This window comes from Manis pentadactyla, chromosome 15, assembly GCF_030020395.1.
Source record: "Manis pentadactyla isolate mManPen7 chromosome 15, mManPen7.hap1, whole genome shotgun sequence".
Classification (NCBI taxonomy): Eukaryota; Metazoa; Chordata; class Mammalia; order Pholidota; family Manidae; genus Manis; species Manis pentadactyla.
Genome location: NC_080033.1, coordinates 47,455,474 through 47,527,562, shown reverse-complemented (window position 1 = coordinate 47,527,562; position 72,089 = coordinate 47,455,474). Strand labels below are relative to the sequence as shown.

At 40.3% G+C, this 72,089-nt stretch overlaps 1 protein-coding gene across 1 annotated transcript; it reads left to right on the top strand.

Moving 5' to 3' along the window:
* The first annotated feature begins 50,634 nt into the window (after positions 1–50,634).
* GOT2 (glutamic-oxaloacetic transaminase 2) lies at positions 50,635–70,608 on the top strand. The gene is made up of 10 exons (XM_036897671.2): positions 50,635–50,826; positions 58,884–59,040; positions 60,564–60,692; positions 62,623–62,682; positions 63,208–63,369; positions 63,587–63,691; positions 64,613–64,763; positions 65,246–65,411; positions 68,234–68,384; positions 68,906–70,608. Exons 1-10 carry the CDS (start codon positions 50,738–50,740, stop codon positions 69,026–69,028), a joined length of 1,293 nt encoding a protein of 430 aa, XP_036753566.1. The 5' UTR covers positions 50,635–50,737; the 3' UTR covers positions 69,029–70,608.
* Positions 70,609–72,089: the final 1,481 nt, after the last annotated feature.

Sequence of the window (72,089 nt, the reverse complement as noted above, 5' to 3'; positions counted from 1 at the left end):
GACTGAATGCACCAATCAAAAGACACAGAGTAATAGAATGGATAAAAAAGCAAGACCAATCTATATGCTGCTTACAAGAGACCCACCTCAAACCCAAAGACATGCATGGACTAAAAGTCAAGGGATGGAAAAAAGATATTCCATGCAAACAACCAGGAGAAAAAAGCAGGTGTTGCAATACTAGTATCAGACAAAATAGACTTCAAAACAAAGAAAGTAACAAGAGATCAAGAAGGACATTACATAATGATAAAGGGCTCAGTCCAACTAGAAGATATAACCATTATAAATATATATGCACCCAACACAGGAGCACCAGCATATGTGAAACAAATACTAATGGAACTAAAGGAGGAAATAGAATGCAATGCATTCATTTTGGGAGACTTCACCACACCACTCACTCCAAAGGATAGATCCACCAGACAGAATATAAGTAAGGACACAGTGGCACTGAACAACACACTAGAAGAAGTCACTCATGTTTATGTCCAAGACAATTTGGTACTGGCATTAGAACAGACACATAGACCAATGGAACAGACTAGAGAGTCCAGATATAAACCCAAGCATATACGGTAGTTGATTAACATATGATAAAGGAGCCATGGATATACAATGGGGAAATGACAGCCTCTTCAACAGCTGGTGTTGGCAAAAGTGGACAGCTACATGCAAGAGAATGAAACTGTATTATTGTTTAACCCCATACACAAAAGTAAACTCAAAATGAATGAAAGACCTGAATGTAAGTCATGAAACCATAAAACTCCTAGGAAAAAACATAGGCAAAAATCTCTTGGACATAAACATGAGCAACTTCTTCATGAACATATCTCCCTGGGCAAGGGAAACAAAAGCAAAAATGAACAAGTGAAACTATATCAAACTAAAAAGCTTCTGTACAGCAAAGGGCACCATCAGCAGAACAAAAAGACATCCTACAGTACGGGAGAATATATTCATAATGATATATCCAAAAAGGGGTTGACATCCAAATTATATAAAGAGCTCATGCACCTCAACAAACAAAAAGCAAATAAGCCAATTAAAAAATGGACAGAGTCTCTGAACAGACACCTCTCCAAAGAAGAAATTCAGATGGCGAACAGGCACATGAAAAGATGCTCCACATCACTAATCATCAGAGAAATGCAAATTAAAACCACAATGAGATATCATCTCACACCAGTTAGGATGGCCAACATCCAAAAGACAAACAACAACTAATGTTGGCGAGGCTGTAGAGAAAGGGGAACCCTCCTACACTGCTGGTGGGAATGTAAATTAGTTTAACCATTGTGGAAACGAGTATGGAAGTTCCTCAAAAAAGTCAAAATAGAAATACCATTTGACCCAGGAATTCCACTTCTAGGAATTTACCCTAAGAATGCAGCAGTCCAGTTTGAAAAAGATGCACCCCTATGTTTATCACAGCATTATTTACAATAGCCAAGAAATGGAAGCAACCTAAGTGTCCATCGGCAGATGAATGGATAAAGATGTGGTACATATATACAATGGAATATTATTCAGCCATAAGAAGAAAACAAATCCTACCATTTGCGACAACATGAATGGAGCTAGAGGGTAGTATGCTCAGTGAAATAAACCAGGCAGAGAAACACAAGTATCAAATGATTTCACTTATCTGTGGAGTATAACAACAAAGAAAAAAACTGAAGGAACAAAACAGCAGCAGACTCACAGAACCCAAGAATGGACTAACAGTTACCAAAGGGAAAGGGACTGGGGAAGATGAGTGGAAGGGAGGGATAAGCGGGGAAAAGGGGTATTACAATTAGCACACATAATGTAGCAGTGGGGGGGACACGGGGAAGACAGTATAACACAGAGAAGACAAGTAATGATTCTATAGCATCTTACTATGCTGATAGACAGTGACTGTAATGGGGTATGTGGTGGGGACTTGATAATAGGGGGAGTCTAGTAACCATAATGTTGCTCATATAATTGTACATTAATAATACCAAAATGAAAAATAAATTTAAAAAAGAAAATTTGGTTGTTATAGCTCCACCATTAGAGCAACTCCTTTATTTTTTATACCTGTTATAAACCTTAGAGTCAACTTAATAAATATCATGTCATCTGCAAATTCTGGACTTATCTTCTTCCTTACCAATTTGGATGCCTTTTATCTTTTTGTCTTGTCTGATTGCCATGGCTAGAACTTCCAGTATTATGTTGAACAAAAGTGATGAGACTGGGTATCCTTGTATTGTTCCTGATCTTAGAGAAAAAGCTTTCAGCTTTTTGCCATTGAGTATGATGTTAGTTGTGGGTTTGTCTTACATAGACTTTATTCTGTTGAGGTATTTTCCCTCTATACACATTTTGTTGAGGGTTTTTATCATGAATGGATATTGAATTTTGTCAAATGCTCTTTCAGCATCTATTGAGATGATTATATGGTTTGAGATTATATTCCTTTTGTTATTGTAGTGTACCATATTGATTGATTTATGAATATTGTATCATCCTTGCATCCCTGAAATAAATCCCCCTTGATTGTGATGGATGATCCTTTTGATGTATTTTTTAATTTGGATTGCTAATATTTTGTTGAGTATTTTTGCATCTATGTTCTTCAGGGATATTGGTCTATAATTTTATTTTTTTTGTAGTATTTTTGTCTGTTTGGTATTAGAGTGATGCTGGCCTCATAGAATGAGTTTGGAAGCATTCTCTCATCTTCTATATTTTGGAATACTTTAAGAAGGATGGGTATTAGCTCTTCTTTCAATGTTTCATAGAATTCAGCTGTGGAGCCATCTGGTTCTGGAGGGGTTTTTTTGGAAATTTTTGATTATCAGTTTAAATTCATTACTGGTAATTGTTCTGTTCATATATTTTCTGTTTCTTCCTGGGTCAGTCTTGGAAGATTGTATGTTTTTAGAAATATTTCCATTTCTTTTAGGTTGTCCCATTTATTGGCACATAATTTTTCATAAAATTCTCTTATAATTTTTTGAATTTCTGTGGTGTCAGTTGTGACTTTTTACATTTATGATTTTGTTTATTTGTGTCCTCTCTTTTTTTTCATAAGTCTAGCTAAAGGTTTGTCTATTTTTTTATCTTCTCAAATAACCTGCTGTTCGTTTCACTGATTTTTTCTATTGATTTCGTATTCTCTATTTATTTTTTATCTGATCTTTATTATGTCCCTCCTTCTACTAACTTTTGGTTTCATTTGTTCTTTTTCTAGTTCCTTTAGTTGTGAGATTTGATTGTTTATATGGGATTGCTCTTGTTTCTGGAGGTATATCTGTATTGCTACAAACTTCCATCTTAGAACTGCTTCTACTGTATCCCACACACTTTGAACTGTTGTATCTTTGTTTTCATTTGTCTCCATGTATTGCTTGATTTCTGTTTTGAGATATTCATTGACCCATCAATTGGTTAAAAGCATGTTGTTTAGCCTCCATTTGTTTGTGTATATTTCTGGGTTTTTCTCACATAATTAATTTCTAGTTTAATACTATTGTGACCTGAAAAGACACTGATACAATTTCAATCTTCTTAAATTTATTGAGACTTTTTTTTTCTAATATGTGATGTATTCTGGAGAACATTCCATGTACACTTGAGAATAATGTGTATTCTGCCACTTTGAGGTGGAATGTTCTGTATATATCTTTTGAATTCATATAGTCTAATGTGTCATTCAACACCCCTGTTTCCTTATTTATTTTCTGTCTGGATGACCTATCCATTGATATAAATTTGTTGTTAAAGTCCCCTAGTATGATTGTGCTGCTACCAATTTCACCCCTTCTGTCTGTTAGTATTTGCCTTATATATTTAGGTGCCTCTAAGTAGGATGCATAGATATTCACAATTGTTAGGTCCTCTTGTTGGACTGATCCCCTTATGTCCTTCTTTGTCTCTTTCAGCCTATAACAATAAAGCAGAACTTATGGAGTATAACAACAAAACAAAACTTCTTTGTTTGAAGTTTATTTTGTCTGATATAAGTATTGCTACTTCTGCTTTTTCTCTCTTTTATTTGCATGAAATAATTTTTCCCCTTAAATTTCAGTCTATATATGTCTTTAAGTCAATGAGTCTCTTGTAGACAGCATACAGATGTGTCTTGCCTTTTTATCCAGCCACCCTATATCTTTTTTTATTAAATTATCATTGATATACAATCTTACAAAGACTTCACATGAACATTATGTTTTCACAATTCATCCATATTATCAAGTCTCCCCCACACCCCACTGCAGTCACTGTCTATCAGCATAGTAAAATGCTATAGAGTCATTACTTGTCCTCTCCATGCTGTATTGCCTTCCTTGTGACCTACCTATATTCTGATTGCTAATTATAGTGGCCCTTAATCCCCTTCTCCCTCACTCCCCAACCATCCTCCCCAATCCCTTCCCTTTGGTAACCGCTAGTCCCTTCTTGGAGTCTGTGAGTCTGCTGCTGTTTTGTTTTGTTGTTATACTCCATAAGTTCTGCTTTATTGTTATAGGCCACAAATGAGTGAAATCATTTGGTACTTGTCTTTCTCTGTTTGGCTTATTTTGCTAAGCATAACACCCTGTAGCTCCACCCATGTTGTTGAAAATGGTAGGATTTGTTTTCTTCTTACGACTGAATAATATTCCATTGTGTATATGAACCATCTCTTCTTTATCCATTCATCTACTGATGGACACAAGTTGCTTCCATATCTTGGCTATTGTAAATAGTACTGCAATAAACATAGGGATGCATATGTCTTTCTGAATCAGAGATCTTGTTTTCTTTGGATAAATTTCTAGGAGTGGAATTACGGGTCAAGTAGTATTTCTATTTTTAGTGTTTTGAGGAACCTCCATATTGTTTTCTACAATGGCTGAACTAATTTACATTCCCACTAGTAGTGTAGGAGGGTTCCCCTTTCTCTGCATCCTTGCCAGCATCTGCTGTTTCTTGTCTTTTGGATGTTGGCCATCCTAACTGGTGTGAGATGATATTTCATTGTGGTTTTAATTTGCATTTCCCTGATAATCAGTGATGTGGAGCATCTTTTCATGTGCCTGTTGGAAATTCAAATTTCTTCTTTGGAGAAGTGTCTGTTCAGATCCTCTGCCCATTTTTTAATTTGTTTTTTGGGCATTAAGGCATATGAGTTCTTTATATATTTTGAATGTTAACCCCTTATCAGGTAAGTCATTTATGAATATATTCTCCCATGTTGTACAATACCTTTTTGTTCTGCGGATAGTGTCCTTTGCTGTACAGAAGCTTTTTAGTTTGGTGTAGTCCCATTTGTTCATTTTTGCTTTTCTTTCCCTTGTCCAAGGAGATGTGTTCAGGAAAAAGTTGCTCATATTTATATTCAAGAGATTTTTGCCTATGTTGTCATCTAAGAGTTCTATGGTTTCATTACTTACATTCAGAACTTCAATCCATTTAGAGTTTACTTTTGTGTATGGAGCTAAACAATAATCTAGTTTCATTCTCTTACATGTAGCTGACCAGTTTTGCCAATACCAGTTGCTGAAGAGGCTGTCTTTTCCCCATTGTATACCCATGGCTCCTTTATCATATATTAACTGGCCATAAATATGTGTGGCCAATCGGTTTATATGTGGGCTCTCTATTTTGTTCCATTGATCTATGGTCTGTTCTTGTGCCAGTACCATACTGTTCTGATTACTATGGCTTTGAGTAAAGCATGAAGTTAGGGAGCCTAATCCCTCCAGCTTTTTTATTCCTTCTCGAGATTGCTTTAGCTATTTGGGGTTTTCTGTGGTTCCATATGAATTTCTAGTTCACTGAAGAATGTTGTTGGTATTTTGATAGGGATTGCATTGAATCTGTAAATTGCTTTGGGGAGGATGGCCATTTTTACATTATTAATTCTTCCTATCCATGAGCACATGATGTATTTCCTGCCACCCTATGTCTTTTGATTGGTGTATTCAGTATATTTACATATAAAGTAATTATTGATAGGTATGTATTTATTGTCATTTTGTCCACTGTTTTCTGGTTGATTGTGTAGTTCTTCTCTGTTCCTTTCTTCCTTCTTATATTCTCTTATAATTTGATGATTTTCTTTAGTATTATGCTTGTACTCCTTACTTTTTATTTTTTGTGCATCTACTGTAGGCTTTAGATCTGTGGATACCATAAGGGTCATATGTAGATTTCTAAATATATAACAGTACATATTAAGTTGACGGTCACTAGACTTCAGATACATTGTAAGAGTACTACTTTTTCATTCTTTCTCTTCCTCCACATTTTATGTATATGTCATTATCTACATCTTTTTTGTGTATCCCTTGACTAATATTATGTATAGTTGATTTTACTACTTCTGTTTTTTCAATATCATAGTTAGTTTGTAAGTAATTGGTCTACTCCCTCTACTGTAAGTTTATTTTCACTGATGGAAAATATTTAGACTTAAGAATATTTCCATCCAAAGAAGTCTCTTTAACATATCCTGTAAGGCTGGTTTGGTGATGGTGAATTCTTTTAACCTTCATTTATCTGGAAAACTTTTCATCTGTCCTTCAATTGCAAATGACAACCTTGCTGACTATTCTTGGTTATACATGTTTCACTTTCAATACTTGGAATATTTCATGCCATTCCCTTCTGTCCTGTATAGTTTCTGCTAAGAAACCTGCTGACAGGTTTATGGAGTTTCCCTTATCAGTAACTGCCTTTCTCTTGCTACTTTTAAGATTTTCTCTTTATCTTTAATCTTTGTCATTTTCATTAGTATGTGTCTTGGTGTTGTCCTCCTTGGGTTCTCCTTGTTAGAGTCTCTTGGCACTTCCAGGAGCTGGAGGTCCACTTCCTTTCCCAGATTGGGGAAGTTTTGCTATTTTTTCTTCAAATTGACTTTCTACTCCTTCATCTCTCTCTTCTCCTTCTGGAACCCAAATTATGTGAATATTGCTCCATTTGACATTGTCACAGAGTTCACTTAGCATCTCCTCATTTTTAGAAATTCTTTTTTCTCTCTGTTCCTCAGCGTGGTCACTCTTGACTTATTTATCTTCCATCTCATCAATCCATTCCTCCACCTCCTGAAGCCTACTATTCACTCCCTCTATTGTATTTTTCATTTCAGTTATTGCATTCTTCAGCTCTGAATGGCTTTTTTTATTTTCTATCTCTGTTGAAATTCTCTTTGAGCTCCTGAAATGATTTCCCCATTTCAGTGAGCATCTTTACGACTGTTACTTTGAATTCTTTGTCAGGAAGATTTCTTACCTCCATCTCATTTAGCCCTTTTTTCTGGTGTTTTGTCTTGTTCTTTGGTTTGGAACATATTCTCTGCCTCAATAATTTGTCTGGCTCTCTGTTTCTTCCTTTGTATTAGATAAATCAGCTATACCTCCTGGTCTTGAAAGTAGTGGCTTTAGAAGTAGGCATCCTGTGGTGTCCAGGGGCTCAAATGCCTCTGCTCACCGCAGCCTTGTTCTCTGTTGCAGCTTAAAATGGTTGCTGTTGGTGGGCTGTGGGTGGGGCTCACCTCCCTGCCTGACTGCCAGAAATGGTAGATCTCCACAGCTAGCCTCTGCATGTGACATGAGGCCCTTCTACTGAGATTCATTGTGGGTGGGGCCACCCTCTGCCTGTGTGCCAGCACTGGTGGGCTTGGACTGCTGCTGGGCTGAGCATGCTGGGCTGGGCAGGTGCTCAGAGGAATGCTGGAGCAGAGGCAGTGAGGCAGGTGGAGAGTGTCAGAGCTGGATCCTGCAAGTGTCCAGCCAGCTGGGCTGAGGAAGGGCTGGGAAAGTGTTGTCCACCCACTTTCTCCTTCGGAAAGGGCTGCCTGAGACCCTCATCCCTCTGGCACAATCCCCGCAACTAACAAATCTTTCAAACTGCCACCCCTGTGTTGGTTCTCAGCTGAATGACAGAGTGCTAGTCTTTCATAAGCAACAGGAGTTGGCTCCCCCTGGTGTCCAGACCCATTAATCATCAAACCCCATTGAAATGTGGACTCTCGTCTTCCCAGAGCAGATTGCAAGGGCCGAGTGTGCCAGATTCCTGGACGTTTATCCCCTCCCTACTTCATTCTTCACCCTCCTGCTTATGGACTGGGATGGGAAAGAGCTAAGGTTCCAACTGATCACAGCTCTGCCCCTTTCCCCTTCTCAATGTGGTCTTCTCTTCTTTGGTAGGTAGAGATGGTCCGTTCTATAGTATTCAGGTGGTCTTCAGGGTTGGTTGTACTTGATGTAGTTGCTTCCTCGGTGTCAATGTGAGAGGAGATTTTCACCATGCCCTCCTAATCCTCCATCTTCAAGCCCCTTCCCTAAGCACAAGTGTCTTCATTGTCATTATCATCCTCCTCCTCTCAGTCCTATTCAAGGCCATTAATTTCTCTCACTTGGACTATTTAACGGCCTTCCAATTACCACCCCTTGCCCCACTTCTAGTACTGCACATCCTAAATTCATCCTCCAATCAGTAGCCAGACTGATCTAATGAACAATAACTCTAACCACATTACATTATTTATAGATAACGTCTTTATCTTAGTATGATATAGATACTAGCTCTGATCTAGCCCCTATCCACTCCTTTCCTCACCCCCAAAATATTTAACTTTGTCTTTGACAGTGTTAACTCCAGAGTGCTTCCCACAAACCCTGGTAAAACACCAATCCCAAACCAAGACCTGTGAGGTTGGACCCTTGATGGCGTTGAGCTCCAAAGGGGTTCTCTCAAAGAGAAGGGCAACTCTATGAACAATGCTCTTGTGTTTTGCCTTCTGCTTGGATTCTTTCCTTTTATTTCACAATAGCATCCAGGCGTATCCTGTTCACTTCTTAGAATTCCACAACAGCCATCAAACATGTCCTCTTCATCTTGAGTAGTGCAGGGACAGGCTGCTTTATTCAAAAGCAACTTCAGTAACCACGAAAATGGGAAAAAAGTAATGGAAAATGTAATAGCAGAAACTGATGGTCAAATATCCAAAGTAAACATTTGTGAGTATCCAGACATCAATAAAAGTATAAACACATACACATAAAGTGTACTTAAAGCAGTTTTCATAGCTCCTAAGGAATAGAAAGCTTGACAACTAGTGATTATAGCTTCCTCAGAACAAGCTTATGAGATAGGTGCACTCTACAGAGAAGGAAACTGAGGCTCAGAATAATCAAGAGAACTGCTTAAAGACACAGGTTGGTTGTAGAGACAAAATTCAAACAAGTGTCTACAGCCTGCAGAATCTGTGTTCTGACTGCTTAACCTGTGTATTCCCCTTCACATGCAATAGATTTCTCTTCTAATCAGTATTACCTATTACCTTAAGCTATGATTATTAAATATTGATTTGTGGGTAGCTTTAAAATGATCACCACCCACTGCAGAAGCCAGCCTAGCTTCCAACGGGTAAGATGATCCAAAATAAATTTGTATGCTCTGTATTTTGGTCTATTTTGTGTCGAGCCCAGTTTTCTGGTGCCCAAGCATGAATTACTCCCATGAGCACCCTAACCTGGCTATACCATGATATACAACATTGGGAACTATACATATAGGTTGCCCACATTTGCCAAAATAACCAATAGAGGGTATGGAAATGAGAGATCATATTCAAACACCTATCCCAGCATTCCTATTCCCAACCATGTAAGATAGAAAACAGCATTTTCAATTCCCATCAAAAAGACAAAGCATAAACTTTGGCATCTGAACCAGGATTGAAAACTTAGGAACTAAGTAATCTGTTTTCTTGTTTGTAAAAGGAGTTGTTATAAGGTTTCAAAATAACAAAGATAACTTGCCCAACCCATTGTAAGACAGATTGAAAACTGTTACTATTGTCAATATTAGTAGTATATAGTAGTAATATTGTTTAGCATATGAACACAGGTAGTAATAGTTTGATCTAGAAGTCTTTAATGAATTGTGTGGGCTTTTGGAAACCAGCTCCTACATAGATCCCTTCCCTTCAGCAAGGCACTGCGTGCAGACAATTTAGATAAATAATCAGGGGCTTTACAAAGCACATGTAAAGAGAGACAAGACAATCTCCCACTCCTCCTTGAGGGGTTACAAATCTTTTGATGAATGAGAATAGTGAGTGTCAGTAATGAGGTAGAGTAGTAAGAGACGTTCCACATTAAATATTCAAATCCCCGCTGCCATTCCCAAGACTCCAGAATCCACATACCCAGATCTGAAGCAAATGAAAAAACAAGAGAACAAGTAATAAGTTAAAAATCCACTTCAGAAATTACTGCATTCATTCTGTCGAGCAGTTACTTAAATTCTGATGGTTCCTGCTCATTTGCCAGTGTGTAATTCTAATCAGAATGACAGTCCTTCATCATAGCAACATTACAGAATCTTCTATCCTAAACCCATTAGGACTTTTACAAAAGTAAATACCTTGTGTTTGCCAGCCTCTGCAAAGGAAACTGAGTCATCAGCTCAAAGCTCTACCTACCCCCGCTTATTTCTGATGCTGCCAGGTCACAAAGCAGTACCTATCTCTTCCATATGTATTTGGTTTATAAGACTACGACTTGGCCTTCCACTTTCCATGCCCCATGAATAAAGGTCATAAATGTTCTCCCTCCTCCTCTGTCTGCCCATATCCTTACACTATGTTGTGCTGGTTATTTAACTTTTCTCTACCTCGTTTTTCTTACACCTAAAGCAGTTGGTCAAGGCATAGTGCCCCATGGAGCAATTAATCTCCTGATACAGGTGATTACTTCTTATGGGGTTAATGAGAGAATGCCATGGCGAGGAATATGGATAGGAAAGATTTATAGCTAATGGAGCAGACCGAAAAGTAATGGGGCTCATTTGCATTTGATTGACAGAGAAGGAAAAGATCATGTTACCAGTCTACAATATCTTGCAAAATTAACTTAAAAGAAAAGTGTCATGTTTCCACATTATAAATAATGCTTCTCACCTTTGAGAAATAGAGAAATCTTGCAAATCCAATGGACCTCAGCCCATCATCAAGCCAACAGCATTGTCTGAAGTCAATTCAGCAGCCCCAAATTTAAACAACAATGTATTCCCCAAATCTGCCCCATTTCTATTCTCTTAAGTTACTCTGGCTGGATATTCTACACCCATCTTTGACGCCTTCCTCACCACACACCCTTAAATATTTCTTACTATTCTATACCCCTTCTCCATCCCAATGGTCAGTTAAAAGCTCCAGGCCTATATCCCCTCAACTAGATCATCCAGAAAGCGTTCCTTTGTTCATCCTGCCTTCAGTATCTTCATTTCAGTATGTCAAGTCTACCTCCATGATTTTAACTTTTTAAAAATAAAACTCTTGTTCCAAAACATTAAATGTCTCCACAGTTTCCATGGACTAAAAAGCCAAATATCTCAGACTGACGTTGAAGTATTTTCACAATCTGATACCAAACATCCTGCCTCCAACAGCTCTTGCTGTCTCCTTCCTTGAATTCTGGAGTCCACTCAAACTAAACTGAACACTGATCCAGTGCATGCTCATGCTTCTACTCCTCAAACATGTTCGTAATGCTTCCCACCTGCAAGAAATCCTTAATCCACCAATCTGTTATGTCTAAACCATCCTTAAGCATCTAATCCAACTCAAATAACATTTTTCCTGGACACTTTCCTGAACTCCCAGATGAGGGCTCCCTCTCTCATCTGAATCCACTGCCCTCTCTCACACAATTTATTACAGTGTGATGACTCCACAGACTGAGTTCTTCAAAATTTCACTCAACTTCCCCTCAAAGTGAAGCAACAAATTGGTTCTTGAGATGTGTGAATCCTGACTCAGTCATTTATTAAGCCTTTGACCTGAAGTTGTTTATTTAACCTCTACCAGCCTCCATAAGCTTCCTGATAAAATGGGGACAAAAATGATTCCAACTTCACTGAAGTTTCCTCAAATAAAGATTTCATGAGATAACACACATTAGGTACTTAGTCTGCTATGTGACATAAAAGGGCTCACTAAATTTTAGCTGTGGTTCTTACTGATTTGTAATTGTGCAGGAGACTCTTCAAAAACAGTTTCCGTCAAAGCCTTCCCTCTCTGTAAGTGTGTGCTCCTTTACCCATTAAGTCAATTACCCCTCCTCTTGAGTAAAGTGGCATTGCGACTTTCCTTGATCTATAAAATGCAGCAGAAATGATGCATTTTCTGGTCCTCTGCTTTAAGAAGCCTTGTAGCTTCTGTTTTCTCCCTGGTGAAGCCAGTCATCTTGCTGTAAGGAAACTTGGACTAGACTACTGAATGATGAGAAAACACAAGGAAAGAGAAAAAGGTACTACACGGAGGTTCACATGGAGCACTGAGGTATCAGACATATGAATGAGGCAATATTGACATATGAATGAGGCAATCCAGCCAAACCCAATAACTAGCTAAGTGCATCTGCATGAGAGCCCCTCACAAAACAAGATAAACAGAAGACTCTCCCAACAGAGGCCCCACAAATCCACAGCCAACCCAAGGGTTTATGGGAAATCATATATCATCCTATAGGTAACTACAACAATATCCATTCATTTTCTCTCCTACTAGACAACGAGCTCCTTAAGGACAAGGACCATATCATATTTATATCTTCATTGCCAGTGCCTAAACAGACAGAAATCTGAATAAATTCATATATGAATACACCAGCAGGGTAAGTATGTGAGTGGATAAGATACAGTGTTTGAACGCTCTTAAAGTTATTGAATGACTTCTTTCCTATCTCTTTATGAGGATACCATACATGTAGAATCAAAGCCCAGGGAAGGAAAACATTAATGGAATCTGACAACATAAACGAGCAGACCCCATCTTTGAAACTCCATGCTCAACATCCTGGTTAAACAGCTCTCTTATAAAACAGCCTGGCTGCCTATCAACTTCTAAGACGGAAGCAACTCGGTTAGTCTGAGAAAGGGAAGTGGGAAACTTGGATTTACTACACCAAGTTGAGAGTGCAGAGAGAAACAGATGGAAGATAAAATGTTCTGTGAAGTTTACATTTTTCTACCCATTCATTCAGTAATTGCTGCTCACCATCTGTCTTGGCTCTGGAAAGTTGGGTCTTTAAACATTGAAAGGGCCCCATTCTGTCACTACTGCAGAATGATACCAAATGTGCCCCTTCTTAAGATTATACCTTGTCTAACAGAGCCTAGCTCCATCTAATTAAGCCTGATAGACTATCCCTACATCAGAAGACCTAAAACACGTCATCTCTGGCATCTTTTTCTCTCTGTCAGGTTTTGTCCTGAACCATCACCCTCTTGCTTTGTTTTTGCATCTCTTTTTTATTTAGAATCTTGCATGTGTCCTCAGACTCACTGCAACCAATGGTTCTGATCCAAAACTCTCTTTACCAACCATGATGACTTATTTTCTCACAAATTTTCCTACTTCTAGTTACTGTGAGCAGAGTGAAAAACCCTCACTTGTATGGCCTGGCCACAACATCCATGGTAAACCTTTATGATCTCTGTAATCCCTAGGCATACATTTGAGCTCTCAAATGAGGCCCATATCCATCTATTGGTCAATGTTTTACATGGATCCTTTGGAAATGGAATAGGAAGGGAAACAAAAAAGATCTACTCCTAATTTGAATAGCTGCTAATGAAATCCAATGTCAGATATTCTCATCAGCTTTCACTCTGTTTTTCACATGAAAAGTCATGCCCTCCCCAATGAATTTTGTTACTTCCCAGGGTCCTTTTACACTCACTGCCACTTCTTGCTGCAATTCCCTGAACCCAGTGAATTCTTGTTCCTAATCTTAATTATGCCACATGTTCATTTAATGAACCTCAAATATCTGTCTTACATCATCAAATATTTATTGAGTCTTTCATATGAGAATGTAACAAAACCTGGCTATTGTTGCATAGGACCAACAGATCTAGTGAGGGTGATAGAATAATTAATAGACAATTTCACAGTGTGGTAAATGCTCCTACAGGAAAAGTACAATGTGCCATCTAAACACCTCATTCTGGGGGTGAGCTGGGAGGTCATAAAAAGCTTCCCAGGGAAGTAATAAGCAGGTGATACCTAGACATTCGCATTTGAAAGTGTGGTCCTTGAATATAGACAAATCCGCAATTATAGTTCGAGATTTCGGTATATTTTTCTTTCTTTCTCTCACTCCTCCCCACCCCCTGCCTATCTCTCTCAATAATTGATAGAACAAGTGGATAGGAAATAAGCAAGGATGTAGTATACTTGAATAACTATCAACCAGCTTGGCCTGAATGACATTTATAAAACACTGGATCAAACATCAGAATATACATTCTTCTCAAATGCACACATAACAGTTACCAAGAAAAACCCAATTATGGACCATAAAGCAGGTCTTAACTATTTTTAAAAATTCAACTTGGACAGAGTCTCAGCCTAGCCACTGCTGCCCAGAGACTGCTGAGCCCCTGTCCATCTGGCACCACCCATTCCAGGTACATAACATCCAGTCATGGATAAAAGTGAGCTGGTGCAGAAGGCCAAACTGGCCAAGCAGGCTGAGCAGTATGATGACATGGCAGCATGCATGAAGTCTGTAACTGAGCAAGAAGCTGAATTATCCAATGAGGAGAGGAATCTTCTCTAAGTTGCTTATAAAAATGTTGTAGGAGCCCGCAGGTCATCTTGGAGGGTCGTCTCAAGTATTGAGCAAAAGAGAGATGGTGCTGAGATAAAACAGCACATGGCTCGAGGATACAGAGAGAAAACTGAGACCGAGCTAAGAGATACCTGCAATGATGTACCATCTCATTTGGAAAAATTCATCCCCAATGCTTCACATCAATACCCCACTTTCAAAATTTCAGATTTCATCAGACAGAAAATTCAGTATGGAAAATGCAGAAAATCAATATGGAAACAGCAAAATAAAACAATACTACAGGTATAATAGACCTAAAAGACATTTACAGAACACTCCTTCCAACTGGAATAGGAATATACACACTCTTTTCAAGTGAACATGGAACATTCTCCAGGACAGATCATATGTTAGGTCTCAAAACAAATCAATAAACTTAAGAAGACTGAAATCATATCAAGTATATTTTCTGATCACAATTGTATGAAACTAGAAATTAATAACAGAAGGAAAATTGGAAAATTCATAAATATGTGGAAATTAACACCTGAAAAATCAATAGGTCAAGGAAGAAGTGAAAAGGGAAATAAAAAAATACTTTGAAAAAATGAAAATGGAAATACAACCTACCAAAAGTTATGGGATGCAGCAAAGCAGCTCTAAGAGGTAAGTTCATAGCAATAAATACCTACATTAATAAAAAAAAATCTAAATTTTGGAGAAGGAAGGAAATAATAAAGATCAGAACAGAACTAAGTGAAATATAGATTAGAAAAACAATAAAAAAGATGAACAAAACTAAGATCTGGTTTTTTGAAATGATAAGCAAAATTGATAAACTTTTAGCAAGACTAAGAAAAAAAGAGAAGACTCAAATAAAATTATAAATGAAAGAAGAGACATTACTGGCAATATGCAGCATAGGCTCCCATTATGCTATGGATCTCACCACCCCAAGTACTGGAGCTTTGGTATGTTGACATGCATGTTGAGAGTCACCACCTGACAACCAGGTTCACAACTCCAAGGGAAGAGAGGGAAAGTTTCAAAATGGGCTTGCAGCAACCTCCCCTCAATCTAATGTAAAGCACAGCTCCAATAATGAGGTAACCCCCACCCAGTAACAGCACAGCTCCCTCCAGGGCACTCTGGCTGGGGTTGCAAAAGGTGAATCCTGGATGGATGCATGGATGCTCTAAAAAAGATACAATCCCTATGCAGCAATATAGCATATTTACTCATAGTTTATCCTTAATGAATACTATAATCCCTCATGTTCCCCACAAGTTTTGAAAGAAAATTATAAGATATTATAATTTCCAAATTCCCTCTGAGGGTCTACTTGTGGTTATTTGCAGGAAATATATAAATGTCACTGTTTCTATATCTTCCAGAGACCTGGCTTGGACCAAGGTGCCTTTCAACGTTATCACAGAAAATTCCTGAAAGATAACCTGATTTCACTTCCACATATGCAAACATTGTTTACATGTAACCCAAAGAGGCTGGTTTTAAAAAATAATCTGAATATTTCAGGTTAAACAATTTACCATATTGAAATGTTCAACTCAGCTGTCATGTACTCAAATAAATTATCTTATGTAATTTTTAAGAATTATAAAAAAAAAGAAAGAGGAGACATTACAACTGGTATTACAGAAATGCAGGGGAAAATACAGCAAATACAACGAATCCTGAAAGAGCAACAGGAAAGAAGACTGCAACAGACTGCCTATATCTGCAGAATAGAGAAAACATCATGGAAAAGGGTAAAGTACCAAAGCCGTGATCCGGTGGGAACCAAGTCCTTCCTCAGCCTGAGCTCACTGGTGGGAGGAAGTGAAGCAGAGCAGGGAGCAGGTGGAGGCTAAGACTGTGGAACACTCCGCCCTGGAAATCTGCTCTCAGAGCACAAACCTACATTACATGGTGCTCTGAAGATTAGTAGGGTTGGAAAGCTAAGAAAGGAAGAATACTCAGAGAGACTGAGATTCCAGCCACTTGTGGAGAAAAGGTACCCACAACCAGCCACTCTGGGACAGAAGAAAGGTGGGCACTTTGAAAGAATTTCCAATAGCGAGAGGGATGCTCAAGGGGCAAGGATTACAAAGAGCTTGCTGCTCAGAAGAAAGGACAGGTGGATGAAATTGTCTGGGCTTACTCAACCAAAAGGGTTGGGAACTTTCAGGAGCATCAGGTGCTCCATCCCCCTGGCTGGCAACGCAGCTCCGAGGCCCCCACATCGCAATATGCAGGCTGCAGTTTATCCTCCTGGCTGGCAACAGCTTACAAACCTGTTGCCCCCACCATTTCTCCAGGCCAGTCAGAGGGTGACCCTGCCTATGGCAGCTACAGGGCATAGCATAGAAGCTCCTACCTCCATGATTGGCCTAACTGGCCCTGGCTGTAGAGGTAGGCACTGCAAGCTGGAAGCAGAAAAGAGCTCTTTGATTCCACCAGGCACCAGAACCACTTGCCTGTGAAACCCACCATAGCTCCAGGTGCTGAGCAGCTCCAGAGAGTAGAGCTTCTGGGCACTAGAGGGCGCCACCTACATAAAGTTGCTATTCTATAATACTCATTATAAATATGAAACGTCAAAAGAACCTGTTACAAAACAAACTCCTTAAAACATCAGAAAGAGGGACTAATGAACTGAAATCACCAATCTTCTTGATAAAGATTTCAAAATAAACATGCTCACGGAGCTACAGAAAAACAGTCAAGACCTCAGGGAGGACTTCAAGAAACAGAAACTTTGAAAAATACACTACCTGAAATGAAACATACAATGGAGGAATTTAAAAGCAGATTAAATGAGGTAGAGGAGATGGTAAATGAAATAGAAAATAGAGAACAGGAATACAAAGAAACTGAGGAACAAAAAGAAAAAATGAAAGAATATTAAGAGAACTGTGTGACCAATTCAAATGAAACACGATTTGAATAATAGGTGTACCAAAAGAAGAAAAGGGAAAAAAAGGGATGGAAAGTGACTTTGAGAAAATAATTGCTGAAAAATTCCCCAGTCTGGGGAAGGAAACAGTCTCTCAGGCCATGGAGGTGCACTGATCTTCCAACACAGGAATCCAAGGAAGACAACACCAAGACATATAATAATGAAAATGGCAAAGATCAAAGACAAGGATAGAGTATTAAAAGCAGCCAGAGAGAGAAAGATGTCATACAAAGGAAAGCCCATCAGGCTATCATCAAACTTCTCAGCAGAAACCTTACAGGCCAGAAGGGAATGGTATGATGTATTTAATACAATGAAGCAGAGGAGCCTCAAACCAAGAAAGCTCTACCCACAAGATTATCATTAAAATTTGAAGGAGAGATTAAACAATTTCCAGATAAGCAAAAGTTGAGAGAATTTACCTCCCACAAACCATCTCTACAGTGTATTTTGGAAGGACTGCTATAGCTGGAAGTGTCCCTAAAGCTAAATAGCTGTCATCAGAGAAAATAAAACCACAGTAAAAGAAGTAGACCAATAATTATTAAGCAAATGCAAAATTAAATCAATTACCCCCAAAGTCAGTCAAGGAATACACAAAGAGTACAGAATATGACACCTAATATATAAAGAATGGAGGAGGAAGAAAAAGAAGAGAGTAAAAAAAGAGAACCTCTAGATTCTGTTTGAAAGAGCATACTAAGTGAGTTAAGTTAGACTGTTAGATAGTAAAGAAGTTACCCTTGAACCTTTAGTAACCACGAATCTAAAGCCTGCAATGGCAATAGATAAATATCTGTCGATAATCACCCTAAACGTAAATGGACTGATTACACCAATCAAAACACATAGAGCTACAGTATGGATTTAAAAAACAAGATCAATCTATATGCTACCTATATGAGACTTACTTAAAACCCAAAGATATTCAAAGACTAAAAGTGAAGGGATGGAAAAAGGTATCTCATGCAAATAACAGGGAGAAAAAACTTGTATCAGACAAAACAGACTTCAAAACAAAGAAAGTAACAAGAGACAAAGAAGGACATTACATAATGACAAAGGGGTCAGCCCAACAAGAGGATATAACTGTTATAAACATCTATATTTATATAGACCCAACAATGGAGCAACTACATATGTGAAACAAATACTAACAGAATCAAGGGGGAAATAGAATGCAATGTATTCATTCTAGGAGGCTTCAACACACCACTTACTCCAAAGGACAGATCAACCAAACAGAAAATAAGGAGACAGAGGCACTGAACATCGCCTTAGAACAGAATGGACCAAGAAGACATCCACAGAACACCACCCAAAAGCAGCAGAATACACATTCTTCTCAAGTGCACATGGATCATTTTCAAGACTAAATCATATACTAGGCCACAAAAAGAGCTTCAGTAAATTAAGAATGATTGAAATTGTACCAACCAGCTTCTCAGACCACAAAGGTATGAAACCAGAAAAAAGAAAATAAAAAAGCCCACAAACACATGGGGTATCAGCAACATGCTACTAAATAATCGATGGATCAATGACCAAATAAAAACAGAGATCAAGCAATACATGGAGACAAATGAAAACAATAACTCAACACCACAAAATCTGTGGGACACAGCAAAGGCCATGCTAAGAAGGAAGTACATTGCAATACACGCTTACCTTAGGAAAGAACAATCCCAAATAAACAGTCTGAACTCACAATTCATGAAACTAGAAAAAGAAGAAAAATTAGGCCCAAAGTCAGAAGGGGGGACATAATAAAAATCAGAGCAGAAATAAATAAAATAGAGAAGAATAAAACAATAGAACGAATCAATTAAACCAGGAGCTGGTTCTTCAAGGAAATAAACAAAGTAGTAAACCCCTAACCAGACGTACGAAGAAAAAAAGAAAGTGTACACACATAAACAGAATCAGAAATGAAAAAGGAAAAATCACAACAGAAAACAGAAACACAAGAATTATTAGAGAATAATATAAAAAAGTATATGCTAACAAACTGCATAACCTAGAAGACAGGGATAACTTTCTAGAAAAACACAACATTCCAAGGCTGATCCAGAAAGAAACAGAAAATCTGAGAAGACCAAATACCAGCAGTCAAATTGAAATGGTAAACAAAAAACTAGCCAAGAACAAAATCCCTGGATCAGATAGCTATACCACTGAATTTTATCAAACATTTACTGAAGACCTAATACCCATCTTCCTTAAAGTTTCCCAAAAAGTTGAAAAGGAAGGAATACTTCCAAACTCATTCTATGAGGACAGCAACACTCTAGTATCAAAACCAGGCAAAGACACAACAAAAAAAGAAAATTACAGACCAATATCCCTGATGAACATGTATGTAAAAATACTCAACAAAATAATAGCAAACCAAATTCGAAAATACATGAAAAAGGTAAGGGAAATAAAAGCAAAAATGAACAAGTGGGACTATATCAAGCTGAAAAGCTTCTGTACAGCAAAGGACACCATCAATAGAACAAAAAGGCATCCTACAGTATGGGAGAATATATTCATAAATAACAGATCCGATAAAGGGTTGACATCCAAAATGTACAAAGAGCTCATGCACCTCAACAAACAAAAAGCAAATTAGCCAATTAACAAAAGGGCACAGGATCTGAACAGACACTTCTCCAAAGAAGAAATTCAGATGGCCAACAGACAAACGAAAAGATGCTCCACATCGCTAATCATCATAGAAATGCAAATTAAAACCACAATGAGATATTACCTCACACCAACAAGGATCGTCACCATCCAAAAGACAAACAACAACAAATGCTGGCAAGGTTGCGGAGAAAGGGGAACCCTCCTACAGTGCTGGTGGGAATGTAAATTAGTTCAACCATTGTGGAAAGCAGTAGGAAGTTCCTCAAAAAGCTCCAAATAGAAATACCATTTGACCCAGGAATTCCACTTCTAGGAATTTACCTTAAGACTGCAGCAGCCCAATTTGAAAAAGACATATGCACCCCTATGTTTATGGCAGCACTATTTACAATAGCCAACAAATGGAAGCAATCGGAGTGTCCATCAGTAGATGAATGGATAAAGATGTGGTACATATACACAATGGAATATTATTCAGCCATAAGAAGAAAACAAATCCTACCATTTGCAACAACATGGATGGAGCTAGAGGGTATTATGCTCAGTGAAATAAGCCAGGCAGGAAAGGACAAGTATCAAATGATTTCACTCATATGTGGAGTATAAGAACAAAGGAAAAACTGAAGGAACAAAACAGCAGCAGACTCACAGAACCCAAGAAAGGACTAACAGTTACCAAAGGGAAAGGGACTGGGGAGGATGGGTGGGAAGAGAGGGATAATGGAAAAAAAAGGGGGGGGGGGCATTACTATTAGCAGATATAATATGGGGGGCATGGGAGGGTTGTACAACAAAGAGAAGAAAAGTAGTGATTCTATAGTCTCTTACTACGCTGATGGACAGTGACTGTAATGGGGTATGTGAGGGGAACTTGGTAATGGGGGGAGTCTAGTAAACATAATGTTCCTCATGTAATTGTAGATTAATGATACCTAAATAAATGAATGAATGAATGAATAAAAATAAAAATAAAATACATGAAAAAGACCATCCATCATGATCAATTAGGACTTATTTCCAGGGATGCAAGGATGGTACAACATTCAAAAATCTATCAACATCACCCACCACATCCACAAAAAGAAGGACAAAAACCACATGATCATCTCCATAGATGCTGAAAAAGCATTTGACAAAATTCACCATCCATTCATGATAAAAGCTCTCAACAAAATGGGTATAGAGACCAAGTACCTTAACATAATAAAGGCCATAGATGACAAACCCACAGCCAACACCATACTTAACAGCAAAAAGCTGAAAGCTTTTAATATCGGGAACAAGACAAAGATGCCAATTCTCCTCACTTTTATTCAACATGGCACTGGAAGTCCTAGCCATGGCTATCAGACAACACAAAGAAATAAAAGGCATCCAGATTGGTAAAGAAGAAGTTCAACTGTCACTGTTTGAAGATGACATGACATTGTACATTAAAAACCCCAAGATAACTAGAACTAATAACTGAATTCAGCAAAGTTGCAGGATACAAAATTAGTACACAGAAATCTGCTGCATTCCTATTTACTAAAAACAAACTAGCAGAAAGAGAAATCCAGAAAACAATTCCATTCACAATTGCACCAAAAAGAAACAATACCTAGGAATAAGCCTAACCAAGGAGGTGAAAACCTATACCTTAAAAACTATAAGACACTCATGAGAGAAATTAAAGAATACACAAATAAATGGAAATACATCCCATGCTCATGGATAGGAAGAATTAATATTGTCAAAATAGCCATCCTGCCTAGAGCAATCTACAGATTCAGTGCAATACCTACCAAAATATCAACAGCATTCTTCAACGAACTAGAACAAACAGTTCTAAAATTCATATGGAACTACTAAAGATCACAAATAGCCAAAGCAATCCTGAGAAGAACAAAGCTGGGGGATTACACTCCCCAACCTCAAGCTGTACTACAAAGCCACAGTAATCAAGACAATTTGGTACTGGCACAAGAACAGACCCATAGATCAATGGAACAGACTAGAGAGCCAGATATAAACCAAAGCATATATGGTCAATTAATATATGATAAAGGAAACATGGACATACGATGGGGAAAAGACAGCCTCTTCAGCAACTCATGTTGGCAAAACTGGACAGCCATATGTAAGAGAATGAAACTGTATTACTGTCTATCTCCATACACAAAAGTAAACTCAAAATGGATCAAAGACCTGAATTTAAGTCATGAAACCATAAAACTCTTAGAAGAAAACATAGGCAAAAATCTCTTGAATATAAACATGAGCAACTTTTTTCTGAACACTTCTCTTCAGGCAAGGGAAACAAAAGCAAAAGTGAACACATGCGACTACATCAAACTAAAAATCTTCTGTACAACAAAGGACACTATCAGTAGAACAAAATGGCATCATACAATACAGGAGAATATATTCATAAATGACGTATCTGACAAGGGGTTGACATCCAAAATATATGAAGAACTCACACACCTCCACACCCAAAAAGCAAATAACCTGATTAAAAATGGGTGGAGGGTAAGAACAGACACTTCTCCAAAGAAGAAATTCAGATGGCCAACAGGCCCATGTAAAGAGGGTATGGGTGGGGACTTGATAATATGGGTGAATGTAGTAACCACATTGCTTTCCATGTGAAACATTGATAAGAGTGTATATCAATAATACCATAATAAAAATAAATAAATAAACATAGGGGTGCATATGTCTTTTTGAATCTGAGAAATTATGTTCTTTGGGTAAATTCCAAAGAGTGGGATTCCCGGGTCAAATGGTATTTCTATTTTTAGTTTTTTGAGGAACCTCCATATTGCTTTCCACAATGGTTGAACTAGCTTACATTCCCACCAGCAGTGTAGTAGGGTTCCCCTTTCTCTGCAGCCTTTCAAGGATTTGTTGTTCTTAGTCTTTTCGATGCTGCCCATCCTAACTGGCATGAGGTGATATCTCAGGGTGGTTTTAATTTGCATTTCCCTGATGATTAGTGATGTGGATCATCTTTTCATGTTTGTTCACCATGTGAATTTCTTCTTTGGAGAATTGTCTCTTCATACCCTCCACCCATTTTTTAATCAGGTTATTTGCTTTTTTGGTGGTGAGGTGTGTGAGTTCTTTATATATTTTGGATGTTAACCCCTTGTCAGTTCTCCCATACTGTAGGCTGACTTTGCAGGTAGTTGATTTACTTTTGCATTTGCTTAGTAATTAACTGTTCTACTTTCTTTACTGTGGTTTTATTACCCCTGGTGACAGCTATTAAACCTTAGGAACACTTCCATCTACAGCAGTCCCTCCAAAATACACTGTAGAGACGGTTTGTGGCAGTTAAATTCTCTCAGCTTTTGCTTCTCTGGAAATTGTTTAATCCCTCCTTCAAATTTAAATGATAATATAGCCAGATAAAGTATTACTGGTTTGAGGCCCTTCTACTTCATTCCATTAAATACATCATGCCACTCCCTTCTGGCCTGTAAGGTTTCTGCTGAGAAGTCTGATGTTAGCCTGATGGGCTTTCCTTTGTATGTGATCTTATTTCTCTCCCTGGCTGCTTTTAATAGTCTGTCCTTATCCTTGATCTTTGCCATTTTAATTATTATATGTCTTGGTGTTGTCTTCCTTGGGTCCCTTGTGTTGAGAGATCTGTGGATCTCCATGACTTGACAGACTATCTCCTTCCCCAGATTGGGGAAGTTTTCAGCAATTACCTCCTCCCAGACACTTTCTATCCCTTTTTCTCTCTTCTTCTTCTTCTGGTATCCCTATAATATGAATATTGTTCTGTTTGGATTGGTTACACAGTTCTCTCAATATTCTTTCATTCTTAGAGATCCTTTTTTCTCTCTGTGCCTCAGCTTCTTTGTATTCCTCTTCTCTAATTTCTATTACATTTATCATCTCCTCCACCCTATCTAATCCATTTTTAAAACCTTCCATTGTATGTTTTATTTCTGATACTGTTTCCGTAATGATTGGATCTCCAACCAGAATTCATTCCTGAGTTCTTGTATATTTTTCTGTACCTCCGTGAGCATGTTTATGATTTTTATTTTGAAATATCTTTCAGGAAGATTCATGAGATCAGTTTCATTTGACCCTTTTTCTGGTGTATTCATGATTTTGCTTTGAACCAGGTTTCTTTGACATTTCCTATTTGTATGTGGCACCCTCTAGTGCCCAGAAGCTCTACTCTCTGTTGGGGTCACAGGGGAGCAGTGTTGGTGCCTAGGTGGGAGAAAGAGCTGTCTCCTGCTTCCTGGCTGCTATCCCTGTCTCTACTGCCAGAACCAGTGAGCCTCTTTACTTTGTGTTTGTAGCTGCTATAGGCAGGGCTTCCCTCTAGTTGGCCTGACACCAGGGCAGGGTTTGCCAGTTTCCGAGCCAGGTGCAGGCTGGTGGGGAGGAAGGCACAGCAGGCTGCCTATCATGGTGGGGGGCCTTGGAGCTGAGTAGCCAGCCAGGGGAATGGAGTGCCCGATAATCATGAAAGGCCCAACCTGCTGGGCAGAGTGCACCTGGACAATTTTCTCTACCTGTCCTTTCTCCTGAACAATAATCTCTGTGCAATCCTTACCTCTTTGGCAGCCCTCTCTCTGTTAGGAAGTCTCTCAGACTGCCCACCTTTCTTTTGTCCCAGAGCAGCAGATATGGATCCCTGTTTTCCACAGTGGCCTGAATCTCAGTCTCTCCAGATATTCTGCCTGTCTTGCTTTTCAACATCCCTAATCACCAGAGCACCATGCAATGTAGGTTTGTGCTCCCAGAGCAGATCCCCAGACCTAGGTGTTCAGCAGTCCCAGGCCTCCACTCCCTCCTGGCTCCATTTCTCTTCCTCCCACCAGTGAGTGGGGTGGGGGAAGGGCTTGGGTCCCACCAGGTCACAGCTTTGGTATATACCCTGTTCCATGAAGTCTGTTCTTTTCTCCAGGTGTGTGCAGTCTGGCGCTTCTTTCCTGTTGCTCCTTTAGGATTACTTGTATTAATTATATTTTTGTATTATATGTGGTTTTAGGAAGTGGTCTCTACCCCCTGTGTTTATTGCAGCACTCTTTACAATATCCAAGATATGGATGCAACCTACGTGTCCATCAGTAGATGAATGGATAAAGATATGGTACATTTACAGAATGGAATATTATTCAGCCATAAGAAGAAAACAAATCCTACCCTTTTCAACAACATGGATAGAGCTAGAGGGTATTTTCCTCAGTGAAATAAGACAGGCAGAGAAAGACAAGTACCAAATGATTTCACTCATTTGTGGAGTATAACAACAAAGCAAAACTGAAGGAACAAAACAGCAGCAGACTAACAGACTCCAAGAAGGAACTAGCGGTTGCCAAAGTGGAGGGTAGATAGGACAGGAGGGAGAAGGTGATTGAGAGGCATTATGATTGGCACACATGGTATGGGGGGGTCACAGGGAAGACAAGTAGGGACTCTATGGCATCTTACTACGATGATGGACCATGACTGCAGTGGGGTGTAGGGGGAACTTAGTAATATGGGTGAATGTAGCAACCACAACATTGCTCATGTGAAACCTTCATAAGAATGTATATCAGTGTTACTTTAAAAAGTGTTAATAAAAAAAAAAAAAAAGAAATGCAAAGGATCATAAGAAACTACTATGAACATATATACACCAACAAATTAGACAACCTAGGAGAAATGGTTAAACTCCTTTAAAAATACAACCTACCAAGACTAAATTATGAAGAAATTAAAAAATCTGAACACCCTAATAACAAGTAAAGAGTTTGAATAGTAATCAAACATCTCCCAACAAAGTAAAGTTCAGGACCTGATGGCTTTACTAGTGAATCCTACCAAACATTTAAAGAATTAATGCCAATCCTTCTCAAACTCTCTCAAAAAATTAAAGAGAAAGGAAGAATTTTGAACTCATTTTACAAGGCCAGCATTACCCTGATACCAAAGCCAAACAGGACAGTAAAAGAAAAGAAAAGAAAAGATATGCAGAAAACCTCAACAACATGTTAAAAAGATCACACACTATGACCAAGTAGGATTTATCCCTGGAAACAAGGAGAGTTCAATATATGCAAATCAGTAAGTATGATATGCTACATAACAAATGAAGGATAAAAATCATATGACCTTCTTGACAGATGCAGTAAAAGCACTTTGGAAACTGAACATCAATTGATGATAAGAACTCTAAACATAGTGAGTATAGAGGGAACATACCTCAACATAATAAAGGCTATATATGACAAGTCTACAGGTAACATTATTCTCAAAAGAAAAAAACTAAAAGCTTTTCCTCTACAAACAGAAACAAGACAAAGGTGACTACTTTCACCACTTTTATTCAAAATAGTACTGGAAGTCCTAGCCAGAGCAATTAGGCAAGAAAAAGAAATAAAATGCATCCAAATCAGAAAGGAAGAAGAAATACTACCTCTATTTGCAGATGACCATAACATTATATTTAGAAAACCCTAAAGACTCTACCAAAAAACCGTTAGAATAAATGAATTCAGTAAAGTTTCAGGATATAAAATCATATTTAAAAATCAATTACATCTCTATCCAGTAGTTTAAAACCTTTGAACCACATTGGGGTTGTTGGCAGAAAGAAGGAAGAGCAAATGAAGGCTTGTTAGAATATGATAGAAAAGATTCAATTCTCTAAAATTCTCAGAAGAAAGACTAAAACAGGTAGGAAACCTCTAAAGTTGTCTTTAAAGCCCCGTCTTTATTCATGCCCAGAATTTCTAAATAATTTGAACCTCTTCCTAGAAGAATGAGGGGTGTTCCAGCAGGCAGATGAGAAAACACCACAGGTAAATAAACCTTGTCACCTTAAGTCTTCTTGTAAGGCAGATGGAGAGGGTGTGGGTCTGAGGATTTTCTTCCATGGGCTCTTGTCGGCAGGCAGCCAAGGCAAAAAGACTTTAGTATCCTCACTTCCTGGCTTCTCCACCACTAGTCCCCAGTCTCATAAATATGAGAGGAACTAAATCATGTGCCTGTGCTCTCCATTTAATTGTGACAGAGCACACACACCCGCGTGCACACATGCACACACATCTTCCACTGCTTACCTGCTTTTCTGACCCATCAGCTACTCCACTCTGGAAAAGTAATGATAGTTATTTTGGAATACTGATTACAAGTCAAAAAGACAACATTCAGGCCACCATCACTGCCACAAAGATTTACCAGAAGGAGAAACACAGCAGAATAAAATTTTGAGATATTTTATCTCTACAGTCTGCTTTCCCTATTTTACTTCCTAGGAGACAAGCAATTGGTCCTATTACCATTGCCTCAGGAGAAAAACAACCCCAAGTAGAAATTAGATGTTCCAAATTCTCTTCATATTTTTATTTAAATTTTAAGCCATAGGAAGAAGAGAGTTTAGAGGTATGGACACATTAGAAATATGTGATGGGTAATTTTATGTGTCAGTTTGACTGGGCTAAGGGATGACCAGAAAGCTGATAAAACATTAGTTCTGGGTATGTCTGTGAGGGTGTTTCTGGAAGAGATGAGCATTTGAATCAGTAGACTGAGTTAAACAGATTATAATCCCCAATGTGGGTGGGCATCATCCAATCCACTGAGGGCCTGAATAGAATAAAAAGGTGCAGGAAAGGCAAATCCTTTTGCTGGAGCTGAAACATTCATCTTTTCCTGGCCCCGGACATCCATACTCCTGGTTCTTGGGCCTTCAGTCTCAGATTAGGATTTATACCATCAGCCCTCAGCCCCCCAGCCCCATTCTTGGAACCTCAGGCTCAACCAGAATTTACACCGTTTGCTCCCCTAGTTCTTAGGACCTCAGGCTTTGATTGGAACTACATCACCACCTTTCCTGGGCCTCCAGTTTACAGACAACAGATTATGGGATTTAACCTCCACAATCACATGAGACAATCCCTCATAATAAATTTCTTGATGATATAGATAGATGATATATATATAGAAGATAGATATAGCTATATACATACACATATAGAGTATAGATAGATATAGATATAGATAGATGTAGATACAGATAGATGATATAGAGATAGAGATAGAGATAGAGACAGAGATAGAGATAGATAGATACAGATATAGATAGATAAAATCTCCCATTTTGATTGTTTCTCTGAAGAACCCAGACTAATACAGGCTATTTGGCTAGAAGTAGAACAAAAGAAAAAGAAGCTTTCTCTCAGATTAAAAATAGCTTCCTCTGATAAGCCAAGCGGAGAAGGACAAGTACCAAATGATTTCACTCATATGTAGAGTATAAGAACAAAGGAAAATTGAAGGAACAAAACAGCAGCAGAATCACAGAACCCAAGAATGGACTAATAGATACCAAAGGGAAAGGGACTGGGGAGGATGGGTGGGAAGGGAGGGATAAGGGAGGGGAAAAAGAAAGAGGGCATTACGATTAGCATGTATAGTGCGTGGGGGGCACGGGGAGGGCTGTGCAACACAGAGAAGACAAGTAGTGATTTTACAGCATCTTACTACACAGATGGACAGTGACTGTGAAGGGGTATGTGGGGGGGACTTGGTGAAGGGGGGAACCTAGTAAACATAATGTTCTTTCTGTAATTGTAGATTAATGATACCAAAATAAAAAAATGATTTAAAAATTTTAAAAAGAGCTTCCTCTGGGCTGGGGAGCAGAGGGAAAAAAAGGGGGGAGGTGTTCTGTGAGGCTAAAGTTGGAGAAAGAGGAGGAAGGGGAGGAGTCGCGTTCCTACAGAAAGGCCCAGGAGGTGGCATCCTGCGTGGAGCATTCTGAGATTTCTACCACAAGATGGCAGCATCTGCCCAAAGATGCTACAACCAGCTGAGCCCATCACTGCAACACTTTGGAACAGGCTTAAGAGAGGGGCTGCTCAGAAGACACATCTCCTGGTGGGCCACAGTCCTCTCCACACCTGCACAGGGACACACACACACTGCCAGCCTCAGGCACTCACACGGTCCTGTTACCTTCTATACAACTGTGGCTATGTTAAACACACACACACACACACACACACACACACACACACACACACACACACACACACACACACACACACACACAGTTCAAGCTGAGAAAAGGTCCCTGAAATACCAAATCTCATGGTTCAGAGAGATCTTATACTTGTTCCTTACTGCCTAGTTTAAACATAGAAGTCACTGGAGATACAGCACATTAAATAACAGTTTCAGTGTCAGGATTTATAGCCCCAATTGTCAACCATCCAGTGCAAGTTGTACCCTGCATATCCAGGAACCAGAAACATGGACCCTTGATGCTTACTGAGCACTTTCTAGCGCCAGGCACTGTGAAGTAACTTCACCCCAGTTTTCCCCACCAGATAACTGATTTTCAGTGTGGTTTAGTCACTTCATTGGCATACACTACGTGGCGATAGAAAAGAGAGTCAAACCAAACTCATCTGATTCCAAACCCCATTCTTTCTATTATTGCAGCTTTTCCTACAATGCTTGGGGAGGAGGCAGGAATCCAGTTTTCTGAAAAGAATTCAGTGTCACTTGTAATTTTTTTCCTCTTACAAACAGGATCCAGTTGAATTAAACACAGAATTTTGCCAAAAGCTAAGTAAAAAATTTTCCACCAAAGACAAGCCATAGTTAAATAGAATGGAATGTGGAATTTCAGTCAACATGAATTCTCACAGATATTGAATAAAATGCAGTTTTCTGTAATCACAATAGCACCTACACTACCTCACTTATCATCATGTAAGTTATATGAAAACTGCCACACTTACTCTCAAAAATGTTAATATATAAAATAAAATAAAATGTGTATTTTTAGTTTGAGGTTATGTTATGTAACTCTGACCCAAAAGTCTTTTTCATATTACTACTGACCCAGAGGCCCATTATAATCAGCAAATCAATATGGTCTTAGGTTGTATTAATGGTGCTAAATTCTTGTTAGAAAATTTTATGATAGGTTTTGTTAACTTGAAGAATGGGTATTGATGCCAAGTTTCTAATGACTTTTTAAGATAGGTTTCACTAATCAGAGAAGAGAGATCAGGTTGGCCAGGGGCTCCAAGCCAGACATCTCCCAGGTCCTCAACTGTTTCTCCTGCCATGGGTTGAAGAAGAGGTGATTTACTAAGGGGAGCATAGCAACTGTACTATAATATGCACAGCATTTTTTTCTGGCTCTAGTGACCAGATGCACACCTATAAATTGAAAGTACACAGAGTTTATCTTATTGTAAGAAAGAGCATGTCACAACGAGTGCTGTCCCACAAATGGAATAGGTGGTCTAGTGAGGGCACCAATAAATATTTGACGAACAAATAAGATCCATAAACAGAAAATCCTTCCTTAAACATGATGTGCTATGCCAAATTCTAGGTATACAATGGTGTTTAAGATAAGCTGCTCTGTCTCTGCCCTCACAGGGCCTTCACAGAGAAAACAGACCAGAAAAAAAGGAAAACAGGAAATTATAACCATAGAGCATGAAATATACTATACTAAGAATAGAGTGAAAGGAGCCCTTTGTAGGCGTATGGGACGCTATCTCTGGGTAGTCAGAGAAGGATTCCCAAAGAATGGTTATCTAATTTGAGACCCAAATAATGAATGGGAGTTAAATGAATAAAGAAGATAGGAGAAAGAGAGGCTTTTCCCACTAAGAAAATGCTCCTTCTCAAACATGGTTTTCTGTGACCTCCTTTACAATGGCATGGAGGTGCACAGAGCATAGATGGCCTCTTAGAGAAAAACAAAGATATTGGCATCAGGCTCAGGCAACAAAATTGTGGGGAAAGACATGGCAAAAGAACATCATCACAGCTACCACTGTCCCACATGCATTTGGCTGCTTATGAGGTGACCTTTATAAACCCAAAGAAAAATAACCTGCTGTTATCAGTTATCTACTGCTGTGTAACAAGGCACCCTAACATTTTGTGACTTAAAAAATCACAACTATTTGACTCTATAGCATCTTACTACGGTGATGGACAGTGACTGTAATGGGGGGTATGTGGTGGGGACTTGATAATGGGGGGAATCTAGTAACCACAATGTTACTCATGTAATTGTATATTAATGATATTGAAATTAAAAAGAAAGAAAGAAAACAACCCAAAAAAAAGTCACAACTACTTATATGCTCATGATTCTGCATCTTTCTGGCTCACGTGGGAACTTCTGGCTTGCTTTGACTCACACACATGGCTATAGTCACCTAATAGCCCCACTGAAATAGACTGGCCACATGGCATTGTCCAGAACACCTCAGTTTTCCTCCACAGGCCTCCCACCCTCTGGAATGCAAGAGAGAACTTTTTTACAGGGGTCTCAGGGCTGTGTTCCAAGAGGGCAAAGGAGGAAGTCTTAACACATCTGGGGGCTCAGGCCCTGGACTCAAAGAGCATCATTTCTACCATGTTCTATTGGCCAAAGCAAATCATAAAGTGAATTTAGACTCAAGGAATAGAGAAGCAGACTCTTCCATTCAAAGAAACATGCAAAAAATCATGGCTGTGTTTTTCAATCTACCAGAAGTATGCTGAGTATGTAGGGAACACTCCAGAAAAGAGATGGAGCTTGAGCTCAATCTAACGGATGAATAAGATTTTGTTGAGAAAAGCTGCGAAGTGCACAGCATTACAATGATATGGAGGTGCACAGAGCATAGATGGCCTCTTAGAGGAAAACGAAGATATTGGCATCAGGCTCAGGCAACAAAATTGTGGGGAAAGACACGGCAAAAGAACATCATCACAGCTACCATTGTCCCACATGCATTTGGCTGCTTATGAGGTGATTAACAAATACTGACTGTATCCAATCAAGGACAAAATCAGTGTAGCCTAAATGATAAATGTAGGAGTTTGCCAAGAGAAGGTTTTTAATCAGGGGAAGTAAACAATGAGACTTTTTCTTATATATCTGAAATGTCATTTCATAAATACTGCATCAAGTAGCATCCAAACTATTTTGTTCCTATGGATCTGTAATTTTTTTCCTTTTACAAACAGGATACAGTTGATCTGGTCAAAATAATTATCTATACTTTCTGTGCCTCCTGACCTGATCATCTTTATGAATTCTGAGCCCATTTTGATCACATTAACTCAGATTAGAGGAGAGACAGAATATCCTCAGCAAATTCCAAGACCCATCGGACATGATAATGGGCAATGAGACCAGGGGAGCATTACGAGAGTAGATATGAAGGCAAATGACTAACATCTCAGCCAATACGTATGATCTCTCTCCAGTTGGATTTACACAGGATTTTTTTTTTCATTTTGTCCTCATTCAGTAGGAAGAAGACATGTTATTGCTAAAAAGCTAGAGAAAGAATTGAGATAGCAATTTTGGAACTGATCGGCTTTGACAAAGCCAGGATAGAGGTGACTTAGATTGCCCAAGAGCACATGAACCAAATGATTTAATCCACTAAGAACAGATAGTAAACTTTTTGCCATATTTGTGGTTGCTCTGTGAGCAGGAACTAACATTACCCATGATACAAGAGTAGTTAGAAAACACCACATGCTATTATAGTATGATTCCATTTATATTAAAGGTCCAGAATAGGTGAATCTATAGAGACAGAAAATAAATTCGTGGTTACCTAGTTTGGAGAGAGTGGAGGGAGAAATGGAGGGTAGTTGCTAAAGGATACAGGATTTCTTTGAGGGATGATGAAATGTTAAAAAATTGATTACAGTAATGGTCATATAACTGTGAATATATTAAAAATCGTCAAATTTTACTCTTTAAATGGGTAAATTATATGATATGTGAATGATACCTCAGTAAAGCTGTTTCAAAAAGTTAGGGTAAAGTATAAATAAACTCTCTTGTCATACAAATCCTGTTATTTGGAGGCTGACTGTCAACTATCCTCTAATCTAACCTCTGTGCTCAGAAAGTCTTTTCAAAATCAAGGAAAGACATACTCTCAAGGCAAAAACAAGCATAATAAATGTCCTGTACTTTCTAACTGTGCCCTTCATTTATTTAACCCAAAGGGAGCATCTATAGAAATGCAGGTCAAGAATCCAGTAACTTTCTGTAACTATCAGCTGAAGTTTATGTTATCCAATTAACCTCAATTCTGGCAAAAATCACACCTTTGTTTTATTTTGTGGGAATAAGTGAAGGTGGGAGGAAAAAGACCGATTGACTCAATGCATTTTGTTTAAGATTAGTAAGATTGTGAGGACATGTCCCTGGGCCTCAGGTTGACTATGTTTTGCTAAGATAAGAAAGAAGTCCTCAGGGACACACAGGTCTGTTGGCTACTCATGCTGCAGGGTGCTTTCATTACTAAATTGTCTTTATTGTCTTTCTAACAGAGATATACTAACTCTGTGTTGTACAGGGCCCTAAAGAATTATGTCCAGTCAATGCCTGAGCTGTAAGTCAGTAAGACGGTACCTGCCAGAGGAGACTCCATTATACTTACAGGCCCTGAGTAGCTTGTACAAAGATGAGCAGAGATAACCATGATCACACATGCTGTTTATGAGGACTTTCACATACCAAGGCCTTATGTGATACTCCCCTCAGACATTGTTCAGGAATAATTTTAATTATACTTATTTGCACATGAAGTGTGGGTAAAATTGCAATATTTCCAGAATCTATGGCCTGGCCTTAGTGCATCTCCATATCAGTAGGCGTTTCCAAGAGGTGGAGAGAAGTAGTCCATCTCCATATCAATAGGTGATTACAAGGGTGGAGGTAGCGAGGGTATATCTGGACCCAAGAGGTTTGGTGGGGTACCTTTTTGCAGCCAGATCACAAAAGACATGGACAAGCAGAAGTGGATGACTTTATAAGCAATAAATGGCTTTCTCCCACTTTATTTCTCCCTTTGACAGATTTTGGCTTCAAAGGTAATTTGCCCTGGGCTGGGAACATATTTTCCCCCTGGAGTTATACCTGTTGGTAGTCGGCATGACCTCCGAACTCGAAATCTGTCCTCATGGGTGCAACACTTGGACGGGCTGCCCCTAGGGATGGTGGGGAGGCTACAGCAGTACATGGTGCAGCTTCACCAGGGAGCCCCCTATCAGTGGGGCTTCCATTGTGGAGCCCCTGGTGTCAAACTGGTCTAGGGTAAAGCATCTCCAAGATACGTGGATCCTTCAACAGAACTGGGGAAAGGTGGAGACACCAGAGCTGAGGAATTAGCCCTCTGTGAAATAGAACACTGCTTAGCGGCCCTGAGTGGCCTATAGCAGCTGGGATTATGGGATGTTTGTTTCTCAAGATAGCAGAAAGGTTTATTGAGGAGAGAGACACACTTCGGCAGGAGACTCACTCTGGCATTACCTGGAAAAGCTGTCCATGAGGATAGATTTTGAGTTCAGAGGTCATGCCAACTACCTATGGGATGCCCTTAAGAAAAGAGAGACAGTTACTGAGAAGACGGGTTTCACTCCCGGAAGATATGTTAGCAGCAAGGGAGGAAGCAGGAGGGAAATGCACATCACAGGAGGCCATTGGGGAGGGAAAAGAAGGGGCGGTGCCTTCAGCCCCAGAGATGGTAAGGAGATGTTGGGGAAGGATTAGGGGGAGGAGCCAAGGGCAGAACCTTGCTGAGGCCACCGCCAAGGCATCAGCCCCTCCCGTATTAAAGGCCTGCCCAGTTGTAATTAAGAAAGTAAAAATGGAGCAACCACTCCTACACCCAGGATGGGTGGACATGAGCATCCGGTTTCAACAGAAACCCTCAGAACCTCTCTGCCTACAGGGATTTTGCATCTTTGGGATATGGGTTGGAAAACATTGTTATGTTCAATTCTGAAATAGGTAGACTGGCTTCCCTGGCAACTCACCCTTCCCTCCGGCAGCAGCTGCACAGTGCCCATCACACCTCAGGGAGTCAGGCACTTCTGGATTGGCTGACAGTAGCCATTAGGGCAGTTTGGCCTAATCACAGTGATTTACCATACTTACCCACTAGCTGGAAAATGTATGCAGAGCTCCAGGAAGTGTTAATGGGAGTTGGGCATGAAAAAATATCATCTATAATATGGATCCCCTAGGCCCCAATGAAGACTTAGTCACTGTAGGAATGAGAAATCTTGTGCTGCATACAGCTCCCCCATCTCTCTTTGGGTCCCTAGTGTCTATTCTTGCCTCCAGCATAGGGCAACCCATAAGTAAGTCTGTCGCACTTTAGCAGATCTGGGGGAGGTTGAAACAACAAGGGCACGGAAGGAAGTACGGGCTATGACTGAAAGGAGAGGTGCAAAGGGCCCCGTGAAGGTCTCAAGCACCCAGATGTGGGTCGATTTGATCAAAGCAGGGGTAGTGAAAGAAAAACTTGATGGGCAGCCCAATAGGATCTTGTTAGAACTGTGGCACCAATTAAAGCCAGAGCAGCAGTTCCAGCTGCTGAGGTCCAGGACAGGAAGCTGGAGGCAAAGCCCTATGTCAGCCTTTGCCCCTGCAAGACCTCCTGGGAGACAGTGCTCAGGCCCCACCTGGGGGACAATTGGGTGTTGTGGTTTGACTGAGTGGGGGGGTCAAGGCTCCCACCTTGGGGGGCATGGTGGGAACCAGAGGTCACATATCAAATTAGCAATTCATTGGTGCCCCATGAATGTACATGTCCTGGCACTGGTGTACACAGGAGCTCAATGTCCTCTGATTTATATCAACCCTGAGCATTTTCCCGGGACCCCTGCTGTGATAGATAGCTACGGGGGTAAGACATTAGAGTGAAGAAAGCCCAAATCCCACTGGGGATAGGGCGTTTACCCACGAAGTACACTGTGCACATTTCTCCCGTTCCTGAATATATTTGGGGAGTCAATATCCTGCAGGGCCTGTGGTTATAGACCACTGCAGGTGAGGTCAGACTGAGGGTACGTGGGGTAAAGGCAGAACTGAGGGGCCATGCTAAGCCCCTGCCTGTAGCTCTGCCTGTACCTCAGCAAGTGACAATACTAAGCAGTATAAATTGCCTGGGGGGCACAAGGAAATTGGAGAAACTCTACAGGAGTTGGAGAAGGTGGGCATCATGAAGCCTACTCATAGTCCTTTTAATTCCCCGGAGTGGCCAGTGAAAAAGTCTGACAGCTCCTGGCCTATAACCGTGGTTTACAGGGAATTGAATAAAGTCACACCCCCTTTGCATGCTGCTGTCCCCTCTATAGCAGCCCTTATGGACACCCTCAGTCATGAACTAGGAATGTATCATTATGCTATGGACCTTGCTAATGCTTTCTTCTCTATTGACATAGCACAGAAAAGTCAGGAACAGTTTGCCTTCACATAGAAAGGCCAGCAGTGGACATTCACTGTCCATCCAAGGGGATCCCACCATTTGCCACAGACTTGTAGCCCAGGACTTGGCCACATGGAAGAAACTGCAAATGGTGCAGCTGCATCACTACACTGATGATATAAAGCTCCCTTCTGATTCTCTTGCAGATTTAGAAGGGGCAGTTCTTAGACTGCTGCAATATCTACAAGAGAAAGGATGGGCTGTGAACAGCACCAAGGTTCAGGGACCTGGTTTGTCTGTAAAATTCTTGGGAGTTGTCTGTCAGGTAAAACTAAAGTTATCCCAGAAGCAGTCACGGACAAGGTCCAGGCTTTCGCTTCCCTACCATTATGACAGTACTACAAGAGTTTTGGGATCTTTTGGGCAACTGGAGAGTGCTTATCCCACACTTGGCACAAATTCTGAAGCCCTCATACTGGTTGGTACAAAAGAGGATCAGGTGGAACTGTGATGAAATGTGTAGCTGCTTTTACTGCTACTAAGCAAGCAGTCAAGGTTGTACAGGCCTTGAGTGTAATGGACTCATCAAGGCCCTGTGAGCTAGATGTTCATGTAACCAAATATAGTTATGAATGGGCCCTCCCCTATAGTTGTCTCCACTGACAGCTGGACCGTCTATCAGGGCTTGACCCTGTGGCTACCAACATGGTACCAAGCCAACTGGATGGTTGGTCAATGGTTCCTTTGGGGGCAAGAGCTGTGGCAAGACCTTTGGGCCTCTGGTCAGACTAAGACATTTACCATAGATCATGTGACTGGTCATTTGCCTTTGGCATCTGCAGGGAATGATGAAGCAGACATATTGGCCCACAGAAGGAAAGCCTGTTTCTGACATAGCCCAATGGTTACATCAGCATTTGTTGCACGTGGGTCAAAAGACAACATGGGCTGTAGCCCATCAGTGGGGCTTGCTGTTGACCTTTGAAGAAGTAAGCATAGCCTGGGAAGAGTGCCTTGTTTGCTCTAAGAGGGACTTACACCGAGTCCCACAGCAACATGGGACAATAGTAAAGGGGCCGATAACCCTTGTCAGGTGGCAGATAAGAGTATATTGGGCCTCTGCCCATATCAGAAGGATATTGGTATGCCATGACTTGTATGGACACAGCTACTGGTTGCTCTTCCTGCACATCATGCAAATCAGCAAACCACCAAAAGGGGCCCAGAGTGTATCTTTGCAGCCTATGGCCAGCTACAGGTGATTGAGAGCGATCAAGGCACCCACTTTACTGGACATGCGTTACAAGAATGGGTACAGGAATTAGAAATAAAGTGGAAGTTTCATATACCATATAACCCTATGGGACTGGCATAATAGAGAGGTACAATGGTTTGTTGAAATCTGGCCTGAAGTCGAACACCAATAGTCTACAGGGCTAGTAAATTCACTTACAGACAGTGATACAGCGTTTGAATGAGAAGCCCCAAAAAGTGGAGGAGTCCTGTAGTCATGCTAACATACATTGCTGCCTCTCCTGTACAACTGTATATGCAAACCAAAGAGGAGTTATTGAAGCCAGGATATGGCCAGCAGAGCAACATCCTGTTGCCAGCCCCAACTGCATCAAACCCTGGAGACTCTGTCAAGTGGACATGGCCCTGGACATACTGACACATGGACCAGTGATAGCTGGCCCTTCTGGCCCCTTGAGGAAAAGACCTGGAAGCTGGCCTCCTGTGTGTTCCTAGAGTAACAACAGAGTGGTCCCCAGAGATCACAGAAGTGTACCCACAACAACTGGGAGGTAAGAGCATCTTACAGGAAAGTTTTGTTTTATCTTTATGGCCAGTGTATGTACCTCCTGTAGACCAATATATTGACCCATCTGTAACTCCCACAGGGAGGGCAGTGAAAGTCTGGTACACTAGACCTGGACAAGATCCCATTCCTGCCACTGTCCTATCACAGGACCACTCCCTTGCATGCATTCTCCCTGATGGACAGGATTTGCCTGTGCTGGTGCCATTACAACAACATGTATCTTATCACCTTAAAGGTTATTTTCTTCTACAGTCCCTGTGGCCTAGACCCACTCCCTGGCTGCAGCTGCTGCGTGATGATTGCTCTGAACTCCCTGCCTGTTGAGCTACTGACCACCTGTGGAATGGGAGAGCTATGGACTTAATCTGCATAGGACTTTGAACCTAGCTGAATCCTCTGGCTTGATAGTCCTTGAGGATTATCATGATTTTATTGCTGTTGCTACTGTATGTTACTAGTCTGGTTACACAGCTTCAGTTTTCTCGCACAGGGTCCATTGCAGAAGATGGGGAAATGAGCAGATTGTGAGGCGAGACTTTTTTGGAGGGGGGTGCTGTGGGTAAAATTGCAATATTTCTAGAATCTCTCGCCTAGCCTTAGTGCATCTCCATATCAATAGGTGTTTCCAAGGGGTAAAGTAGTCCATCTCCATATCAATAGGTGATTATAAGCGAGGGAAAAACAAGGGTATATTTGGACCAGAGAGGTTTGGTGGGGTCAGTTTTTACAGTCAGGTCACAAGAGACGTGGGTGAGCAAAAGTGGATGATTTTTTTGTAAGCAATAAATGGGTTTCTCCCACTTAATTTCTCCCTTTGACTGATTTCAGCTTCAAAGGTAATTTGTCCTGGGCTAGGAACCTATTATCACCTAGGAACCTAGGTGACAAAAACTAAGATTCTGAAACATCAGAATCATACAGCAGGAGGGCTTAGCTGTTACACACATAGAGCTCTTAGTTCAAATGCCTAATACAACTTACTAGCCCTGTGATTTGGGGCAAGTTTTTAAATCTTTCTGAGTTTCACTCTCCTCATCTTTATAGTGATAATAATGCCTTTCTCATAGGCTGTGAGAATTACAGGAGAATTTATTCACACACATAAATGTGCACACATTCACAGACATACACAGAATGCCTGACACTTCAAAAGACTTTATCAAGTGGTTATGAAATTCTGGCCTCTGTAATCAGAGCACTTGGGTAAAAATTACAGGCCTGCTATCTGCCAAAGCTCACAAATTTAAGAAGTTTACCTTCTCTGCACCATATTTCCTTATCCATACAATGGGGACAGTGAGAGCAGCTGCCCTATAAGTTTGTTGTGAAATTTAAAGATGATAAAGGCATAAAAAGTATGTAATAAATAGTCAGTAAATGTCAGAGATAAAGAGGATAATAATAATGATGGTAACGATTACCTTAATGCTTCATTTGTTCAGGCTCACATAATGGGTAAGGTGAAAGCAGGTTCCAATTCTAAGTCTGACTTTAAATACTGGTGTTTTTCCATTATTAGACAAGAACACAAAGTCAAGAGCAAAGCTATAAAATATTTTCAGATCCAAAGAGTTCTTTGCTGGCAGAAAATACTCAGCAACATTCAAAAAACAATAAACTCTCCTAAAAAAATAAAAGAGAAGGGAACACTTCCTAACTCATTGGATGAGACCATTGTTGTTGCCCTGATTCCAAAACAGATAAAGACATAACAGAAAAAAGAGAACTACAGACAAATCTCTTTTATGAGTACAGATGTAAAAATCCTCAACAAAATACTAGCAACATGAATCCAATAGCATATAAAAATAATTACACACTATGACCAAGTGATATTTATCCCAGGAATATAATATGAATTCAGGATACAAAAACCAATCAATATAATAAACCATATCATTATAATTAAAAAGAAAACTACATGTCCATCTCAATAGAATCAGAAAAAAAGCATTTGACAAAATCCAAACCCCTTCATGATTTAAAAAAAAGAAAATCTCAACAAACTAGGAATAGAAAGGAATTTCCTCAACCTGATATACAGCATCTATGGAAAATCCACAGCTAATATCATAGTCAATGGTGAAAGATTTAAAACTTCCCCCCTAAGATCAGGACAAAACAAGAATGTCCACTCTTGCCCCTTCTATTCAACGTTGTAATAGAGGTACAACTTTGTACCAGGGCAATTAGGCAAGGAAAAGAAATGAAGACATCCAGATCAGAAAGGAAGAAATTACCTCTACTTGCAGATGACATGATCTTATACATAGAAAACCCCAAAGAACCCATGAAAAAAGTATATGAGGTAATAAACTAATTCAGCAAGTTGCAGGATACAAGATCAACATATAAAAATTAGTTGTATTTCCATACAGTAGCAATGAACAATCTAAAAATGAAATTAAGAAAATAAATCCACTTGTAACATCACTGAAATTGGTACTTGGGAATAAATTTAACCAAGTAAGACCTGTACACCAAAAACTAGAAAACCTTGCTGAAATTAAAGTGCTGCAGGAACCGTGGGAACTACGAACAAGGAGTCAGGACACTGAGACGTTTGGCGAGAAGCAGAGTTTATGAGTGCCAGCACTGGCTCAGAAAACTCCTATCCAAAGGCTGAGCCCCGAGGGCAGTAGGGCCATGCCTTTTATACATTCACTACAAAGTTAAGGGGCAGTCAGCACCCAGGAAACATCGCAGTGAGAGCTATTAGGTCACTATAGGTGTAGCCAGGATGCTAGTTATATTTTAACCTATCTCTTCAAAGACTACCCAGATACCCTACTATAAACTAATGGGCCTCCATGACTATGATCAACAAGCTGTTCCACATCACTGGGTTTGGGGGGGGTGGGTACATTGTTACATTGTTTCAACCTCAAGCACCCTGTGATTCCTCTACATTCCTGAAGCCTCAACAAAAACTTTGTCTCCCTGGCTTCCTATCACAAAAGAAGATCTAAATAAATGGAAATCCCATGTTCATGGATCAGGAGACTTGGTATTGTTCAGATGACAATACTTCCCCAAACTGACCTATAGATACAATACAGTCCCTACCAAAATCTCAGCTTGTTTTTTTTGCAGCAATTTAATAAGCTGATCAAAAACTCATATGGAATTTCAAGGGACCTAGAATAGCCAAAACATCTTGAAAAGGAACAGCTAGACAACTCACACTTCTTATTCAAAACTTACTACAAAGTTACAGTAATAAAGACAATGTGGTTCTGGCATAAAGATAGTCACATAGATCAATGGAATAGATTTATGAACCCAGAAATAAACTCATACATCTGCAGTTAATTGTTTTTCCACAAGGATGCCATGACCGCTTAATGGGGAAAGAAGAGTCTTTTCAACAAATAATGCTGGGACATTTGGATGGCCACATGCAAAAGTGAATTTGTACCTCTGCCAGACCCCATATACAAAAATTTACTCAAAATGGATCAAAGGCCTAAAAACTCAAGCCATAATACTCTTAACAGAAAATGTAGGGATAAATTTCTGTGCCCTTGGATTAGGAAATGGTTCCTTAGATATGGCACCAAAAGTACAACCAACAGAAGAAAAAATAGATAAATCGGACTTAATCCAAATTTAAAGCTTTTCTGCATCAAAGGACACTATCAAGAAAGTGAAAAGACAGCTCACAGCATGAGGAGAAATATTTGCAAATCATACATCTCATAAGCATCTAATATCCAGAATATATAAAGAACTCTTACACCTCAACAATAAAAAGAAATTATCAATTTTTCAATGGGTAAAAGATACTTTCAAAGAAGATAGATAATAAGCACATGAAATGATGCCCAAAATCATTAATCATATGGGAACTGAAAATCTAAACCACAATAAAATACCTACCTCATCACACCCACTAAGATGGCTATGATTTTTTTTTAAATGAGCAATAGCATATGTTGGGGAGGATGTAGAGAAACTGAAACACTCAGATGTTCTCGTGGGAATATAAAGTGGTGTTGCCACTGTAGCAAACAGTTTGGCAGTCTCTCAAAAAGTTTAAAATAGAATAACCCTATGACCCAGCAATTCCATTCCTAGGTATATACCCGAAAGGAAATGAAAACATATGTTCATACAAAAACTTGTACATAAATATTCATAGAAGAAGCATTATTCATAATAGCCAAAAAGGGAAAACAACCCAATGTCCATCAACTAATGAATGTATAAACAAAATGTGGTATATCCATATAATGGGATATTATTTGGCCATAAAAAGGAAAGAAGTACTGATATATGCTACAACATGAATGAACTTTGAAAACATTAATGAAAGAAGCCAGACACAAAAGACTGAGGGAAAGAATAGATACGGTTATTGATGGCTGGGGATTTCTATTTGGAATGATGAAAATGTTCTGGAATTAGATGGTGGTGATGGTTGCACAATCTCATGAATATGCTGAAAACAACTGAAGTGTGCTCTTTAAAATGGTTAATTTTATGCAATTAAAAATGAAAGATATGTGAATTATACCTTAATTTCAAAAAGAGAGAGAATGGAAACTGATAATAAGGCCAGAACGGGAGGGCTTCCTTATGGCTAGAATGGGGCCTCTCGTTAACCACGCTTATAATGAAGCTATATTTCAAAAGCAGAGTTGTCTGTATTGTGCATAACAGACACGAAAAAAAATGTGTTAGTCATGTGACTGAGTTACAAAGCTATTGCAGCTCGTTGTGAATGGCAGGGACCATCTTCAACTCAGTTTCGATAATGACCTGTTTCTGCCATGACCTTAAGGCATCTGTGTACCTTTATTCCTCCCCCCCTTTTCCCTATTATTACCTATTTTCCAGGAAAGTACATAAAGATGGTTATTTACATATGTAGTAGAAAGTGCCTTGCCATTCATCCACTAATTTATTTTCCTAGTACCTCCACTTGCCCAAAGTCAAATAGTATGTATATTAAATGTCAATTTCCCTATCATTGTTAGGAGACAAGTCTACTTGGAATTCTCATTTTATGCACTGTCTGGGCCTCCTGAGCAAAAGGTACACTTGAATGACAGTTTTGTAAGGCAGAGATATGTTCTCTTCTAAGAGATTTGGAGATTACCTCCCCATAGATGTCCAAGATAAATCTTCTCCCTCATTAGATCTGTTTACATTCCAGAATAATGAGTAATCTCTCTCGAGAGGGGAGGATGAACAAGTCACCAGTTTTCTAATTTCAGGGTTCCTCTCCTGTGGGGCATCCCACTACTTGTGCAGGTAACACACAGCCCTCATCACATTTCCCTGCGGAAATTGGAGCATGGGGAAATGCTACCCCGGGTGCTGTTTTTGCTGTGAATAATCCATCTGTGTCACTGACCCAAGGGTTTCATGTCTCCTGTCAGTATATGTATATAAAACTGTGTCAGCTCACCTTACTACACTAATGGACAGTGACTTCAATGGGGTATGGGGGAGACTTGATAATATGGGTGAATGTAGTAACCACAATGATTTTCATGTGAAACCTTCAATGATATCTTAATTTTTAAAAAATCTTTAAAAAAACACTGTGCCAGCTAACTTATAAGCTTGCAAGTAAGGTAAAATCTCAGACCTTTCACAACTTCTGACTTAACATTTTGCAAAATGGATAACAACAAGCCTATCCCTTAGGGATTCAATCAAGACTATATGAAATAATGCACTTAGCAACCGACAGTCACTGTGCCTTGCTATATTTATTAATTATTAGAGACACTTAAGTACTATGGACATAGTAGGGATTTGATTCTTGGATTTCTGTCTGAAGATCTGAATTTGAAGCCTGGTTCCACATTATCTACTTCTGTGACCTAGGACAAGTCACTTTTCTCTCAGAGCCTTGTATTTTCATCTGTAAAATTAGAATACTGGAAGAGGTCAACATTTAAAAGATTTATTCCAAGGAACATTAGACTCATGAGACTCTTCTTGGGGAAAAAAAGGATTCCATGGACACAAAAGTCTGGGAAATTTTGCATCTTATATACCTCCCCTAGAAATGTCTAATGCATATAGCAAAAACTCTGAGAAGCCCTGCAGAAAAGAAATTTGTTTGATTTGAATTAAGCTAATGTTTCAAAAAGTCATTGGCACAGGACCCTTTTTTCCTCATGACAGCAAGTTATTCCATGGAATGTATTGTGGGAAATGGTGAACCAGGTGACCCTTGTCTTTCCAATGTTAAGTCTTTTTTCTTTCTACCATCATTATCTACATCTGTAATGTTTCTTTCTATAGGTTCAAACTCAAGTGTGAGTAGGGATGGTCTTCTTGTTGACTGGGGTCACACTTGTCACTCCTAAATCACATGGCATAGGCAACTAACAGGTCTAAATTTACAGAGAGCCATCCTGGTAAAATACACACCCAGCAGCAAGTACACAAAGACAATATTGGGAAAAATATGGAAGTTTAAAAATGAGCTTCCCAACACCCTTATTGCCATCAACACCCTTTTTTTCTTCACTGTTCTTGGGAAGCCTTTCCTTTAGTAATCAGAATAAAAAACTTGGAGCCAGAAGCCTTTTTCTATATTTTAAGCTGCTAAACCCAGTAAGAGTGATTGATGGTCTGGAACCTAGTAGATTTGGGTTCTAATTCTGCCTATACTATGAACTCACTATTGATTTGAAGTAAATTACCTTCTTCATCACATCTTGCATTTTTCTACCAAGAAAGTGAGGGAGTTGAGCTAGGTGGTCTCTGTTCTCATTCTGAGATTGTTCTTTTTTCACTCTGAATAAATAGGATCTAAAGGTAGCCTTGGGCCCAGTGACTCCAGTTTGCCAGTACAGCCCTCTGCAGCAGCCATCTGGTCCTGTGTAGTGTGCACTAACCTCTTTAGCCTCCAACAAACAATAGCAGGAGGTGGGAATGGCTTGAGCCCATCTGGTCTTTTCTAGGAGGCTGCACCAAAATGTTCATGGTCAGTGCCACACTGATGTCACCCTTACACTTTGGAAAAGGCTCTCTCCATTTGTGGGAGCAATCTTTCCACTAAATCAATGGCTTGGACTGTTTTGACCCTGTCATTTTCTTTTTTAATATTAAAAAAAATTGAACAAGAATCTTCATTTAAGTAATGTGAAAGGGTTTACTTCAACCCCCAAAAGCAGTGAGAGCTATACCTGGTCCTGGACGTAGGGCTGGATACAATGGCTTAGATTAAGGCAGGAGAATAGCTTCAAGTTTGACGTTTTTGTTGTTTGTTTGCTTTGTCGAGTCCTTAGCATGACTCAAGAACAACTTACTTGGGTGACGTAAATGCTGTGAACATGTGTATTGGCTTCTATTCTTTCGAACTGTAAGGAGTCAAATTCTCTTAACTATCGAGCATAGAGAATCTCTCCCCACTGCATCCTTCAGCCCTGGTTTTGAGGGTGCACCTGGGTGCACCCCTCCCCCTTCCCTCCACACTGTCAGCTGAGTGAGGCCTAGGGCTTCTCTGAATCCCTGCCACGCTCTCAGGGCCATGTACTTGCAGGGAGAGGAATACTGAAGACCTGGTTGGTTCTGACTTTATAAACATGTGACCTTGAGCCAGTCATATGACCTACCTCTCTGGGCCCCTTACTTGCTTTGTAAAATAGGGCCAGTAACCCTTATCAGCCTGCTGGTATGACATCTCTTGCTCCTCCCCAACTCATGCTATAATATCTGGGAGTATCCTGACTGTCTGATTATCTACCTCATTCTCTCATATAGTTCAGCCTTGATAAGTGCTGCTCCTTCATCCTGGTACGAACTTTTTTTTTTTTTTTTTTTTTTTTTTTTTTCTTAATAAATCTTTACTCATTTTCCTAGAGCCAAGTGTTTTCTTCTTGGTGATTTTTCTTGACATCTCAGGCTGGTGTCTCTCTCCTGCACTCCTCTGGCAGTAGCACCTGCATTTACATTTGCACTTAGAGAACACAAAATCACAGTTTCCGCCTTCAAGATGTTCACAGGCTTGTAGCAGATACAGTGTATCCTTTTATATTTGCCCTTTTTGCAGTGGCCCCCTAGGGTGGCTAATGCTACTCTAGGTACATACTGGCTGGCTATTGAGAGGGAGGCACACAGGAGGCAGGGGACATCGAGGCAGTAGAAGGACCCAAGAGGTGTGGGTGTAGCATTTTCTGCATTGTCTGTGACAGGGGAGGAGGCCAGTACCTGCCTCTCTCCATCAGTGGTCCAATCCTGCAGTGCTTCCTCAAGAGTCATATGGAAGGGATTGCACTCTATCTTGAAGAGCCTCTGAAGAGTTTAACCAAGGAAAAGGCATGATTAGCCATATATTTTAGAAGGATTCTGCTGGCTTCTTTATGGGTGCTGGCCTGAAGTGGCAAGGCTAGACTCAGAGAGTCCAGGAAGAGATTTCTGGTGTGACCCAAGAGAAGGCTGGTGGTAGTGGTCACATAGATGGTGAGAAGACAGGTGACTTCCACTTCCTGTCATAAGGAGAAACAGCTTGGACTGAATCCTGGCTCAGCCCCTCCCTGGCTATGGACTTTGGGCACCAACTTCAGAGCATCATTGTGAGGAATAAATTGAGGGAATAAATGTTTTAGTAGTAGTAGTAGTATTCCAGACATGTTCTGGAGGTAAATCATGGAATATGGGAAATGAGGGAGAGCAAGATGAAGGATGACTTGGATCTCTGGCTTAAGGAAATGGGTACATGAGTCAGAAATGACTCAACGATGAGCATGTCAGGTCTTGGGGTGGATGGGAGGAAGACATACTTGGGAATTGCGGGTGGAGTGTACTTAGGCCCTTGCATCTCAGCCCTGGTTGGCTGTGATGCCTGGTCCTCAGTCCCGTGGGCAGGGTAGGGTAGATCCATCATAGGCAGCCAGAAAGTGGAACTGATTGGAAAACATAACAGGCCAACTATCTGAAAGGCTAGACCCCAGCAGAGGTGCTGTGTGGCCTGGGGTAAGTCACCTCACATCTGGGGGCTGAGTTCACACACGTGTGAATGGCAGAGACAACTGTGCCCTGCCCTTGGTTTCCCAGACACTGAGAGTCAGGAAGTACAGATGATGATGTTAAAACACCTCCTCTTCCCACTCATGTGCCACCTCCTCCATGTCATCTCTCCTGGTTCACCAGCCAAAAACAACCCCTTTCCACTCTGGGTTCCTGGAACCTCCACACTCTGGGCACTTACAAAGCTATGTCTGGCCTCTGCAGGCCCCACAACCTGGGCACAACGCTGGCACACACAGGCACTCATTGCCACATATGCTGCTCTGCAGCACCTCCCAATAAACGGCCAACATGAGCCCAGGGCTAGTCCAGAACCTGAGGCACCTGTTGTCACAATCCTAGTCAACAGTGAAATTGGGGTCCTTCAGGTGAAAAGTCTAAATGTGAAGCAGAACAAAAGGGAATCAAGACACAGCCAGGAACTGCACAACAGAGGAGTCACAGATGGACACAAGTATTTCCTAAACCATTTATTAATGTACTTATAGTTATCAAGTGAAGATGGATGGGTGTACCTTTACAGAGTAACTTCACATACACAGAAAAGTGTTTGGAGACTATGAGCCAGTGAAAGAGGTTTTCAAAGAGTCCCACTAGCCAGAAACCAGGATGCTCTGTGGGGACTCAGGAGTTTCTCTCCCACCCTGAGGAGGGCCAGAATCACCACAAACTACCCACTCCCGCCTCCTGCCAGGAGGAGGTTCACTGCAGAGGGGGAAGTGCCTGCCTCGAGACCGCTGCTCCCAAGCTCTTGCTCAGAGGCTCTGAATTTCCCCTGAGGCAGGTTGGGCTGATGAACAAGGGTTGTGAATATGCAAAAGGCTGTTTAAAGAAAGGTCTATCTCTTCATACTAGAGGCCCTCCCAACTAGCATGATCCCTCCCCATCCAAGGCCACTGAGTCTGCCTAGCAGTCCTCACTCCAACTCAGCTGGGCCTCCTCTCTGCCCTGTCCTCTTCAGGAACAGGAAGCCACAGGACTCTCATCTGATGGTTTTGGAAGCACACATCCACCCCCTACCACTCCCATATACTTAATACCTGCACACAGAGACACACACCACTCAATGACTTCTACATATGTACACAAATGCAAAACACAAGGTTGTGTTCAAACACAATCACCCAAGTGCACATACATGCCTCCGAAGTTGTGTCATTCCCTCCAGAAGGGCAAATGCCCTCTTGTGCTCTCCTGACCTGTATTCTTGGTGTACTGTTTCAAACTTTCACATATATTTGTGAATGAACGTATGGTATGGTTTTGTGCATTTAAAAACTTTATCTAAATGGTGCCAAATTATTGCTATGGTTTTGCAACTTTTTTAAGTGTCTCTGGGGCCCATCCATGTTGATACCTATAAACTGAGTTCATTCATGTCAGTAGCTCTGTAGTGCTCCATCATGGGATGGCCACAGCACACCCATTTCCCTATGGGCAGGCAGCTAAGTTGTTCATTGTATTTTCTTATAATCAATGTTTCACTGACATCCTTACACATGTGTAAGGTCTCTAGAGTCCATACCTAGAAGTGTAATTGCTGGGTCTTGGGGGAGACTGATTGTTATGGGTTGAAATGCATTCTCCAAAGAGATATGTTCAAGTTCTAAGCCCTGGTACCTGTGATTGTGATTTATCTGCAAGCTGGGTCTTTGCAGATATAATCAAGTGAAGGCAAAGCCATTAAGGTGGGCCCTAATCCTATATGACTGGTGTCCTTAGAAGAGAAGAGGCACAGAGACATACCCAAGGAGAAATGCGACAGGAAGATGGAGGCAGATTCAAGTGATGTGTCTACAAACCAAGGAATTGTCAAGGATAGCTGACAACTGCCAGATGTTAGGAGAGAGGCATGGAACTGTTACAGGGTGGTGGATGGCGGAATTCCAGTTCTTGTCCTGTCTTCTCAAAGGAATAATTCGGTTGGGAGACGCAATAGAGAGTTAAAGCTGCAGGGGGTTTTGTTCAGCAAAACCAAAGGAAAGTAAGCTCCAGAGACGAAGGAGCAGGCTGACCCTGAAGGTGGGTAGCCACTGACTGGGTTACATTGTCTTTTATGGGAGTTTATTCGGTTTCTTTCCTTAGACTTAGTCATTCTCACACTACCTTTTGGATCATCACGTTCCCTTCGCTTTAGTTTCTTTGCACAAGTTTGTGTTCATCATTTTTCACACGAACATCTATGAGAAACCCATGATGGGGCCAAAAACATAATGTAAATGATATAATAATATTATGATGGCCTTGGGGTCATTAGCAACAAAGTCTTTCTTAAGTGCATATGCTCTAAAATCAGGAAGGTACCAATGACCTATATCTTTGGCTTATCAGTTTGTGCAGAACTGCAAAAGTGGATGGTCTCTGAGCAGAGACTGGGCCAAGACTGGGCCGATAAGGAGTGGCCTGCCACCCTTCTTTCTCCCCTCCTGCTATGTCTAACTACCAACAGAACAGATTGTCTCTGAGACTCCAGAAGGAACAAACCCAGCCAACACCTTGTTTTTGGACTTCTAGACTCCAGAACTGTGAAAGAATACATTTCTGTTGTTTTAAACCATCCAGTTGGTGGTGATTTGTTAGAGAAGCTGTAGAAGACTAACCCAGGAGTGGGATAGAAAGTCATGGTTTGTGGGAACACAGAATGAGGTACAGAAAGAGAGCACATGAGTCTGAGACAGTAAGTTGGGGCTGAACTGGGAAGGGCCTCGAATGGGCACCTGGACTTACTCATTCAGGCAATATGATGCCACAGAGGATAAATTAAATGGGCAAGAGTTTTAGAGGAGAGAGCTGAAGAAACAGCAGTTTTTTAGAGTGGACTTGTTTGGATTATTCAGCTTCTGGGATCTCAAATTCAGCTTTTTCCTTTTAATAGTGATTAATTCCCATCCACACACAAGTGCAAGGGTTTAACAAACACAAGTCAAACCAGGAGTTACTTTGTGCTTACTAAACAGGCCCTATTTTTAGACATAATAGGCTAATCTCACTGAATCCTCACAAATGCCTTACAAAACAGACAAGTTAACTTCTTTACAAGAATGAGTAAACATTATTCAGTAAGGTGAGGAGATTTGCGCTTAGGAAGGAAACCTCCAGCTGAAGATGTAGGGTCGGTCACCTTGGTTATTGGCAACATGGCTTTAGGCAAATTACTTCACCTACATCAGCCTACATTTTCCCATCTTTTGAAACTGACATAATAGCCGCTACCTCTTCGGTCCAGCCCGTAGTGATTAAATGAATTAAGCGTCCCAAGCGCTGCGGGCGGCACAGCGTGTCACCGGTTTCCGAGACCCCGTGCTGCGCGCGGTGCAGCCTTGCGCGGGCGGACCCAACCTCTCCGCGTGGAACGCCCCGCGCCACTCCGGCCGCCAGGGTACGCTGTGACGAGGTTCGGGCCTGGCGGAAAGCCGCTCTAGCCTCGCCCGGGGAAGTCGCTGTTCTTACCTTCAGCAGGAGCCCGCCTTCGTGCCTGCGCGCGCCGTTCCTCCGCTCCGTCCTACAGCTGCCCACCGTCCTCCTGCCGCCCACCATGGCCCTGCTGCACTCCGGCCGCGTCCTCTGCGGGGTCGCCACTGCTTGCCACCCAGGCCTCGCTGCTGTGGCTTCTGCCAGAGCCAGGTAAGCAAGAGAGACGTAGCCGGGACCACGGGCCTGCCCAACCGAGCTGCAGGCGCTCCAGGACATCCCCGCACCGCGACACACGCACTCTCACACCAGCTGGGTTTCCCTGGAGTACTGAGGAATAAGCGTCCGCACTCTCAATAACCCTCGGGGGTCCTACGTCGCTGCCCTCCACTGCCCTCAGAACCGTGAGAGCGTGCCAACGAGTTCCCCTGGGTTAGGAAGTGTGGCCCTCCACGCACCCGGACTCGCCCTCAAGGCTGGGGACTCCCGAGATGCAGCTTGGGCGCGGTGGGAGTTGGGGTAAGGGGTCAGGGGAGAGCACGCGGGAAGCAGCGGTGCCGAGCCGGCCTCGCGCCGATTGGCTGCCCCTCCAAGGGCCACCTCGCGCCGATTGGCCGCGGCGCCGGGGAGCGCGTGTGTCCTTGACGCACTGCCCTGGGGCCAGGCCGTGCGCACCTGTGGCAGCCACCTTCGGGTTTAGGGGCGTTGGCAAGGTGGCACCTGGCTGCCGTGGCTGTGCCCGCGGGAAGGAAGCACAGAGGAAGGTTCTCGGGGCTTTGGCTTTCCTCTTGGCATCCCATGACCTTGACGAACGGCATTATCCTAACCTGATTTACCGCCTGAGTCACCGGTGACCCCCGGGCCGTTTGGGCTTAGACGGAGAAGGGTCGAGATGCACCTTTTTTCTTTTCAAGTCCTTAGGCCGTCTACCTGTAGGAAGTCGCTTTTCTTCCCCTCCATCTAGCTCTGCTGTTTTATTTAATAAACGTCACCCCAGTTTCTCTGCGCCAGATGCTTGTGATAGGACATACAGCTGTGAACAAGACGGAGGAAGGGACAGGTGTCGCTCAAAAATTACAACTGTACCGTTTCAAACTGCGTGCAAAGTGTTGCAGAGAAAAAACGGAGACTGAAACGAGTTAGTAATTCTTTCTCAGCGGAGACCAGAGCCTGGCGATTAATTCGCTCATGAAGCAGATTTGGGACAATATCTTTAGTACTACCTAATGAGTACCTGAGTCTCCAAATCACCCCCACGCAGATATTCACTACAAGGAGCAAAGCATTGGCCTTGCTCCTTGTAGTTAAGAAGTTGAGTGCCTGTTGGCCTTTGATTGGATTGTAGTATGCATGATGTCCAACAGAACAGTTTGTCCTTTTTAAAGCCCTACACTCTTGGCAGTACAGTTTTGTTTAGGCTTTCTCACACTTGATTCTCTCACTGATTTGGTTCCTTCTTGGTGCCTTGTTAAGATGTGCCATTTAGGCCAGCCTACATAGTGGACCGGAATTAGGGAGGGATTATCATTTATGCAGCCAAACTGGAGAACCGAAATGGATGCCTAAAATAATGGGTAAGAGGAAGTCTATTAAACCATTATAGGAATTTTCAAGTAATCTTATTTTGTGGATTTGACTGGGTGAACTGTAGCTCTAGGTGGAAGTGCTTGGTGAAAATTCCTATGGGTGTAGCCTTTTAGTCATTGAATTTGAGAGCCTAATTTTTCTGTCTTTTCCGCACTAAGATGTAAATTTCATAAAAGCAGAGACCTTGTCTACTTTGTTCACTGTTAGATTTTAGCACTTAAACAGTGACTGGCATGTCTTTCATATAGACTATTTTTATTTTAAGCCTGGATTTTTAAACTAACACAACAGAAACAAATGTGACATTTTAATATTGTATCCTAGATTAAAATGTGAATGAATAGGGGAACCAAAGTAGTGCAAAATGTATACAAAAAAATAAAAACTTAAAATATTTCAGCACCTGCAGTTGAGGAAGTACCATTCAGGTTTAAACAATGATACATGATTGGGTGATAGAACCAGATTTCACATCTGGTCGTGATTGTTACCCGTTCAGACAATGAGGAAGTGAGAATCTTCACCCTTGAGACTGTAGAAGTGATCTTTACCTGAAGCCAAAGAGTAAAATTGGAAAACATTTAAAATAAATTCGAAGATTTATCTTAATGAAATACTTAACTTCTGTTATTTGGGTCTTTCAAATGAAACTTTCTTAAGTTGGAATGTTTGATTTAGCTGCATTTTTTTAAGCAGAAAGCTCTAAAAATTTAACCTTTTGTTGAAGTGTACTATCATTGTGACCTGAAATCAGACATAGTCACAGGAAACACAAAACTTTCAATGAAGAAAGGAAATATGCCAACATATTTTGATTTATAATGACCTGTTCTTAATTGTTTAATTCCAATTGAATCGTTTTGATTTTTAGTGAAATAACTGAAGGAGCATCATGATACCCTTCAGTAAGGCAGCATGCAGTAGTGGTACAATAACCAGCAGTTAGAAGATCACAACTGCAGTATTCACCATTTTTAGCTCTGTGATCATAAGCAAGTTAATTAACTTCCCATTTTAAAATAAGAATGTGAGGGAAAGCATTTTAAAACTATATAGCACTAGATAGGCTCCTGGGGAAATTTCAAGTGCAGGGCATTTGAATTTAAAATTGCTTGTCTGAATACTTTGTACCCAACATCTTTTGGTTGGCTGGTTAATATTGCTCAATGGCTGAGGCTTTGCGTACATCCAAAGTACATTGATAGGCATCACTTTATAAGCCACAGGTTATCAGTATCAGTTTTATCCCGAGAACGCTCTTGTTTTCATCTAGTACAATCCCTTAAAAACATCAGAGTTCACACAGCATGGAGACGGAGTCTTTACCCTTTTAACAAATGGAATAATGAAGGGCACAGAAGACCTACAAGTGATTACTTGTGTAGGACTAATCAAATTGACTATCCCTACTCCTGTATTAGAATTATGTAAGACTCAGTATTTTGAAGTTGATTGTAGAATTCTTCTTTAAAAAGCCACTCTGTCAGAAAGACTCTGCCAGGAGACTCAAGGATTTGGTTTCCAAGATAATATTTCTGCTGGACAAACTTTTTAAAGAACTTGACAATTAGGTGCTTTTGACTCCACTTAACAAGAATGGTGCCTTCTGCCCTTCTGGTTCAAAGCAGAGATTCTGTCATCATTGATTGAATGCCTTAGAGACAACCACCTTTTTTTAAAAATGAAAGTTGCTTGCTAGAAATTTTCTATAATAGGTCTTTGACATTCAAAATATTCCTTTTGCTCATCAGTTAATGACAGTGATGTAGATAGGCAGATGGCTACATGTTTTCAGGTCTGAATTAAGGGTAGGATATAAAGGAAACTGTAGGCCCATGTCAGAAGTTGCTTCAGGGTATCTGTTTCTCACTATGGCTGAGATATTGCAACAATCAAGCAGGCTGTAGAAAAAATTAAGTAGTAATGATTAAAAATCAGGGAAGACCTGCATTTGGTCAGAAAGTCTTATGACCATATGCTCCTTGAATTCTCTACACACTTGCCTCACCAGGCTCCATTCCAGCATTATAAATAAAAGGGTGGTAGTAATAATTTAGTAACAAAGATACCAACTAACATGGGGCACTCACTATGTGCCAGGATCTGGGTGTTTTGTATTTAATAACTCCCTTCATCCTTTTAACAACCCTGTGAGATAGGTACTGTTATGCCCCTTTTTACAAATAAGGAAAGTTGAGCTTTGGAAAAGTTAACTGACTTGCCCATGGCCACACAAGCTGGGAGGTGGCTGAACTGTTATTTGAATCCACCACGCAAGTTTGCACAATAGTGACATTGCCCAAGGCAAGCTAATAAGTAAAAGCCTAGGAAATCCAAAAATGGAATAACGTGCTCTTCAATAATAGAGAATTAACTGTACATAGCAATTACACCTATTGAGACTAAGGCAGTTTTCAGCTTGTCAGGAGAGCATAAATTTAACTCTGTACAGACATGTTGAGCCATCCAGTGAGATATATGAGTGCTGACTGGCCACAAATTCAACAAGAGAACCATTTTTAGAAAAATTCTAGTGAAACAATTGAGTGAGCTGGTCAGCGTGGTGAGCACAGAGAACTTTGTGCCGTGCTAAGACATTTGATTCGTTCAGATTGTATGACTGATATTACTAAGAGAACTTGGGCTATTTTACCTCTTAAGTAATTTGGAACCTCACTTCCCGAGCCTCCATTTTCTCCTGCAACACCTCCCAGCTGTTTTTCACCCTTAGCCCTTATTCTCACACCTCTACTTGGAATGCCTTTTCTTTCCTCTCATCCTTAGCACTCAGCTCGTAAGTCGCCTCCTCCTGGCAACCTTCCTAAGCCTTTCCCCAGTTTATTAGATCCTCTCCTCAGGCCTCCCATAAATAATATTCTGTGCCCTGAGACTGTCATTATCACTCACTGTACATCATCCCACCACCCCTCAGTCTGCATTGTTTCCCCCCTAGTCACTCCACTGGCCTAATCTGGTGGTGAGAAATTGTACTCTTCTTTATGTTCCCAGCTCTTAGTTAGCACATAGCAGGTTCTCAATAATAACAGATTTAGGAGATCATAAAGACTCTGTTTTTTTATAATAGGAAACTGTGTAAAAAGCTTCTTACTTGTTTCCCCTGAAGAAAAGGGATCTTTTCTCAAACAGTAATTTACCATGAGCTAAAACCTCAGTTTGGTACCTTAATGCAGCCTGCTGCCAAGAAAGTGTTTATTGGAAAAATAGATAATGCTTCTCAGGTGCCTTCTTGGAAATCTCAAAGATAGTTTTAGGTGAAAGACTGAATTTTTTTTTTGGAATTCAATTTCAGAAAGACCAAATCCAAAAAGTTGTTAGATGATGTTTGGTCACTTGACTAAGATAAGACTATGAATATGCCTGAGAAATAATCATTCCTTACCTAGTTAATGAAATGCCAGTAAAACATTAAAATAAAACATACAATGCAATTGTAAAGAACCCTAGCTCTTTACAAGATGAGAAACTGTGTGTGTGGTTTTTTTTTCCTTAAATAATCAAGGACATAAAAGAATCAGCATAAAGCATAGAGAAGTATTCTGGTAAAACGCAAAATCCTCACTATTTAGGCAGATTACACAGAAGGTAAAACATAACCTTTTGTATTGTAGGGAAAGTTATTAATTAGTAAACCAAACAAAATACAGCAAACTTTTTAAAATTGTTTATATGTTTCATAGCTTCTATTTGGACTGTTATTATAAATTAAGGCAAAGTTCACTTTCCAAGTTTTATCCTAATATGCCTTTTCATATTCAGACCAAACTGATACTTTAGGACAGTATATAGATTTCTCAGTTTTAATTTCTGATATAGTAAATATTGGTTGTTATTCCCCACATAAATAAGAGCTATTTTCAGTCTTCAGTAAGTTTTAAGAGTATAAATGGATCCAAAGACCAAAATGTTTCAGAACTACTGCTTTAGGACAATACAACTCTTTTTTCCTTGAAAAATAAAAACATGTACAGAATTATATTTCTCTGTTACTGTGGATCCTTGTATAGGCTCAACTATTGATCCTAGTATAGTCTCAAACATTCATTAACTATAACTTTTAACCAAAGTAACTTCCATTTCCCAGAAAAAAAATGAAAGGGGATGGCATTGATGTCAGCCCTACACAAGCATTTTGGCAGACTAGTAAAACTCATGGATACACAAAGTACAACCTCTACAGCCATACATACTTCCCTTTTTATACTTTCTTAGAATAGCAACAAAGAATATGTTCCCTAAAATAACTCAAAGCTATCGCCCACTGGAGTATCTAAAAAAAAAAAAAAAAAAAAATATTAAATTATGCTTAGTAATCAATGTGTATCCTGTCTTAGAAATTATCTGAGTATCCAATGATTAATTGGATCTGTTAACTAACTTATAATTCAGTGAGTCTAAGATTTGAAGTTACTTCAAGATCTTGGAAATTGTCTTCAAGCTGACATATTACAAAGTAAAATTACTATTCACCCAAAAACCCAGTCTGATCTTGAGAAAAATATCAGACAAGTTCAAATGGGGTGGGGGGGTCCTATTGTTGACCAGTACTCCCCAAAACTGCCAGAGTCATCAGAAACAAGGAATGCCTAAACTCTCATATCCAAGAGGAGCCTAGGAAATATGACAAGAAAATATAATGTGTCCTAGATGGAACCCTGGAACAGAAATAAGACATTAGGTGAAAACTAAAGAAATGTACCTAATAATATTAAAATGTTAAGAAATGAGGGGGAGCAGGTATATGGGAACTATATACTATCTGTTCAATTTTCTGTAAATCTAAACTGTTCTAAAAAAATTGTAGCCTGTTAGTAAAAGAATAAGTATATATAATTACTGTTGAAATTAAAAATTTATCAGAATAATTAGTTGAACACAAGTTTATATTTTTCATAATTTTAAACATGCAGAAGAAGTAATGTTAGCTTATTTTACCAGTAAAGCAGTATAGATTTAGGAAAAACAAACCCACATAGAATAAAATACATTCTTTTATTATATTTGACATACATAAATGAAGATATAGATATTTGTATTAAATCAACATAAACTGGTGTCATTTATCAAAAATTTACCTTATATGAACATGCATTTTGTAAACGTTTCTGAGTTGGTTTCTTTAAGAAAAAAATTTTAACTCTAGCTCATTTAAAGTACTAGAAATACAATTCCAATAACAATCAGAACAGAATGCCTTTGAGTTTTTTATAACCTAATTTATCAGTAGGTACCCTCCAGCCATGGAAAACATTTCACTTTCAAACACTCAGAGACAAGACCAAAAAAAAAAAAAAACCTTTCTGAATTTGACATGGAGAGCCTATAGGTCTTCAAATTTATAACTTTAGCCACATGTCAAGAGTAAACATGCACTCAAAAAAGCTGCAAAACTCCTGATTTATGCTCCAGATAGACGAAGGCAAACAAACCAGATTATCTGTCTGTCATCTCTCACGCAACAGAGACTAGATCTCTGCTATCCACTTACAGAGACCACTGAACGTTCAGATCGTAAAACCAAATTCAGTCATTGCTACTAAGGGAGACTAGCTTATTAGCCATAAGTGAAGCAGAAGCAAAACCCCATTTTAGTAGGGAATGCGTTACAAACCAGAGAAGCAGTATTATTTAAATTTCTGTTGCCTTTTGGGGTTCAATCTGGAAGCCAAGGAGAGCTGAGGTGTTTTCCCCCGCAGCCCACTTCACCTGGCCCAGTTGGGCGAATCCACTGGGCATCAGTAGATGATCCCTGAGACCAGTGAAAGATAGTTTTTAAGGTAAAATCAAGACACTCATACAAATATAAAATAACATTGTCCACCATTTTAATGCAATAAGTAGTGAGGAAATCAGTAGGATGTTATATCCAGTTCTTCCTGCTGATGTTTAATTTCTAAGAACCTAGCAATTTTCTGTCTTCCTTTCTAACCAACTGCTCCTACCCCGGTTCAGGCCCTCATCTCTCTCTTTTGCCAGGTAATGAACCAGATTCTTTAGTCACCCTTCTGTATCTCCCCTTAGCACTCTGCATTCAGTACCCCACCTTGCTACCAGATGGGCTCCAAAAATGCATGGCTATTCACACCACTCCCCTTACCTGATTGCCACACCCCCTCAAAAAAAAAAGACAACAAAAAACAAAACAATGATTCTACGTGTTTCCACTACATCCAAGAAGGGCCACAGAAACCTGTATTTTTAACCAGCTCTCTAAATTATGCCCTTACAAAGTTTGGGAACAGGATAAAACGAAGTTCCATGCAGGGGAGGGTATCGCATAACACTTTTGCAATGACCCTTGCTTACTTTCTCTAGTCTCATCTTTTACCACACTCAACTTCTCACTGCCAAATTGAAACATTCTTAGCCCAGGAATTCAGGTCAGGCTTGGACTGCTCTGAAAGCCTACCCGTGCACCCTGTCCTTCCCAAGATGACTAGGGTATCCCTCCTTCTGCTTCTGCATTTGCATCTGCAGTGAAATCATTGGTCTTCTGCAAGGTGCTTTGAAGTGTTACGCATTCTTGGATTACTCGTATCTTTTGCTATTCCCTATGTACAGTAAAAATGCAGGTATTTATTGAAATGGATTTTTAGCAGATCTGAGACATCTTTGGCCATGGAAATCTAAATATTATAACTGGTATCTTGTATTTCCCATTACAGCTCTTGGTGGGCCCACGTGGAGATGGGGCCTCCAGATCCCATCCTTGGAGTCACAGAAGCCTTTAAGAGAGATACCAACAGCAAAAAGATGAATCTGGGAGTTGGCGCCTACCGGGATGATAATGGAAAGCCTTACGTGCTCCCTAGTGTCCGGAAGGTGAGTTTCGCATCCATCTCCTGCCTGATCCAGATGAATAAACTGAAGGGAGCTCCTGGAGAACAGCAAAAAGAATGCTGGCCTGGGAGTCTGGAGGCCTGGGTTCTAGTTCTGGCACCAACTGTTTGCATCACTTAGGTTTTCTGAGCTGTAGTCTCCTTGGCTGTAAAAGTGAGAGGTTGCAACTACATGGTCTTTTCTAAGACTGAACTTCTGTGACTGTCTGTAAAGCAGCCATAGTGTTGTGTTTAATCCTGAGGGTACACAAAAGGGCCAAGAAATTAAACCTTGTCTCTTGGTGATAAGAATAGCCCTTTGTGGATATTCTTACCCTGTTATTTTCCATTTCTCTGATCTGGATTGCCTTAATAAAGCTATCCTACACAGGCACGCTCTGTCCTTCTTATTTTTGTTAAATTTTTATTAGCAGTCATTGCTTATCATTATAACTTCAAATAATATAACTAAACCCCTTAGAAAAAATATTTTAAAAGAATGTTCCGTCTCCACTTGTACCTCCTCTGATGAAATATGAATGTGCTGCTTTGTCATTTTCTAAAGTGGGGTGGTACCATGTCATTCATACAGCAGAAGCAGGCACAGTGAATGGAAGTTACAGAGAATACTTCTGCATGAGAGCAAAGAACTCTAATCATCTGGGCTGTACACCATGCACCAGGCTGGCTTAGACCTTCATGAGCCACTGCAGTGATAGAGCCTGGACTGCATGTACCACTGAAAGAAGAAATTTCTGAATGTATGGGAGCGTGGATTAGGTGTCATTTCTCTGATTCTCTGAGTAGAAAAAAGGACTCAACAATTGTCATGAGGAAACTCACTAAAAACTTCCAGCTTCTGGGTCTCAGCTCATACAGGGATTGCTTTTGGTCTCAGTAATGTCAGCCTAAAGTATTCAGCAAGTGTTAGCTATTGCTGCCTGCTGGGATACCACTGCACACTTCTGTACATTATGTCATCAACTTCACCTCAGTCATGAGCTGCAGAAACAGTTGTTCCCCTTTCAATAGATGAGGAAACTGAGACTGAGGAAGGTTAATAATTTGCCCAAGAACACACAGCTAGTAAGGGACAGCCAGGCCTCTGATTCCAAAGCATAAAGATACATGTCTATTACTGTTTACCTTTTGAAGTTCTTAGACTGGCATATACCTTGAAATACTTCTTTTTTATTACTTTGGTTTTATCATATCCATTTTAAGTATTGCTCTGAAACCTTGTTCATGTGCATTCTAAGAATGCCATTTTATGTTAAATGGTAACCAAGAGGCACTGTATACCCATCCACATAAAATCCAACTCTTAAGAATGATAAAAAATTTTGAAACATTTCTGTTCTACAATATAAAACATCGAGTATTCTACTTCCCCTTCTTCTTGGACAGTATCTCCAAATAAAAAACAAAGTTTTACTTCCAATATTTAGCTTATAAAGCATTAAATATTAATCAAGGTAATTCCAGGTCAGGAGAAGAAACTAAGTGGTTACATTTTCTCTTACCTAGGCAGAGGCCCAGATTGCTGCAAAAAGTCTGGACAAAGAATACCTTCCCATTGCGGGACTGGCTGAATTTTGTAAGGCATCTGCAGAGCTCGCCCTGGGTGAGAACAATGAAGTGTTGAAAAGTGGCCGGGTAAGCAGAGCAGACTCTGGCATCATACAGGGTCAGTTTTACATTTAACAGTTCTAAAAATTTTTGAAATAATTTAAACAATAAGAAAAGATACATCACTGTGTGTGATGGTTATTTTGTGGTGGCCATACTTTTGCTAGTATCTCTTCTTAAAACAATAAATCAGCACTAATTAAATAAAAGATTTCATAGAACACCAGTTCCAAAAATGTGGTCCTGACAATGGAGTCACAAGTTGACTGAGAATTTGACACTGCTTTTGCGGTTAGTCTTTGTGTGCTCGTGTTCATTTTATATTGAATCTGCTGTAGAACTGCCAGACTATGGCTGGTCTTGGGTCTATAATTAGCCCGCACCCTCATGTTCTAAGCTTCCAGCTTAGATGAGGAAGTAGACAGGAACCAAGCCACAGGTGACTGTTGGGGTGGCAACCAGACTGTCACTCTTCTGTTGCCCCTTCACAGCCAGTGTGGACATTGAAGGAGAGCATGATGCAGCCTGCAGGGGAAGCACAAGTATGTCCTAGGTGTCTCCTCCAGTTCCTTCTTATTGTGGAAGAAAGATGTTCCTACAGGTCACTGGACATAAGCTTTTTACACATTCCTGTGTGCACCACAGGCACAGCAATTGTGTTAGAAGACAGCCCACCTGACATGTGGGATCATGTGCATTATAGTTAACTTTCTTTTGAAACAAATGTGATTCCTAATGGGTACATTTGTATGCTTAAATATTTGTTTTTCTAGGTAAGTCTGGGGAAAACCACAGTGTAGTAAAACCAAGCCAACATTCCCCCCACCACCTGCCACCAAGACAGAATAAATACAGTATGTTCCCAAGACTGGTCTAAGTCCACAAATTAGTTCATTAATGCAAGGCAAAGGCATACAACCTCCACCCCAGGTGATGTAGTAACGATCATAAGTCATGGACAGAATATGGTTTGACTGGTGTCCATACTGTCAACCACCTGTTAACCCCTCATGAGAATATCTTTGTGTAAATTTTGCTTAATATTAGCCAATGATGATCAAGTATGAGACCTATCTTAAAGTAAGTAATGTCAGCTTGTTCTTTATAAATTGCTGTGCTTTTTGAATCATTAATATTATCAGATCTGTGGTTAGGTTTTTATTTCTGTCATGCCAAAGTTTGCAGAGACAAACTTTATTTAGTGAAGAATTTGTTATTTGGGCACCGTCCCCCTAACCCCATGTGTTTAATCCACTGTTCTCCAGTCCAGACAATAGGTTTATATTTTGCAGAACCTTGAATTTCTGTGGTGACTTAAAAAAAAGCCTGTGGTTTCTTATCCCCAAAAGTTGACCAATTCTAAGAAATAGATTTACCTCAGGTATCTTCCCACTACCCAAAAGATAATAGTTTCAGATTATGAAACCCAGAAGAGAACCTCGCAGACACCCTTTAAAATGTAGTAATGTTATTCTAATGCACTGTTGACTGACTTTTCAAAAAAACTTTGGTGTTCATAAAGTCATTCAATTTTGTATAATTCTAGAGTAATATTTTAATGTAGCGACTATTCGTAGTGCATTTTTTTCTCTGTATGACTCACCCCTTTTTCTTATGGGGCAAGGAGCTGTGTCCTGAAAGTTTCTCATGTAACAGGGCATGATACTAATAATAGGCCGTAAGGAAGTAGCTGCTGTATCCGTTGAGGTGTTAAGGCTGAAGGGACAGTCTTTTGAGAACTCATGAGGAGAGTGAGTCTGTCTCTTAGCAGATGGGGACATGAAGCAATCATACTGTTCTCTTGTTTCCAAATACTCATTTGGAACGGTTGTCTTCAGTTTCTGAAGAAGGTCAGGTACTGACTGCAAAGCAGTGCCTTTCTGTGGACTTGACCTCCGTTTTGTTGTGTTGCGGGCCTATAGTTGCACCTCACTGACCATAAGTGTCTCTCCTTCAGTATGTCACCGTGCAGACCATTTCTGGAACTGGTGCCTTGAGGATTGGAGCCAGTTTTCTGGTGAGTCTGGAAACTCCTTCAGGGAAAAGCTATGATAGTCTTTAAGTTGAAGGGTTTCGTATGGCATGGGTGTTTGCTGACCCAGAAGTAGATTTCCTTTTTCCAGTTTGAATATTTTCTTTTCTCTGATAAATGGAGTTGGGGGGTAAAAATGAAAGTACTTAGAAAAAATTACAAGGAGTATATTATTACAATATTATAAGATAATATTGTAATAATAGTAAATATAATTTAATGAGCACATACTGTTACTAGGAGCTTTTGTATTTTAACTCATTTAAGCTTTACAAAGGTTGTTTAGTTAACACCATTTTATAAATGAAGAAAGAGACCCAGACAGGTCTCGGATACATAGCCAATATAATTGTCAGCCTGGATTCCAACCCAGCCTTTCTACTGAATCATTATTGCCTCTTAATAATAGAAGCTGAGTTTTAGTAGAGAAAAAATCCTCTCAGCAAAATGTAGCAACTTTATTTTTGCTTCTTTCTTCATTTTTCCATTCCCTTTCATCCTGTCTTTTAGCAAAGATTTTTTAAGTTCAGTCGAGATGTCTTTCTGCCCAAACCATCCTGGGGAAATCATACACCCATCTTCAGGGACGCTGGCATGCAACTACATGGTTATCGGTACTACGACCCCAAGACATGCGGCTTTGACTACACCGGCGCCATGGAGGACATTTCAGTAAGTGTGGCTTTAGGACAGGCAGTGTGAAGGAACGAGAAATAAACCTCCTTGTGGAGATTTGATACCTCTCAGATCCTACTTAAAACTGAGGATTAACTAATTCCCAGACCTCGGGTTTTCTCTGTCACCTATCAAATAATAGTGACCCTATGGCATTTCAGGTGAATTATGTCCTTTAAAACTGCAAAGCAATCTCTTGGTTATTTGTCTTTAGAAAATGCCACAGCAAAGCGTTCTTCTTCTGCATGCCTGTGCGCACAATCCCACAGGAGTGGACCCTCGCCCTGAGCAGTGGAAGGAAATGGCAACAGTGGTGAAGGTGAGGAGGGTGAACTGACTGTGACAGTGCTGTGTTTAGTGACTAGCTTTAGATGCTCAACTTGGCAAAGTCTTAACAGAATTGATTAACCCTGAACCTGCATGGAATTTCCACTCATTAAGTTGCTGGGAAAGACCCCTCATTTGCACAATTAGCAGTTCTGTAATTGATGACACATGAACCGTTTGAAAATAATTTTTACTCCTCAGTGGATAGGGAATTCTGATAAAACTTGTCCACGTTTAGCCTGACAGTGGGCATCCAGGGCCCAAGGCTGTCTGTCTGCTGTTGGTGCCTACATTTGCTGTGGTTGGTGGTTACTTGTTTATCCTTTATCCACTTTCTCATGTCCCTTCCTGTTCTTGCCACTTTCCTCAGCACTGCCATTATCATTCATAAGAACTGCTCTCAGAGAAGGCACTAGTCAGAATTCCTAGGGAGGAAAATATTCCTGTTGCCTTGGTCCCCATTTTCACTCTTTTTGTTTTCCCTCTCTTCACATTTTGTCAAACCTAAGCTGCAAACAGAATAAGACAAATAGCATTCAGAGAGCATTTTCAAAATGAGATGATTCTAGTGAGGCTGTCCCATGAGCCCTGGGTATAAGATGAGTCTGCCAGAGTTGCATTAGCAGAAAAGAGTTACCCAGAGAAAAGGCAGGTGCAGGTCCTGTGTTGACTGGACTAAAATAATTACCCCCAGCTCTGTGAGCCTGGAAAGAGCTTCCTGTCCAGCCAGTTTTCTGGGCAGATTGAAATTAAAATACTTAACTCTAAAAAAATTAAACATCAAACTACCATCTGGGGAGAAAACTGTTGACTCTGTGTGAGGCAGGCATGGTTCCAATAAGCACTGGTAACCACCTGGGGCATTTGGAGAGGGACCACTTAACCTTTTGTCGTCTTCTCTTTTCCTTCCCAGAAAAACAATCTCTTTGCATTCTTTGATATGGCCTACCAAGGCTTTGCCAGTGGTGATGGTAACAAGGATGCCTGGGCTGTACGCCACTTCATTGAACAGGGCATTAATGTTTGTCTGTGCCAATCTTATGCCAAGAACATGGGCTTGTACGGTAAGCTGAAGGACCCAGCGTGGTATGTGTTCTGATGAAACTGAAGAAATACTGGGAGAGGATGCCACAAGATGTGCAGTTTGGCATGTGTGTGGGTGTGTATGTTGTGCATGTCCCTCTGTACCTAAAGAGGGAAAAGTAGACTCATAAAGTGAACTTTTTTACTGATCTTAGCCATATCTTCTTCAGTGTCCCAGAATTCCTTCAGCAGAGAAAACTGATTACTGCTTATTAAAACCAAATGTGCTCCATGAGTGGAGAAAATAGATACAACAAAAAAAGATTTTTGAACACTCTTGAGTACTCAGACTATGTTGTACCTAGATTCACCCCTCTGGTTGTTGAAAACTTTTTATTTCTAACAAAGAGTTGTTTTTGTGGCACTTCTGATGGAAACAGATGATGTGTAGCAAATTTAGTCATGATATGCTTTACCGTTTTATGTAGGAGAACTAGAAGACAGGATCCATTCTGTCTTGCAGGTGAGCGCGTGGGAGCCTTCACTGTGGTCTGCAAAGATGCAGATGAAGCCAAAAGGGTGGAGTCACAGTTGAAGATCTTGATCCGTCCCATGTATTCCAACCCTCCTCTCAATGGGGCCCGGATTGCCTCCACCATTCTGACCAGCCCTGATCTGCGGAAACAATGGTAAAGGCACATTGCTACTCCCCAGCCTTCCACTTTTCCCACCAGCAATCCTTTCAAGCTCATTTGTAATTGGCAACAAGTGACCTATAGTATCACACAGTTTCCATATGTGGAAGGAGAGGAAGGGAAAGAGGAATGTGTATTTTGTTAGCACTTTCAGATAAATATTAGAAGCATAATTCAGAAATGGCAGTTTCTTTTAACCCATCATCTTCATGTTAAGTAAAACCTACCTTCTCCTAACTCTAAGTTCAAATTGAAGTGCCTTGCATAGGAAAACTTTCTTAACATCATATTTTCTGTTCTATCTAAATAATAGCTACCATTGAACAGTACTTGTGCCTATTTTTGGTTTTTATTATCTGAATCATCTGACTCTGTTGGCACCTATGTTGTAAATTAACATTAATCATCCTTTGACCACAAGCCACATAAGACATATTTTATATTATGACCCTTAATACACATTACCTGTATGTGTATATATAACTGAAACAGTTGTAAAAAGTCTGTCCTTAGGCTTCATGTGCTAGATCAAATATTTTCTAAATGCCAAATGCGTTCAGCTACATTGAATTTATGACCTATCAATGGGTCATGACACACAATTTAGAAAACATGGCTCTAGATTAGGGGTTGGCAAACCATGTTCTACTCGTCAATCTAGTCTGCCCCCTATTCTTGTAAATAGTTTTATTGGAATACAGCCACCCCCATTTCTTGGTGAATTATGTATGGCAGCTTTCCAGCCATAACAGCAGAATTCAGTAGTTGTAACAAAGAACCTATGGCCGATGAAACCTAATACATTTACAATTTGTTTTTAGAAAGTTTGCCAACCTCTGCTCAGAATAGTTCTTATCAGTACAATAGATTTGTGCTAGGCTTAACAAAAAAGTGATTACTTTTTAAGTTTTTTTTCATTATAAAATTAGTGGCTGAGTACATTTCAGAAAGTTTGGGGGAGGGAAAAAATTAACCATAACTCCAGTCACCATAGCCCAGCTTTTTTCTTTGCCCACTATTATCCACTGTTGTAATATACCATCTGCTATACTCTTATATACATATACGTAGGGTTGGTTTTGTTTTTATCACTTAGAATTATGGTACCCTTTTTTTTACTTGCTATTTTTAAGTGTTTTTTTATATTCCCATATTCCCTAATGGCTGTCAAGATTTTTTTTTTTTAATGTGTGCATTTCAATACACACTGGAAGGCAGCAGTGTGCAAAGATGCAGATACTGTGCTGGATGACCAAGACATCTCTTCCCTGGGGGAGTTCCTACTGTAGTGAGAAAGGTACACATAAGGCACTAATACAGACAGAATGGAATAAAAAGAATCAGGGAGGATGTAAAGAAGACAGTAGCATTTGAGATGTGCCTTGAAGAGAGAAGGTTGCTTTCTTCCCCAAGGGAAATGAAGGGGAAAGGAAAAACAGACAGAGGGCCGTGCATGAGGAGAAGCACTGGTGTGCGTGTGCATCGTATAGTGTGTGCTTCAAAGTCCCAACTGGTATTTGTGTTAGAAACACTGAATGTGAGGAGGAGGGAGAAGGCAGCAAACCTGGGAAAGCAGGAGCAGATCATGAAGCACCAAAATGAGTGGAGCTGGATAGATGGAACTACAGGAAATTTAAAATCAAATGCCATCCTTAAAGGGGCCAGGGACTCCAGCTCCAGCCAGTGACCACACAAAGTATTGCCAGCTCCTCATTTTTCAAGACAGGACAAATGCATGCGTTTATGTGCAAGTGCCCAATTTTAAAATGTTTAACTGAGTCAAATATTAAAACATGATTAAGACTCTTATTTGACCTTTAATTGGCAATTTGTAACCTCTGTTCTAACTGTATATAGCATCTTCATATAGGAAAGTGAACTCATGAGAACAGGGAGATAAACAATGTTTTTATAGTCATCTAGTCGGTGAGAGTCAACAAGAATATCCTACAGAAGAACTTATTCACTATGTAAGAACTTGTTTGTTATACTTTAGAAGATTGGAGACTGTTGAGAATTAGGCTTGGGGTTGATTAATGATTGTGCATTGAGTCCCCTATACAGAATTTTATTGTTGTTAACAACCATCTGATCAATAAATATGAGAGATGTCCTCTAAAAAAAAAAAAAAGAATATCCTACCGAGCCAAAGGACTAGAATGGGACAGGTAGATTGTAAGGAAAGGAAAGGTGGTGTCCGGAATCAAGTGAGCCATGTGTAGTCGGAGGGCTGCCTTCTTCAGTCCACCCGAGAGACTCAACCCTCTCTTCCTGGGACCCCCTCAGTGCAGCACTGTTCCATCGGCTCTTACCTTGACCTGCCTTGTTCCATCGTGGGTTGTTGACAGGTTTGCTCCCTTTGTCCATGTAAGATTTAAAGGCAAGGACCACCTCTAAAGCCTCCCATTCTCCTTGTGCCTAGCACAAGGCTTGGCACCTTGTAGGCTCCCAGTGTAATGTCTTCATTGTGAAAGCAGGAGTGTTTATGCCATGCACGTTAAATTAACGTCATAGTTCACTGTTTAATCTACAGCTTTTACCCCCTGCCTAACGAATGGAGATCTTTAGCCTTCCTGAGTTACAGAGTCGTTCATTCATTTTTATTAATAATTCAATTATGTTAACTCCTGTAGCTGCCTGATCAAAACAATATGTTACAAAATAACCTCCTTCCTAGACCAGTACAGCATGACTCAGTCAAGGCCAAAGAGTCAAGGCACACAGGGGGATTACTCAAGGAAGGTGAGGTGCTGTGAGCTATGGCTTCTCTCAGTACTTGTCCAGAACCGAGCTGCATATCAGAGGTGTTTTTACAGGTTGCAAGAGGTAAAAGGCATGGCCGATCGTATCATTAGCATGCGGACTCAGCTGGTCTCCAACCTCAAGAAGGAGGGCTCCTCCCTCAATTGGCAGCATATCACCGACCAGATTGGCATGTTTTGTTTCACAGGACTAAAGCCTGAACAGGTGAGTGGCCTTCAGTTTCTCTACCTACCTATTCAGGATTACCCTAGAAACAGTCTTTCTAGAGTCCTTTTACATAAAGAAAGTGTGTAGCATTCATTTTGCTTTATTTCAAACTAGTCCTATACTGTCTGTATCCTGCATAAGGTTGGAAACTTCTGAGGAACAGTTCCTCATTTTTATGACCACTAATGCTACTTTGAAAACCTACCAGAACAAGCAGGAACGTGAGTGTTGATGGGAGAAATTAGCTGTTCCATAGCTGGATTCCAGATGTATTTTCTATGTATGTTGAATCTAAGGTTTTTTCTACCTGTTCACAACTCAGAATTCATCATCCTAATTTAAAATAGCTTTTTTTTTCCTTTCACTCCAAGCTAGCACACCAAATTCTGGGAATGGGAATAGGGTTTAAGTGAGAAATAGAACTGTTATTTTTCTGTTTTAGTAGTTGGCTGTTGTGCCATGCCAGAACTAGGAGATCTCCCAGACCAGGAAGTGCTCACATACTCTTCTCTCTGCAGGTGGAGCAGCTGACCAAGGAGTTTTCCATCTACATGACAAAGGACGGCCGTATCTCTGTGGCAGGGGTCACCTCAGGCAATGTGGGCTACCTTGCCCATGCCATACACCAGGTCACCAAGTAATTTCCCTGATAAGAAGGAACAGAGACAACCTTCCTACTTGCAACCTGTGCTGTTGTGAGATTCACACAGAGGAAGAGGGAGGTGGATGGTGGTGAGCAGATCATTTCTTCAACCCACAGTACTTAACACTCAGCAACTGAATATGTTTCTCAGAAAAGAACTTATATTGAAATAGAACAGGCATCTGTGGCTGGTGGCTGGAACTTTGTGGCTATAAACCAAACTCTCCCTCATCCTTTTTTCTCCGGTTTTTCCAAAAGAGTTTATGTGTACAAGAAAGACACAGCCAAAAAAAACCTGTCAGTCATGCCATTGCAAGATTACAGAAGCTTTAACTGAAGCACATTATGGTGTTGGGGGTACCTCCGTAGATCCAGCATGAAAACAGCACATTCTAGAAGCTTTGTGAGAAGACCTAGTTCTAACATTAACAGCCAGCCTGTGCTTGTCCTCCCATGATTGAACAAGCTTATCAGCAGACCTTATTATAGAAATCGTGTTTGTGGAAACCAGCGTGTCTGCTGCCACTGTGGTGAAGAAAATAAAAGATACTGTTTCCTGTTGTATTTAAGAAAAAAACGAAGAAGGCTGTCCTTTTTAATACTTGCAGGCATTTTAATGTTCCTCTCCTCCCTTACAATTGCTGTTCTTTTCCTTAGGCACAAAGATATGTAGCAGCCTAGATTTCATCCTGTTCTACTACTTGATTGGCCATCCCCCCGTCCCGTAGGACTGACTTATTTGAAGAACGAAGACTGTAATTTACTGCTCATCCCATACCCTTACCTTTCTCATTAAAGAATAGCTGAGAGTAATAATTGCACTTTATTTCAGCAGCATATTCAATGAATGTCTCCTGTTGGGATGTTACCTCTGCCCAGCCAGACCTCTTTGTTCAGAGAGGTCGTGCAGTCCTCTCACATCTTGAGTCGGGCAACACAGGGTAGAACCAGGAAACAGGATATTCTGGGCTTTGGTTTTAACCTCTGTGTGCTGCCAGCTGGCCTCAGGCATCACCCTTTGGAAGGATAACCACCCTCGACTCAGTCATGTAGACTTAACTGCAGCCTGGTTTCTCAGTTACAATAAAGTTACTCTAGACCCAACCACTGTCTGCTATGTTACACTTTTCCTTCAGTGGGAGTAAAGGGTAGGTGTGGGTGTATATCCCAGAAATACGGAGTCATGTCCTGCTGACCATAAGTCAGAAAATATGTAGCTGTTCCAAATGCAAACAAGCCACATCTTCATTTCCTCTGTCTTGCCATTCAGTTTGTCCCATCCAAAATGTGGAAAATGTGTATAATTCTTTGGACTGTGGGGGACAGTGGAGTACTTCAAAGGATCCTGTGGATATAGGCAGAGATGGAAGGGAGATGGAAACCTCAGATGTCCACAGGAACCAAGTAGGTAATAAACAAACTGAATGTAAAGTAAAAAAGTGATGTGAACTGGGTGTACTGTGGTGACTGGTGACGAACCCTCATCTTTAGTGTTAAGTGATATGCAAATGACGCACTTGTGAGAATGAAAGTCAAGGGTTGCAAGTCTTGAATTTTCAAATAAAATGGACACCCTGATTTCTATGGGAGTTCTATTGGTGCTTCAAAATTGGCAACTAATTCAAATATTTTTAATGCTTTGCAAGCAAGATGCAAACCATAAATTGCTAGTATGCAGCTTCTCGCATGAAGTCATACACTCTTGTCAGCCACCATGTAGTGACAGTACCTCCTTGACATCAGTCCTGAACAAGGTTATTCTGTCCTATTCTGCTTAGTGCTAGGAGCCATTCAGGATGGGACAGCTGTTGCCCAGACAGGCTCTAAAGGAGCAAGAGGCAGGCCCAAAGGCCATCCTCAGTGTTATGACAGTTGTTGGGAGAGGAAAGCAGGCCCAACTTTTTCTTTCCCCTTGCTTCTCACTACAGTGTGTGGTGGGATCATTTCTGACCCTTGGCTCTTCTGCATTCCTATTGCTATTGGATACACCAAGGTGGTGAAAGGAAAAGTGGATGGACTGGTTTACTGGATGTCTTTGGAGCAATATCTTGGAAAACAGTAAATATTAGCTGCACCCTAAAGGGACTGACTGCCTACGTTAAGAGAAACAAAATTTTTAAGTCTTGTATACACTAGAATGGTTGAAAGTTGGCTGCCAAGACCTCATCTGGAAACCTGCTGACCACGTAGCTGACCTTGTTATTTTTAAACACATATATTGCCAGCTCATTCTGGACTAAGTCCCATTCCTCACCATAAACAGGTATATGGGGTGTGAGCCTAATGTTTTTCTCAGCAATTCAGACTGTTGCCTTCACCCCTTCCTGGTTTCCTACTCAGAGTCAAATATACTAAGGTATTCGTGTTTTTCCACCTGACGGAGAAAGTAGTTACTGCAGAAAGAATAGTCTTGGCCTTTGTTTCATTATAATTTAAAGTAGAACTGCTCCCAATTCTGTTTTTTTTTTTTTTTAATATTAGCATTGTGACTCAGGATGTCTGAGATAAGGCTTGGAAATCTGTGTTTTTAAGTAAGAATAAGAAAGCTCTAGGTGATTCAGACAAGGGTGATCTGTGGACCAGCCACTGGGAACTATTAGAACTGCCTCAGGCTTGTATCCAAACAACTGAAGTCCAGCTCACTCAAACAGCTTGAGAATTTTGCTTTACACTTTCTAGGCTGTGGAAATGTTTCATAAAAAGGAATGGCTTGTTTTCATCTATTAACTGAAAGACCAACTTTTTCTTTTTTTAAATGATACTCTTAAATGTTGAGAATAGTATTGCAAATCACATACCTGACAAGGAATTTATACCCAGAAAATAGAAACAACTCTTGCAACTCAATAATAAAAAGAACCCAATTAATAACTGGAAGAAGGGTCTGAATAGACATTTCTCTAAAAAAGACATATTAATGGCCAATAAGCACTTGAAAAGATGCTATCATTTAGTAGGGAAATGCAAATCAAAACTACAATGAGAATCTCTTCATACCTACTGGGATGTTATCAAAAAGACAGACAATAACAAGGTTTATTAAGGATGGAGAAATTGGC

Excerpts from the sequence above, each read along its gene's own strand:
- GOT2 (XM_036897671.2), top strand. The coding sequence starts at position 50,738 with ATGGCCCTGCTGCACTCCGGCCGCGTCCTCTGCGGGGTCGCCACTGCT. Across the intron at positions 63,370-63,586 it reads GCGCCATGGAGGACATTTCA|AAAATGCCACAGCAAAGCGT; the intron begins GTAAGTGTGGCT and ends ATTTGTCTTTAG. Across the intron at positions 64,764-65,245 it reads CAAGAACATGGGCTTGTACG|GTGAGCGCGTGGGAGCCTTC; the intron begins GTAAGCTGAAGG and ends TCTGTCTTGCAG.